At 38.9% G+C, this 61,482-nt stretch overlaps 2 protein-coding genes and 2 long non-coding RNA genes across 4 annotated transcripts; all 4 read left to right on the top strand.

Annotated features, from left to right (window-relative positions):
- Nucleotides 1-10,332: 10,332 nt before the first annotated feature.
- On the top strand, nt 10,333-11,864 carry LOC124996395. Its single transcript, XR_007110847.1, has 4 exons — nt 10,333-10,387; nt 11,059-11,121; nt 11,341-11,373; nt 11,607-11,864. It is a non-coding gene; the product is annotated as an uncharacterized LOC124996395 (long non-coding RNA).
- A 510-nt stretch (nt 11,865-12,374) lies between these two features.
- LOC124996311 (obscurin-like) lies at nt 12,375-17,282 on the top strand. Its single transcript, XM_047569158.1, has 9 exons — nt 12,375-12,673; nt 12,877-13,149; nt 13,615-13,923; nt 14,370-14,471; nt 14,569-14,584; nt 14,663-14,748; nt 14,976-15,026; nt 15,119-15,178; nt 16,543-17,282. Exons 1-9 carry the CDS (start codon nt 12,583-12,585, stop codon nt 16,548-16,550), a joined length of 996 nt encoding a protein of 331 aa, XP_047425114.1. The 5' UTR covers nt 12,375-12,582; the 3' UTR covers nt 16,551-17,282.
- A 16,990-nt stretch (nt 17,283-34,272) lies between these two features.
- LOC124996405 lies at nt 34,273-35,396 on the top strand. The gene is made up of 3 exons (XR_007110850.1): nt 34,273-34,295; nt 34,625-34,876; nt 35,120-35,396. It is a non-coding gene; the product is annotated as an uncharacterized LOC124996405 (long non-coding RNA).
- A 20,832-nt stretch (nt 35,397-56,228) lies between these two features.
- LOC124996302 (killer cell immunoglobulin-like receptor 3DL1) lies at nt 56,229-61,378 on the top strand (the record flags this gene model as incomplete). Its single annotated transcript, XM_047569146.1, has 6 exons — nt 56,229-56,276; nt 56,505-56,540; nt 56,732-56,998; nt 57,341-57,625; nt 57,767-58,042; nt 61,101-61,378. Coding segments are annotated over exons 1-6 (1,179 nt in total), but the record flags the coding sequence as incomplete, so codon positions are not given.
- Between the last annotated feature and the right edge of the window lie 104 nt (nt 61,379-61,482).

The following is a 61,482-nucleotide window of genomic DNA, read 5'->3' as shown; positions in this document are numbered from 1 at the left end:
GCCACAGTGATCCTTCAACCCAACTGGCCTCAGATATTCAGGAGGAGAGGGACAATCTCCCTCAGATGTGAGTTCCAGGGAGGTGAGGTACTCAGTGGACGTCTGGATGGAAACAAGACAGTTAAAACAAACCTCCAACATCCAGAGAAAACAGGATCAATGGAGCTATGAGTCTGACAGTGGGAGGGAATACTGAATGTAGAGGTAGAAGAGGCTATATTTAACAGAGTGGAGTGATACCATCAGATGACTTAGTATCAGGTAAGATGAAAATCTATCTTTTATATCAGTGTTATGTAGTTTTTGTGTTTTAATAATTTAATAATGTGTTGGACTGTTCTCAAAATTAATGCACTATATTTGTTTTGGTTTCTAGTAGATAAATGACTTGAACTGTGATCACTTTAGCAAAGTTCACCATGGAATATAATTAATCTGTAATAATTTATTTGTTTTATGTTTTGCTTTAAACTGAACTACAAAGTAAGCCCACAACAAAAAACTGCACCAGGAAACTACAGTTGTTTTGAGTCGTTTGCAGTGACGACTGTTGGTCAAATTTGGTGGTCGGGCTAACAAATGCATAATACTGATTAAATTCCTGAACAAATGACTTATTCTAACATCTTGATTTAGATTTTTTCTCTATATTTCTCTATATGTTGATCTAACCTCTCAATATTTTCATTTTTGAACATGAACAGTCCCCAGCGGTCCGACTGTGACTCTGCATCCTAACTGGCCCGAGGTGTACAGTGGGGAGATGATAACTCTGAGATGTGAGATCCATGGAGTAGATGCTGAGATGGGATTATGAATGGATGCTCTACTAGCTTCATTCAAAACTTCCAACCAGAGAGAACTTAGAAATTAGTTCACGCTTCTCAATTGAAATCCGGAGACTACCTGTGTATAGGGCCGATACAAAAGTGCGGAGGAATTCCACCGAGTGGAGTGGTCTTGTGAAAAACTGACAGTATAGGCAGTAGTTTTACAGCTTAATTCATTCTCAGTGAAATGATTGATACTTGATCAGAAATGGATTTATTGAGATGCTATGCCAAATGTTAACTTTACAAACATTTTTATATGTACAGTGTTATGATCATTTTTACAAACACCCTTGCCAAACAGAACCTCAGTCTGACATCACATGTTTAAAACCTCTTTCAACAGATAAACAACCTGTCCTCTCTGTGTCTCCATCATGGCTGAGTCCTGGAGCCTCAGTAACTCTGAGCTGTGAGGTTGAACATCCATCTGCAGGATGGAGGTTTTACTGGTATAAAGCTTGATTCCTGATCTATCAAACAAGTATCAATATTCACTATGATGCTGCTTCCTGGTAGATCAATGGAACTGAACAGATTCCTACATCATGATGGACAGGACACACACAGCAGGTTTGTTGTGTAGAGCTGGAAGAGGTGAGCCAGTGTTTTTACACTCATTACACGTGAACCTCATGTTTGTTGGTCTGGGAGCGTTCAGTGTTTTTTGTCCTTCGTTCATAGAAAACATTTATTCCATTCCCCACTCTGTCTGTTTTTGAATGTCTTTGCTTTAGTCTTCTGTTGATATGTGTGATATTATGAGTGTGATTGTCAAATAATGATGTGTGAGTGTGTAGTGGACAGTTTGTTTAGTTGAAGGAAAACATCCTACGACAGACGATGGAGCCAAACCATGAAGAGAAGATAGCAGCTATGAGGGACATTATTCACACTATTCAGGTTTTAATTCCACTGGAGAGAGGCTGGTCAAGGCTGGTTTAATCTAGTACAGAGAAGCCTGAATCAGAGACGAACAAGAGAAAAGAGGTAGATAAGGCTTGGACATTTGTGTGCTTGGGGTGATGAAATTTAAAGTGATTGCAAACTGGTTTCCAGTAAGTTTGCTGTGATCTCATCGCAGAACGAGTGCTGTGTTCTCTGCTTTGTGAACTCTGGCTCAATAGATGAACTGAGACAAACAAGTCATTGAGTTATAGAGTTTGTATTTTCGGTTTTAATATTGTTATGCTTGGTTTGCCACAGCCACAGTGTGTGTTTTGTCATTTTTTGTTGTTTTTTTTTTTATCATGTCACACATATCTGAACATCCCGTGTGTCAACATTCACTATGATCTTGAATATTTATGCATTTTAGAAATAATTAACATTCTTCCATTTATTTCAGGGGACCAGTCATGGGTTGCTGGTCGGTCATTGTACCCATTTCTTCATTGGACTGGTTTGTGGGAATTTTTCTTATTGTTCTTGTGCTTTGCTGGTGAAGGTCCTACAGAAAGGGTGATCCTTTTTCTGGTAAACTGTGATATTATGAGGATGACATGTTTAAGCATTTATTTTTTTATTGTCTCTTTTCCAGATGCATGCAGTAACAGGTTGGTCCAACACTATTGTCTCATCTTGATACATAACAATACTTTTCCATGTTCCTCTTATTAAAATCCTCATGCTTTAAGGCTCTCTCAGTCTCTGTCATCAACATAGGCTCTGCTAACAGCAAACAGTGAACCAGAATGAAACTCAAGTTTACTCCCTCTCTTCTTCCATGGTCAGCCTTTCACATTCATTCTTTTCCCACAAATATTTCTACACCCACTTTGACTTTTCAATCAAAAGCTCAAAGTGTCTCAGGGATGTTGTCTTGATTTTCTCTGACCTGTAGCTGATGGTGGTGTTGTCTATGAATCAATCAGAGGCTCTGGAAAACACTGGGAAAGTGGAACAGTAGAACTTTGATTCATGTGGGCGCTGTCAGACCATTAGATTATTGATCAGTGACTCATCTAAACTCATGGAAACATTCTGATGCGTTTATCTTAACAGGGATGCAGGATGGACATGGAGAGTCTGACTACAAATTATGTGAATCCTGAATCAGTTGAAGGTAAAAATGTTCAGACTCCAGCCACTAGATCAGGAGTAATCAAATTACATTTACAGTTCAAATGCATCATATCATTCTTTTTAATGTCATTAGAAGTAACCATAGGTCAACTTGCTGTTTTATTACATCCACTTCCACACTAAAAAATACATTTGCAAAAAAATAAGCATTCGTAAACTCTCAAGTTGTGCAAGAATTTCTTTAATTTCAGCAACAAACTTTAATCTTTTTCAATATAAAACATCACAGAGAGAATAGATTGTTGAAATAGCCTTTAATTTCATTAAAATATATTAATTTTCTTACCTATAAATAATTTACAAAGCCAACAATGTAATATACTGTTATTATCATAATAGCAACCAACAATGCTCAAAATTTAAAATTGTACAACAATAATTCTTCTCTTTACAGATATTAAAAGTAGTTACGTAATTGTACCTAGCTTTGAGTAGTTGTGTGTGAGTCAACTGCACACTTGAACTTTCCATTTATGTTTTTTGACATTATCTTCAACAAAATGTTCACACAATTGCTCAGATTTCATATAATACAAATTATTGAAGCTTCATGATGTACAGTGTTTTATGTATTTTATAAATGATCTGTCCGAAAGCGCTACAGTTGACCAATGAAACATGATTCAACTCCTATTGAAAAACTATGTTCAGTGGCAGAATAGAATACATTTAGCAGCTGTTTCCAACAATTCAATCAATGAACAATTTAAATAGTTTCAAAACACTACTATAATTATTACAAATGGTTTTCTCCAAATTCAACACAAGATGCCAATTTAATGTCGGCTGCTCAAATCTCAAAATTATTCGACCCCTTCCTGACTTCTTGGCATCTTTAGTATTTGGTAGATGCCCCTTTGCTGTTATGACAAAATGAGATGTTTGCACTGCTTACAGTGGCAACTCAAAGCCGAACATGATTTGTCAGGAATCGTTGAAAAGCATTTTATTGTCTGACTTATGCCTTTCAACTAAAATATGGAATGATTTTTTTCTTACCTCAACTTTCACACGTACTACTCTTTTTTTGAGAAGCTGCACAGCACCAAATCTCTTCTGTTTTTTTGTTTGTTTGTTTTTTGTTGTTGTTGTCGTCAAACACTAATATTTCTGAACAGCAGCAAAAAAAAATTGTGGAGACAAACAGATCAACCGTGCTGTTACGGTGCCAGTCAAAGGGCTAAAATGCTTCCAGTTGGTAAAGGAATGTTCCATTTTTACCTGAAAATGTATCTTGTACTTGATTTGTGAGTGACAGCATTTCTAGGAAGAACTAGCTTGAAGAATACTCATGAACCGTGTTGTCATTACTAATTTAAAAAATGTACAACAAACCTGAAACGTAACATATTTTTGAGTTCATGCATCTATATAAGACGGCAAAATGAGTGGTGTGTAATAATACCTGTTTCTTTAAAAACTGGCCAGAGTGATCATTACGTCTTAGTTTTTCACTTTCATACTTTTACTGACCAGTGATTTTTGTTTCAGGTCCATATAAGAAGTGCAACATCCAGCAATTGCAAGTGATCTCGTGGACAATGACACGAAAAACAACGTGTTGACAACATATCTACAACAGTTTAGTCCGTCCTTTCTGTTCAGATGGGTGCACAGTGTTTGAAAGACTTACATGATCTCGCACAATTCTTGGAGATATGACCTGAAAAGGTTCAGGGGTCTGCTGGTGATTTGTGTTTGTGTTCATTATCTCTTCTCTGTCTCAGTCATTGTTTTTTACACGCATGGATTGTCTAGTCAATTATATCACAGATTTTGTGTAGTGATTATATATAAATATACCTTGGTTTTATATTGTTTAAAGTCGTCAGCTACAGATTGTCTCTACTATACTTTTGATTTATCGTCCTATGAGCACAACTTCAAACGCCTAGTGGGACAGGTGGTCATAATGTTATGACTGATGTGTATTGGAATATAGTTTGTGCATGTGGTATGTTCATGCACAACATCTATAGCATTTGTGTACAAAAATAAAAATTTAAATATCTGAAAAAACGTAATGTGTGTATATATGGAGACAAGTTAGAGTATGTTTTCTCAAGTATTTCAATTCAATTCAATTTTATTTATATAGCGCCAATAACAATACAAATCGTCTCAAGACGCTTCACAAAAACCAGCCTGCAACCTCCAGAGCAAGCCTGAGGGCAACGGTGGCAAGGAAAACTCCCTTTAACAGGAAAAAACCTGAGCCGAACCCGCTCATATGGAGGGACCATCTGCCGAAGGCCAGCTGGGTTGAAATAGAGAAGATAGAGAGAAAAGAAGAGCAGTAGAAACAAGATAAATATACTTCTGTTTGCATAGATACATAATCTAGCGGAAGGAAACATGTAGGATCGAGTAATATATCACATAGCTGATGATCTGTGACAGTTTGTGAGTATAACAGGAATTATGGGCAGGTTGTGAATTGTTCATCTAGGTCAGGGAGTAGGAGTGGACAAACTGGAGGAGGCCATGATGACTGGAGGCAGATGCTGTTTATGGGAGCTAACACAGGTCTGATAGACAGCACTCCAGACATGAAGGGATGGGCTGGTTGATGGAGGCCACGGCCAGCAGGATGTAGCTTAAAAACTCCGCAGGTCAGATATTCAGCACTCCAGACCAGAGACCCTCACAAGAAGATGGTATGGGAGCGGAGGGGAGGGGAGGGGACGTTCTCGGGAGGGGAGGGGAGAGAGTGTAGACACTGGTTAGTAAATTATAAGGTAGAAAATAATTGATAAGAGATTAGAGGACAGGAGCAGAGAAGAAAGAGGAGAGGGAGTCATGTCATCTCCTCTTTTCTTCCCTCAGTGCATCCGTCCCCCTGCAGCTAGGCGTATTGCAGCATAATTAAGGGGATGGTTAAGTCCAGCCCTAGCTATTAGCCTTTTTTCAAAAAGGAAAGTCTTAAGCTTGACCTTTAACGTAGAGACTGTGTCTGCCTCCACGACCCAAACTGGGAGCTGGTTCCATAGGAGAAGGAGCTGATAGCTGAAGGCTCTACCTCCCATTCTACTTTTTGAAAATCTAGGAAACCACAAGTAGACCTGCACTTTAGATTATCTAGTGATTGTTGGGACAATATGGTACTATGCAGGTCTTTCAGATATGATGGAGCTTGGCCTTTCAGGCCTTGTATGTAAGGAGGAGGATTTTAAATTCAATTCTAGATTATAAAGGGGAGACCAATGAAGAGAAGCCAATACTGGAGTAATATGATCTCTCTTGCTAATTCCTGTCAGTGCTCTTGCTGCAGCGTTTTTATCAATTGGAGGCTTTTTAAAGAGCTACTTGGAGCCAGGTCAGTAACGAGTTACAATTATCCAGGCCTGGAAGACACAAATGCATGAACTAGGTTTTTTCCGCATCACTCTGAGGAATGGATGCTCCTAATTTTGATGATATTACGAAGGTTGAAAGAAAGCTGTCTGGTCACCTTGCTTTAATGTGAGAATTAAAGGACTTATCCTGCTCAAATATAACACCAAGGTTTTTTCACAGTAGTACTGGAGGCCAAGGTAATGCCATCCAACAAAAGCAGGTGATTGTTAATGAATCTCTGAACATGTTTGAGAGCAAATACGATAACTTCAGTTTTTGTCTTGAGTTAAAAAGTAGAGTAAAATTACAAGGTAATCCATGCTCTTTATGTCTTTAATGCATGCTTGGAGTTTTAACCAGCGGATTAGTTTCATCTGGTTTCATGGATAAATATAGCTGGGTATCATCGCGGTGAATGGAAGTTTATGCCGATGCTTCTAATAATATTGCCTATGGGAAGCATGTATTATGTGAATAATATTGTCCTTAGCACAGGTACCCTGAGGAACTCCATAGCTTACTTTGGTATATATTGAAGAGTTGTTGTTTACATGGACAACTGGAAATCCTGTCGGACAAATATGATTCAAACCAGTCTAGTGCAGTTCTGTAATTTTGATCACATTTTCAAGTCCCTAGTAGTAGTATATTGTGATCAATAGTGTCAAATGCAGCACTGAGATCTAGCAGGACAAGTATAGAGGACAAGTCCATTATCTGATGCCATGAGGAAGATCATTGGTAACTTTAACCAGAGCTGATTCTGTGCTATGATGAACTGAAGAGAAATTAATTCCTTATATCTTGTCACAGCATCATCTGATAAAGGTCTACCATAAACGGAAATGTCTTTTCCCAATTTCTGTTGTATTACTTATAGTAAATTCAATGCTTACAAGAAAATGTCAGACATAGAGGGTTGTGAGGAATATACGGTTAAACCTTCAGTGTCTATGCCATTAAGTTAGGTACAAGATCTAAAGGTGTGTTCAAATCAGTGAGTTGAAAACATTTACATTCTGAGGAAAAGCCAATTGAGTTTAATAATGACTAAAGGAAGTGCTAAGACTGTCACTGCCAACATCAACATGGATGGTTAAAGTCACCTACTATAATGACTTTATCTGTTCTTAAGCACTAAATCAAATAGAAACTCAGAGGAATTTGGCTAAAAATTCAGAGTAAGGAAGCAGGTGGGTGAGACACCACTATGAAGGAGAATTGTTTTTGGGTTTTCCTGTCTGGTTGCAAGGACTAAGAGTGAGGCTTTCAAAACGAATTAAAAACTTTGCTTAGGTCTAGGTTTAATACATAAATCAGAGTGGAAGATTGCTGCCACTCCTCTCCTCGGCCTGACCTCGAGAGTGATAGTTACTTTGACTGGGTGGCGTGGACTCATTTAAACAGAATACTCATCATCCTGCAGCAACGGTTTCAGTCAAACTAAAATAGAATCATCTGATGATTTTCATTATCAAATCGGTCACTAAATGAGATTTAGATTGAGAGAGAATGACATCAAAAGACCACATTTAATTTTCGTACTTGCTCTGTTGTACTAGTGAAATTGGTGTTGATTTTGATAACGGTTCCTATGATTTACTCCTCTATTGTTATTTTTTCCATTTAAAAATTCTGGGAGCAGACAGCACATCTATGTGTTTGTGGAGTATGGGTGTGAGACAGCACTAGAGAAGCTGCAGAGAGGTGTGCAAGACTGCAACTCTGCTCCTGGGCTGAACTTGGGTTGTCATGGTTTTGCGGGTGTTAATAAAATCGGCCAAATACCTAGAGAGAAGAGAAGCACCCCCCAAGGTGGGATGAAACATCCATCTCGTTCTAATTCAGCCAAGGCTTTCCCCAGAAAGAGTTTCCACTTATTCAACAGTAGGCCACGTCGTTGGCTGGACACCACCTAGATAACCAGCGGTGAATGACGGACATGCGACTATACATATCGTCATGGTTCAGATTGGGCAGGGGACCAGAAGAAAACTACGGAGTCCGACATAGTTATAGCAAATTACACAACGATTCAACATTAAGTTTAGTGACCTCGAATTGACGTAACCGGTGGTCATTCACTAGCTGACGTGAATAACAATCGTACCATACTTAGCCTTAGCCAGCAGTTTCAGTAAGATTTGGTGTCGCCGCTCTGGCCCTTGGGAATGAATCTAACGATGGTCGCTGGTTTCTTCTAATTCACGTTCCGCAAATCGAGTCGCCAATTACCAGGGTGCTTCAGCGGGTGTTTCGCCGAGTGGGGAAAATCTGTTTGAAACGTGAAGCGGTTGGTGGTGCTCCGTGAGCCAGGTAAGACTGCTTCCTTCGTACGTCACCCAGCCGCTCGGGAGCTGCAGGGGGACAGCTAGCAGGAGCTATGCTAACGGGAGCTGCACTTGGTCGGCCCGCACCGGCTACAGGACGCTGGCTAGCTATTGGGTTTTGCATGGTGCGGAGCCGTGCTTCCAATTCAGAGAGCCTCCCTCCAAAGCTTACAAATAAACTACATTTATTACAGGTACCATTATCAACTCTAAGGAGGCAGAGTGAGTAGCTAAACATGTGGCACGGACGAGCAGGAGGAGAGAAAGTAGCCCATAGTTAAACTGTCTATATACACCATGGTGATTAAATTGAGAAGAAACGTGAGATTAACAAGGTGCTACGAGGGACAGGTGGGGTTGGGTAAACTCAAAACACGAGTTTCACCACTTATACAGAAAATGTTTAACGGAGCTAAAACAGTGTGAGCACACACAGCAGTGGTGCAGAATCGGGAAGTGACGCAATACGCTTACTCACGTGACGAACGTAGGACAGCCTAGGACCGAAGCGTGGAACAAATTCAGAACCAAAATTTTCATATATCATTCATATTAAAATGTGATTTTAGTCGATAGCCGTGAGAAGCAAATCCCATGTCATATTGTATTGTACTTTGTAGCTTCTTCTATTTTATGTCTGAATGGAAACCATGAGTCTCACAATGAGAAACAGAATTCGTACGGTTTGGGTGCTTTATTTAATTATACTGAATCTTTACTGAAAAAAAAAAAAAAAAAAAGCTGAAAAAAGACACAACTCTGCATGGCAACACCTGCTTCCCGTACAGGATTGTAAAGTAGATACTGGCAGTCTACTTTCGTGTGAATCGTGATTTTTTTTGTTTAGAATTGAGATCAAGATTCTTTGGCACAATTTTTTTTAAAAAATGTTTATTGCACTGATGAACTTTAATTCTGTGGGACTGTGACTCTCGCACTACCACCTAGGGTTTCTTCGCCATCCATTTAACTCTCTTTACCGCTGACTTCTCTCTGCTTCTCTCTGCGTTTACATGCACAGCTTAATCGAGCTATGCTCAAAATTCGACTCTCAACTGCAGGCGGGCTTCCTCCATTGATGGAATCACGTGTTGTAAAGACGCCTTACCATAGGTCGAGGGAGGAGTCAGCGGCAGTGCTGCCTTTAGGGGCGCTTAAAAAAATCAGGGAAGATATGGGAGCAATTGTTTGCGATGCCGCTCGTGAAATTAAATGCTTAAGAATCGTTAAGTTTCGAAATGAGATCACGTGTATATGTGAATCGAGATCGCGGTTTTTTAACGATTTATCATACAGCCCTTCACCTCACCCACCTCCACCTCAGATGCCCTGAATGAACATGTCACTGGTTTAATGACCTTTCTCCTTAGTTTTTGGACAAAGAAATGCTTTAAATTCATATGTATCATATATGTTGATGACACAGTTGTATTTTGACAGTGAATTCTTACATGCATATTATTTATTACCAGGCGCCCTGTGAGTGCCACTGATTAGTCCTGACACATGTATGCATGTCAACCATCTGGAAATATGTTATATATCCAATTGTCAGACTCTGACATAGCAAAGAAATATTGCAGGATGTGCAACTGTTGACTCTTTTAAGGCACAGCAGTAGCTGATAAACATCTGCCTCAGGAAGGAAATTAGAATGATTTCTACAGCCTGATGGACCATGTGACCTCCTCTCCACTTTTCACCTTCCTCGTTCTTCTCTTCATCATAACCTGGACATTTATCAGTGGGTGCAACACTTCTGTGTGATAGTCTCTGCTGGAGGAATGTCAAGCTGTGCACTCACAGGTGAGAGGATTGTGCGTTTAAACTTTTAACCCATTGGTTATTTCATAGTATATAACTATCTTCCACTACACACAAACAGAAAATTACTTACTTACTTACTTACTTACTAAAATTACCTAAATTACTTAATCTTTTTTCAGCTTTTTCTCAGTGAGGAAAACACAGTGAAATTATCAATAAACACAGTGAGAAAATGGTGGGAAAATGTGGATTATCAGATCAAATTAAGGACAACTGGAGTAAACAATGCTCTATATGAACTAGCATGGATTTGGAAAAGTGGATTAGCCTCAGTTTCAGTTAGTTCAAGTAAATTGTAGGTCATTTCATTATGATAAATTCCACTACACACAAACAGAAAATTACTTAATCTTTTTTCATCTTTTTCTCAGTGCAATAATCCGCACATTTATGAGTTTTTGCTGGACCATGAATGCATGACATCTGCACAGTAATGTCTGCTAAAGGGACATCAAACTGTGAATTCAAATGTGACATGTTTTCTTTTAACTTTAAGCTTTAAACCCATTAGTCACATTTTAGTTTGGCATATTGCAGCATGGAAGACTAAAAGCTTCCAAAAAACTGAAACCCAGAATTTTATAGTTGTTGGATTCAACTCTCTGTGAGATGTTACTTTAATAACCAACAGTTGTTTTCACTTGATGCAGTTTCAGTGTTTTAGAGCTGAATCAGGATGAGACACACTTTGTACAGCGTGCTGGGGTTATTCTGTGAGTACATCCTTATTTCTATGTAGCTGCATGGGCCGCTAACAAGCATAACAGAATATGTAACAAAATTAAATTTTTCATGATTTTTGTAGTTGAGCTTTTACTCAGATTCAATTTAGAGCAGCCTTCACATTGTAAAGATGATATTTTTTTTGTCATCATATACAGTATGTCATATCTATCATTTAACATCTAATGAAGCATCAATCTCTATTGTAGTGCTGAAGAGACTCCTCTATGGATTCACTGAAGGTCTGTTCATTCAATAATGCTGAATTTACACATCTGCTCTATAAACTTGTTAAAATGACAGATACGATTATATTGAACACAGCTGTGTAATCCATCCATGTACAATAATGTGATGTCCACATTTCAATTGAAACTTGTTAGTTCTGTGAACAACAGAAACATACCGAACTTTTGATATATAGAAATACATGTATATATATATATATATATATACATATATACCCCTATAACAGTGGAATACAGGCCTACTGTGAGGCAGCAACCCAACTGGCCAAAGATATACAGAGGAGAGTGGATCGTCCTCAGATGTGAGATTGACAATGGAGGAGACTCAGAGTGGGAGTATGAATGGAGAACAACGAGTTTAATAATGCCTCCAAATGAAAGTAAATTCAGGATTCAAGCTTCCACTGAATTGTACAGTGGATGGTACAAGTGTAAGGGCAGAAACAAAACTGGACAGCAACCTGAAACAGAGTGGAGTGATGACTATGGACTGACAGTATATGAAGGTAAGTCGCATGATGTGTGTTTCCATAATTTACAGACACACAAAAAAAGATTAATTAAATTAGATGTAGATTAATTATTGGACTGTTGAAGTTACTGCATTAATGCACATCCACTGATATGCATTTAATGCATGCACACTCTCTAATTTGACCCTCATCCCTTCATCTGGAAGTCATGAAGCACATACTGGATGATCATGGATGTTTTTGAGAAATGTCCACAACCTTTTTGAGAAAAAATGGCAGTGTGTTTTGAATGACTGTTGATTGACAGCTGATCTTCCTCTGCTAGTGTTAGTGGATGCCTTTTCAGATGAGTGTGCATTGCAATAGTATTTTTTTGTATTTCAGGACTGACTTACATAGTAGGTTTTGGTCGTATCGCCCGGCCCTATCTTAGAGGTTGTTCTGGAGAATATTCTGGATAGTATTTATCATTGTTTTAGATTGTCGCAGTAATAACGACATATAAATTACCTCATTAGGTCAACCCCAACCTGTCCTCTCTGTGTCTCCATCATGGCTGAGTCCTGGAGCCTCAGTAACTCTGAGCTGTAAGGTTGAACATCCATCTGCAGGATGGAGGTTTTACTGGTATGAGGTTATTCCAAGACTATCACCACACTCCTTTGAGTACAACGTGCTCCCTGGTAGCATCAATGGAACTGCTGAAGATTCCTACATCCTTCATGGACTGATGCACACATCACGATACATGTGTTATGCCGGTAGAGGAGAGCCAGAGTATTACACTGGTAAAAGTAACCCAGTATTTGTCTGGTCTCGCGGTTAGTATTTTTATTTATTTATTTAAGATTATATAGATTCTAAAATTAATGAAATTAACTTGTGAACTGAATGAAATCCCATTCTACAGTAAAAGCAAAAAATGTGCAGTAGATATACTGAGAAGAAATACAAATCATTGTATATGTTAAAAGTTCATTTCCCCTATGGTGTCCTTAATGTTAGATTTTATTTTTTTTTTCAGATGTCAACTCTGCAGTGTCTCTCAAAGTAAGTCCTATCAGAGAGCAGTATTTCTTACATGAGTCAGTCACACTGAGCTGTGAGGGAAACGCTGCAGAGTCAAGAGTGATGGTGATAAGGCTCACTGGAAGAGGCTATCGGTCAAGCTGTTATACCTGGGGAAATATGACCGGATCTACATGCACTATCAAGCGATTACAGTACAGGGATGCAGTGTACTGGTGTGTGACTGAATCAGGAAAGCTCAGCAACGGTGTCAACATCACTATACTAGGTATATCAGTTCATACTTACCTACAAGTGTTTTACCAACCTGGTGATCGCATATCACACTGTGTGGACATGAGAAGTAAAGTGTCACAGCTTCACCGTCAAGAGTAGTAAAACTATTTTAGATACGTTATGGGACTGAATATCTTAAATGAAATACAACTTCCAGAATTAGAGTGTGAAATGTAAACAACAATGTTCACTACTTAAACAATCAAAATCTGAACATCGGGAACACAAGATAAAACACGCTCACATCTTTTCAAAGTCAAACAGCGGTAGTGACCAAAGGTGTCATTACATTCATTACAGAACTAAAAAATGGATATACTGAAGAGCTTCCATCACGTTGACACTGCCAAATTACTGACATTTTTATTACCATAGGTCTATTTAGATGGAGTCTAGATTAACATTGTACTGTGCAGACTAACGTGATTTTATTCTGAAAATGGTCTCTTTCCAACAGTTAAACCCAAACCTTTCCTGTCCGTGTTTCCACCATGGCTGAGTCCTGGAGCCTCAGTAACTCTGAGCTGTGAGGTTGAACATCCATCTGCAGGATGGAGGTTTTACTGGTATAAAGCTGTTCCTGATCTGTCAGACAACTACTCAACCTACAGGTATGAGCTGCTTCCTGGTAGCACCAACGGAACTGCAGAGGATTTCTACATCATTCATGGAGAAACACAAACGTCACAATATAGGTGCAGAGCTGGAAGAGGAGAACCAGTGTATCACACTCATTACAGTGAACCTAAGTTTGTCTGGTCTGGAGGTCAGTTTGCCCATATTTTTGTTACTTTTGATTATGAACTAAACTGACTGAGCACATATACTTTTATGCTAATGGTTTTAAACTCAACCATAGTGCCTAAAAGATAAATGTAATCTGGATGCTTACACAATCTGCAAGATACATTTTGTCAAAGTACATTAACTGTACATTTTCCGAATCATGTAAACCAGGGGCTTTCAAAGCGTGGGATATTATTTGACAGTTGTTTATTGTATCACATAATAGGTCAACCAGATGTAGACAACTGCAAGTTTTACCAATATCCCGAGTGCATACTGCATCACGCGAACATGAGAGTACCAGAGATACACAGAGAAAAGCAGTGCAACCTTTATGCGTTGATTACAATTTTTAAAAAATAAAGACAACACCTAAGTAATTAATATGATTCACTTGCATGTGAATAATACAGTTTCTTTCTCCAGCACTTGATGACTCACTTATCATCCCACTGTTCACTGGGGTCTTTACTGGAATCTTGCTGGTAGTTCTCCTGCTCCCGCTGTTGTACTTCATAAAGTCCAAAGGTGAGAATGTCAGACAAACAATCTAAAAATTCCTGCATGTCACAAACAACGAGGAGAGGATAAATATGTTACGTTCAAAATGTCTTTGTCTTCATAGATCTATGCGGAAACAGGTTGGCGCAACACTTTTACACACACGTTTAAGCAGAACTTTCAGTGCTTCCTGTTAAATTCACGACTGCACGCTTTAGGCGCACCCGGTCTCAGGACACCAACCAGGACCAGCAGCTCAACAAGGAGGACACTCAGGAGGGTGTGTACTGCTCTCTTGGTGAAGGTCAGTTTTCCAGTGAATGCTTAAAATGCACTTGTAACTATTGTTTTTAAGGGTATTACTTCAAGATGAGGGCTTCCTCTGCTGTATGTTTAACAATGTTGGACTGAGCCAGGCCCAGGACTTAAAGACTATCCAGATTCAGTCCTTGGATCTTCATCTTCATCGTTTTAATTTATATCACACAGATGAACGCGCCTCATCTGATTCTGATTCTCACTGACCTTTAGGTGATGATTGTCTGTATGAATCGGCCTGTGGTGCTGAAGACAGAAGAAATGGTACGGTAGTTTTGTTTTTCAACACCTGGCAGTCAGACATAATCAATCAAATTTTCTAAACTGACTGACACTGGAAACCTTCTTGTTTTTAGCTTATGATCCCGAGAGCAGCTGCAACTACGATGATGTTGTGGATCCACTGTCCATTACGGGTAATTTAAACTCACCTCTTCACATCACACACGTAAACAACATTTATCCAGCCTGCTATCACGGTTTCAACACATTCTAAATTTGACGATCACAGAAACACATCTTTGCAACAGGAACCTTAAAGCTGACTTGTGATCACTCTGATAAGAGCTGTCCTGGCTTGTTTCTTTTCTGGTTGCTAAGATACCAAAGATTGTGATCACGGATGTACTACAGTTTAAATGATATGAACCTCAATTCCGATGAAGTTGAGACACTCTGCAAAACAGAAATATCAATATTCAACTGAATACACTACAAAGACAATATATTTAATGTTCAAACTGGTAAACTGTGTTTCTTCTGCAAATGTTCACTCATTTTGAAATGACTTCTTTCAACATATCCAAATAACTTTAAATACCACTTTTATACATTCACTACCTATTAAAACACACCTTATTAAAATAAATAGATTACACACCATTATTCATATATCTTATTAAAATTAACACCAAACAATAACATATCAACTTCCATATCCTTCATCATTACACTTGTTTACATTTACTAAATCAACTATAAATTCTACTAATCCAATTAATATTCTCCCTTCATATAAACTTTCACATAACATAAACTAATACACACCATAAACAAACACACTACCACAATAATCAAATCCATATAAAAATAACATACAAACAACTATACCATAAAACAACCACCCCTAACTCTTCTCTCTTCCACCATCTCAACTCATCCTCTTACCCTCCCAACCAAACCACATACCTAATTCCCCCCATAACCCACCATATCCCCCCAACCCCCCCCCAAAACATCCCCTCCCCTCCCACCCACCCCCACTAAAATATAATTCCCCTTCCCCCAACCTATACAATAGCTTACCAATTCACTCAGTAATCCCCAAACTACCCAACAATAGCTGCACAAAATTCAATAATACCCAACCTACTACAAATACCTGATAATCCCCAACCCACTAAACAATCCAACATAACTCACTTGCTATTCCTTTTATCATTTAATCCCTAACCCCCAACGCGCCCCCCCAAACACCTATAATACTATTTGTATTTATATAAAAAAAACCCCCCACTATCTTCATACTTTCCCAACTCCTCCCATCTGCCAAACAACACAATCGAGTTATCTCCTCACACCAGAAATCCATGCTGCCCTTCACAATCATGTCATGTCTTCTAATAAAAACACCCCACACTGGACCCCACAAGACGCACAACATCAGCAGTTCAAAAAATTGTAATCTATATGTAAATTAATCCTTATGTATTCAGCACATAACAGTGCATTTTATCACTGTTATTCTTTTTTGGCCTCAATTATTGTGTATTTATTCCAGATCCATAAAGAAAAGTGCATCATCAACAAAAGAAGAGATATATATGTAAAGCTCTACTAACCTGCTTACAGCTTGAAAATGATACAACATAATGTTGTTGTTTTTTTTGTTTTGTCTTTTGTTTTTTCAGTGTTGAATGTGTTGTGCTGAATATACGGTTGTGTTTTATGGTAAATCTGTAATCTGGTTTAACTCCACAATTCACAATCTTTGACTACAACCATCTTCTAGTCATGTATAATGAGCAGATGTACAGCTGTGTGTTTTTTATATAATGTGTGTACTGGAATGTGTAGAGGAGTCTTGAATGTATTGTGTGTGGCAAGAAAAGTTAACCATTTATGCAGGAGACAGAAGATTTTTCTGCACTTCAGTTTTCTCAGACATTTACTATTTGCAGATGCATCTGATAGAGCATATTTTAACCTCTAATGGTCTTGTGTATGTAAGATACACCCATAAGATACGAAGATAAATATGTCTGTTATGTTTTTGTAGCAATGGCTTTCCCTTAGTAGATATATTATTAATCAAATAATAGTAATTTGTGGTTTTATATACTGAGCGTTTATTACCATCTTGTCTCTGTGGTTTGATTTCAGGCGTTTTGTTGTGTGGTCCTTATGAGTGCCTGGCATGGCTTATGTAACCTAATAGAAACTCCAGTAAGAATAAGTTGTGTGTGTGTCAAATTAGCATGATAATCTTTCCATGTGCGTGTTTCTTTTTGCTACTGAATAATAAAAAAAAAATGAAATCTTGTTTTCTTCCTGCAGAGTATCTACATGATTAGGCTAATAATAATTGCCAGTGACTAAAATGAAAAGTAGCATCAGCAGGTTATTGCATTAGTGCAACAAAGAGGAACAGGAATTGTAAAACAATTACAAATATAAAAAAAAATATCCATAGAAAAAATTTCAAAAAAATGTAATGTGGCTTAAGAAATCTTACTATGATTAAGGATATAAATGTAGTAAACTGCTGAAGAACAAGCAGTTAGACAGAGCAATCAACAACATCAAGACGCCTGAAGGCGATATGACTTCAGCACCAGTGGAGATCAATAACATTTTTAGGGATTTCTACGAGGCCTTGTATACATCAGAGCGTTTAGATGATTTACACAGTCAAAACTCTTTACTAGATCAATTGAGGTTTCAGACTTTGTAGAAAATGAGCAAAAGGAGTTGGATTGCAGTTTAACAATGAAGGAATTAGCAGAAGCCATTCAAAGGATGCACCAGGGCCGGACGGCAACCCAATTGAATTTTACAAGAGATTTGGGGAGAAACTTCTGGTCCCATTATTGGACGTATAAGGAATCCTATACTCATTTAGATCATACTCTTTTTCAATTCATGTTCATATTCACTATACTATACACAGATGCATAGCTATGTATACAAATACATACTATTTTTTATTCTGACAGTCTATTTATGTTATACAGTATTTCTATTTTTTGCGTACATTTTTATTTTTATGATTATTCAAGTGTTCACTTGTACCATTGAGCAAAGTGACTGGAGTCAAATTCCTTGTATGCGTTCACATACCTGGCCCATGAAGCTGATTCTGATTCTGATATAAACAATATAAACGGAATACTCCTGTACTAATACTTTGAGACTTGCGATAATAACTTTAATCCTGAAACCAAACAAACCACCAAATGAATGCTCCTGTTTCAGGCCTATTAGTTAAAATACTTTGCAAGGCATGGAATAGACATGGATTTCATAATATTCGACTCGTTCTGAACATATTTTATGAAAACCCTAGAGATACAGCGGTGCTATCCTTAGACACGTGTCAAGCCTTTGATAGGATCGAATGGGGTTTCCTTTTTAACTGCTGCTGCGGTTTGGAATTGGTGCAACAAGACAAAAGTGCCCGCTATCGCCTTTGCTATTTATGTTGGGGGTATAACTATTGGAGGATATGAGCATCACATAGCCTTATACCCAGATGACATAATTCTTTTTTTTTAACAAACTTAAAAGATAGTGTTCACCAATTAACAAATTTAACAGAAACATTTGGAAACATATCAGGGTATGAAATGAATAATTCCAAATCTGCACTAATGATTTTGAATAAAAATGAAAGACTGCAGCCTATTATAGATGCACCATTCACAGCCACAACATTAATATTACAGTGAATCAATTCTTCTGGACCAGGCTACAAATAAAGCTATTATATTTACTATATGACAGAGGTAGGCTAAAAACTAAAACTACTCAGCCAGCCAGGCCTTTAGTATGCTCCCCAGCTATGTATACTCCTTAGCCATAGCCACTCACTTGCTGCATACGATGTGCAAACAACTACTTAGTCCTATATAGCGAATGAATGATTTACAATTTGAATAGTTTGGATATATCAGACTATTATTATTATATATTTGATATTTTTACTGTCATTAAGTTATATACTAAACTTGTTGCCGTACAGTAGCTAGCACAGCAAGCTTCCGCTAAGAAATGAGGAAATGCCATTTTTGCATGCAGATGAAAATGCTAGGTGTGATTTGCTTTTCAATACAAGTCCCTCACCATCACCATCATCAAATATATAAATAATGATTGCTTATTTTCATCAGTTTTCAAAATGCAAAGTGCATGAACACAAGATAAATATTTTTTGCCTTCAAACCAGCATCAATCCTTATAGGTAAACTTGCACAAAGTCAGGGATTTTCTGAGATTGTAGGCGCAGTGGTCAACCAAGGTGCAGCAGATGAAAAACATATCAAGCGTATTTCTCTTCGAAATTTGAAGATTTCCAGCAGAGCTGTCAGCTCAGAACTGACAGAAAACCAGTGGGACCCAGGTACAACCATCTACTGTCCAGAGAACTCTGACCAGAAGTGGTCTCCATGGAAGAGTTGCAGCCAAAACAAAAACAAACAAACAAAAAAGCAAAAAAGCCCTCTGACGTGGAAAGGGCCAAGTCAGTCAGCTATGCACAAAAACCTAGGAATTGGGTGCAGAAAAGTGGCAGCAGGGGCTCTGAACTGATGACTCAAAATCTGAAATATTTGGCTGGAGCAGAAGGCAGTTTGTTCACGGAAGGGCTGGAGAGCACTACAATAATGAGTGTCTGCAGGCAACAGTGAAGCATGGTGGAGGTTCCTTGCAAGTTTGGGTTTGCATTCCCACAAACGCAGTTGGCGATGTGGTCAGGATTAATGGTGTCCTCAATGCTGAGGGCAGATACTTATCCATCATGCAGTACCATTAGAGAGGCATATAACTGACCCCAAAATGACTCTGCAGAATCCCCAGACATACAGCAGGGTCATTAAGAACTATCCTCGGATTAAAGAAGAACAAGAATTCCTGGAAGTGATGGCATGTGTCCCACAGAGCCCTCATCTCAACATCATCTAGTCGTGTCTGGGATTACATGAAGAGACAGAAGTAATTAAGGAAGCCTACATCCACAGAAGATTTGGTTAGTTCTCCAAGATGCTTGGAACAACCTACCAGCCGAGTTTAGAAGAACTGATGCTGTCTTGAAGGCAATGGTTGGTCACACCAAATAAGTAAGATGGAGGTAGTAGTAGAGATGTCCCAGGTACATCCACCTCCATGGCACCCTGAGCAAGCATCCAACCACCGCCCCGATGATTGAATGGTTCAGATCCAGAAAAAAATAATTCCTCACAGGGAATAAATACAGCATAAATTTTTCCAACTTACATTGGATTTTAAGGTTGGATTTAGATTTCTCTTACCATTTGTTTTTTTTTTTTGTTTTTTTTACTTTACAAAGGAAATCTGAATAATTTTCATCTTTTATTATTCCTTTCCGAACAGAAAACAAACCCAGAGCAACACTGTGAGCGTGCAAGACAGTCATATCTCTAGGGGGCAGTGTGACACTGACCTGCTCTGTTGAGGGCTCAGCTAATTGGACTTATGACTGGTTCAGGTGTACCTCAGAGCTTTCTGAAAGTCAGATTGTCAGAGGCGGTGAAGCAGACAGACAGAATTTAAAGATTTACAGCATTACTTGTCTTACTATTCATTTGTGTTACTTGTGCAAACAGTTCCAACAACCCAAATGGCCTGACACATACACAGGAGAGACAATTACTCTCAAATGTGAGACTAAGGAGAAAAGAGACATTGAATGGGCCTATGAATGGGAAACAAGCAGCTTATACAAGACTCTCCACTCTACCATTCTCTGCCAGTTCTTCCAGTTGCCAGTCCTCCAGCTAGCCTCTGGAATCGTATTATTTGTGTATTAGACTTTTTACCCAAGATCTTTGGTTACTAGCTAACAACAAGCCTTAAATTGTAGTCAAACTCAACAGACTTTTTCTATGTTATTTAAAAGTAGAATGGACATAACACCCTATCATAATGTCTCACTGTCCCAAACTAAATAAAAATTAAAAGTCTATTTAAAAAATGTAATGCCATTGTTTTCTTTCTTTTGTGAATGTAATACATTTCTGTATACAGTTTTGTATTTTTACTGGTCTTTACGCAGAAAAGGTAAAAAAGGTGTAATCTGTGTTTGATTATCTTTCGCAGCCAACATAGACTAATGTGATATAAAATTTTCCCCTTTAACAGTTGAATGGTCATCTTTACAGGCACGACACAGAGGAAGGCTCTGACTACTGCAGCGTAAATCCATCAACCACAGGTAAAGTTGAGTGCAAGTGCAAAAGTGCAAAAATTTAACTGAAGGCATTAATTGCAAATTTTCAATAAAAGTAACTGCTATTTATAATTGGTCCGCTGGGGTCAGATTGTTTAAGTAAGAGCGGGTAACATAACACAACACTTGGACCCAGAACTAAACTGTAGCATGCACCGAAATTTAACTTTTTGCTTTAAAAAAATATAGTTCGTTACATGTAAGTACTGTTTTAATGTTCTTCTTTGCTCTAAAACAAAGGGTAGAGCGATTGTTATTTATAGGTCATTAAGCAGTTATGTTACTAGTCCAGCTCCCTTCATATCAAACTGGGCTGTATGTGGCCCCTGAACTAAAATGAGTTTGACCACCCGTCTTAATAGATGCACTAAATGTTACTTTTGATCGTTATGTCAGTTAAACCACAAACACAATTTGTCAATGAACAATCACCATTTTGGAACAATTTAAATTTGGTGTTATCTTGAACTATCTCTTCATGTGGCTTGCTTTCATTATTTAAAGCTACTCATGTCAGTGATGTCTATGTCTATGTACCATACGTGCCATCAGCCACTCTCATCAACCGGCCCATCTATTAAATTTTTAGTTCAGTGTGTCTGTATTTACAACCTCAAAAGTGGAAACAATTTCCTGAGAACATGGGTTCTAATAAACTTTTATGTCCCTCTTGACAGGGGTAAATGATGACGCAGAGGAGAGCTCTGATTACTGTAACGCCAAACTGGATTCCAGATTTGTACGTTCCTAAAGAAAAGTGCATCATTAGCAAAACCTGAGAGGGATAGGCATTAACAAAAGGTTACATGCACATTTTAGCAGTGTTGGTAGCTTTTATACAGCTGCACAGTAAATTTGTTGATTTTAGCACAAACACAAGGACTGCTAAGGGATTGGATGCCATTTTGCATTTTGGAATGCATAATGAATGGAGTGAGATAAAATATTAAATGTTGGTCGTTTTTTTAATGCTGATGACACAGTTGTGTTTTCTGGTAAACCCGTTGGTGTATACGTAATAAATTCTATCCTGATGTAGCAATATGCAGTTTTCTTCTTCTTCTACTGGTCAATTGTGCGGCTGATTTGTTCGGCTCTTTCTCCTCTCCATTCAGATGAGTATTTGGCATGATGTGTGCAGTGGTGACACCTTATTATTTGATTTACACCTTAGGATTAAAGTATTAAAGTATTTAGTTTCTTGCTTTGTGAATATTAGTTTGCGTGCACGTGATGGTTTAGTTGGTTGTTAAGTGTTTATTTTCACCACCAGGGTCTCTATTATTTATTTATTTATTTATTTATTTATTTGGTGATATGTTAATTTGTCTTGCTCTCCTCTGATAGCTGTGGGCCCTGGCACCAGTTCACTCCCCACATAGTAGGTTTCTTTGCACTCCTCATTGTTTGTGGTTTTGCAGTGCCCCAGGTGATTTTTGTTGTGGACCCCTACCCCTCTTTCGATATCAGACTATTACAAAAATATCTATTCTATAAAAGCCTGCCATGCTTGTGCTACAAGTCCTCTTATGAGCTGTCGTACCAAGAAGTTAAATGTCTTTTCTTTTTTTTCAATTGAATCGCTATTAAGCAAATGTACAAGAAAACATCCACTGAGAAACTTTCAGTTAAAAATAATAAAGCAATAATAATAATAATAAAGAAAATAAATGACTTCTGTATCTGTATTTCATGCTAAACCTGAGTTTTAAATCTGGCATCTATGCTGAGATTCTCACCCTTGTGCGTTACATTTTAATTATTATTATTAGGAGGGGAACAACTGTAGTGATGGAGTACAGAAATGAGTATGTTGCAATCTGTGATGCAAATACAAAAGTTACGAGTGTGACGCACATTCTATGACTTAACTATGGTCGGGAATAAAGAAACAGAACCAAAGAAGCTTTCAAGAGAAGTCTCTGAATAACCAAATAATGAAATTCTCATCATTTCAAGCTCAAACAGTCTGGGGTTGTTGTGGTGCCAATCTCTGTAGCCCTTCAGTATGAGTTGTACCCACTGATACTGATCAGGTTTGTCACTTCCTCTCTTGATTCGCTGAGACCACATTTGCTTCAGTAGCCATTTTTCTCTGATATCACCATCAGTGTGGAAAGCCTTTAAAACTGTGAAGTAACGCCCCTACATGGGACAGGCGATTAAAAGGTGATTTTCCATTTTGCATTTTGGAATGCATAAATGATGGAGTGAGTGAAAATATTAAATTTTGGTTGGATTTATATATATATGCTGATGACAAGGTTGTATTTTATGACTAACCTCTTGTCTGGTTTGGCAGCACAATTCAAAGTCATGCTCCAACAACAGATATTTTCCTCATGTGTACAAGGTACTGCTAACAGACAACATAGTTCTGAATCAGTTTTATGCCGATGATTAAGCTGTATTTAATTTTTGTCAGTTTCCACTGCTACACACTATAAAGTGGATCTAAAAAAAATCTGTAAGCTACACTACACTTCAAGTTATATGAAAGAAGAGATTCTATCATAAGCTAAAACTTCAAAGATACATTACTGTCTCAAGTACTAAGTTAAAATGAGTGACAGTCTGATCAGACATGTGACATCCTCCACATTTTCACTTTTTTTTTCCGCTAAACTAATCTGCATGTTTATCAGTGTCCGCTGGCCTTTTTTGCACAACATTTGCAGCTGCCGGAGGAATAACTAGCAGTGAATTCACAGGTGAGAGGGATTCTGCAACTCATTCACTTTGTGTAGTTTAACATACTGCAGCGTTCTAGGCTGCAATTTGCCATATACACAAAGATTTTAATTGCTGTCATTTTTACACGAAATGTGACTTCTCTTCCTTTGATACCGTTTCAGAGTTGAATGTGAGGATGAGACACACTTTAAACTGTGTGCTGGGGGTGTTCTGTGAGTACATCAATAATTTTCTGTAATTTTAGATTAGGCAACGCAAACAAGAAATTAAAACATTTACCTAATCTTCTTTAACACCATTCACATTCTTATCTGTCAACTTTTAAACCTGAACATCCGTCTGTGCACATAAAAAAAAAGCTTGCAGTATTTGAGTTACCACTCACTGATGGACAAAATTCAAAGTGGGAAGTTGCGCTTTCTGGAAAAAAATAAACAAAACAAACAACAACAAAAAAGCTGCCATTACGGTAATGATGATGCACTGAGCCTGAGGTTGGTGAGCGACTCAAGATCTGGGAGCCTCAGGAAAAGAGAGTTGATTGGAGGAATTTGTTGTAAACAACGTTAGTTATACCCCTGAGATGCCACAAAAGTCTTCCAGGCAATAGCACAACTTCCCAGTGTTCAGCCACACTTTGAATATTGTCTATAATGCAAACCACTGTGAGTTAGGGCAATTCAAAATCATCCACTTTGACGGATCACCAGCGATAAGTTCAGGCTTTAAAGGGTTAAATTTCATTTAATACAGTCACTGTACTGCAGTGTCACATAAGGTACATGCGTTTTGGATTGCTCAATACTGTTTTCATATCTGCTTCTTACTAAATTATAGCTACAAGTGATAATGCTGTTTTATTGTATTAATGTGTCTTTATTTTATATTTCTAATCAAGCATCAATCTCCATTTCAGTGCTGAATATACTCCTCCCCTATGGTGAAACACAAGGTCTGTTTATTTATGAATCATCTCTGAATGTTTGTTCATGCAGTGTAAAATGTCAAATCCACTTCAGCAGCAACTGTTCAACAGCTGAACGACTGTAAATCAGTGTAGTCTGCAGGTCTGTCAGAAACAATAATCTCATGGAAATATCTCAGATGTGACACAATTAATATTTGATATTTCTGCAAACAACACTAAATAGTTGAATCTCTTATCATTCATGTCCTTTTCAAACAGGGGCACACAGGGCTGTTGGAGAAAGAAATGCTAACATGTTCACATCCTGAAAATACTCTCCTTCCAGGAGATGAGTCCAAACCTTTCCTCTCTGTGTCTCCATCATGGCTGAGTCCTGGAGCCTCAGTAACTCTGAGCTGTGAGGTTGAACATCCATCTGCAGGATGGAGGTTTTACTGGTATAAAGCTGTTCCTGACTTATCACAGAACTACACAACCCACAGCTATGAACTGCTTCCTAGTAGCATCAGTGGAACTGAACAAGATTCCTACATCATTGATGGACAGACACACACAGCAGGATATGTGTGTAGAGCTGGAAGAGGAGAGCCAGTGTTTTACACTGATTACAGTCCGCCTCAGTTTGTCTGGTCTGGAGGTCAGTTTGTATTTTTATTTTACTTATTTTACACACACACATATTTATTTAGAATACGTTTGACTGGGCACAGTTGTGTAACATTTTTAAACTCAGTCATTCTGCACAAATCCAAAGTTAACTTCAGTCACAAATATTAAACTACGTTAAAACATTGATAACCCTCCTATTATCCTTTGGGTCAATTTGACCCCAATCAGTGTTCATCATTCAAAAAATAACAACTCACTGGTAGCAAGGGGTTATTTATGTAGTCAACAAATAAAGTGTCTGACACAAAAACTTGGTCAGCAAGTTTATGTAAATCATTTTTGAGGGTAAAATGTGTTAGTAATATTTGAGGATAATAGGAGGGATAATCAAAGATCTGTCTTTAAATTGATTCATTTGTTCACCTCTACTTTGACATATGTCACATCAGGCCTAAAAAGTATTGCGGAAAATGCCATGTGACATCATCTGTCACAATAAGAAAAATTACAATGAGCTCAAATAATTAAGCTCAATCATTTGAAAGATTAAAATAATGTCAAGTTAAATAAATTAATTGTAAAATGTATTGACACATTTGCATATCAGAAGTGCACCTTCTCTTTAGTGGAAACACTTTTCTTGGCAAATAGATAGACTTTTTTTTTTTGTTATTTTTATCATTATTAGTTTTTATTATTGTTGTGGTTAAACTAACCAGAACTACAAAGTATTTGCTGACAACTTTTTTTCTTCAGCACAACTAGTGCACAAGCTGCTTCAGCAAAAGATCTACTTTGTAGGAATTCTCCCTAGCAATTGCTTGGCTTGTCAAGTGGTATGACAACAGATCTGATGTCATCATACTGTGCAATTGAGCCCCAAGACAAAACTTGATGCCGGAGCAAATCAGACAAGTCATATTTGAAGATTAACAGGCCAACACATTGTCACACACCTATTCATGGGTGGAGTAGACCTCCGTGATGCATACGTCGCAAGGTACAAGTACCACATGAGGTCACAGAGGTGGTACCTCTACCTGGTCTGGCAAACCATCATGCTAGGCTTTGTAAATGGATGGCTGATCTACCGCCGAGAGTGTAAACTACTTGGTGTACAAAAGCCACTGAAACAAAGAAGTTCCAGGCAGAAGTTTCCACAAGCCTGATTCTGGTGGGTTGACAAAGAGGTTGCCAAATCTCCTCCACCACTACCCAACAAAGTTCGTGTTGGTGTTCCACCTGATGTTCACACTGACAACTTTGCACATTTGCTTTGTTTGACTGAGGAAAGATATCATTTTAAATGCCACCTTACAATAGAATAGTTCAGAGATGGTGTGAATACAAATATTCAGGTTCTGTCTAGTGTTTTGTTTTTGCACCATGTCATAAGCTTACCGCATATATGGGATGGGATATGGGATGCTCAGTTTTCTAGCCATAGCATATTATTGAAAATACCTCTAATATGAGACTTGTTTAGTTTGTCATAGTAACGTTATTATGTTATGAAACAAATTCCAATAATAATTTGTTGCTAAGCCTTATTAAAGAGGCAATATTGATTTACATTGTGCAAAAGCAAATAAAATGGCAACTCTGTGTTTCTAAAGAGAAACTGTCAAGTGGATGTAAATTCCAAGTGGTGGAGAATCGGTGAATTTAAACTGCGTGGTGATGAGACGATGAAGGGCAGGTGTGCGCCCTGCAGCAGCTGATTGCATCCGGAACCGCCTCTTGGGAGGAGTAAGGGAAAAACAGGGTGGGGATGGGAGAGCAGCAGGATCGCATGGACGTGGATATGACAAGCACGCAGTGGAACAGCTGCCATGTGGCCAGTAGACTAGGGCTCCAGGGGGTGCCAGCTAGCAGGCCTGTCCCCATGGTGACCATGAGGGCCATGAGGACCCAAGTGCAGGACACAGACAGGTGATGAGGCTGGGGTTCCAAAAATAAGACTTTTTATTCAACAAAAATAATGTGGGCTACCATACCAGGAGAAGCCAACAAGCAATCAAGGATAACACATGGAGGCACAACAGACATGAAGCCGAGGAACTTAACAAAGTTACCTGTCTTGTGGGTACAGTCTGTGTTTGGTGCTGAAGGGTTCTGATGATGAAGAAGCTACTGAACTGAAGATGAGTGGAGAAACATCTTCAAGAAATTGTAAAAGTCCATTTGTCTATCTTCAAATGCCTCTTGCATAACCATGACCTTTACAAATCCTTCACAAACAGTGCTGCAGTAGCCTCTATTTATTCCTCAGATACTGGCACCTGTTATATGCTCCTTCTACCGTGGCACCATTGATAGTGTCCTGACCAACTGCCTTACTATTGAGCCGTCTGCTCTTGATCTACTAAAGCATTATTCAGTATCACAAAGATGGACATGTCTCATTTGGATTTTTTGACCTCTGATTTTCACTGACCTGTAGGTGATGGTTGTCTCTATGAATCAGTCAGTGGCTTCGAGGATGCTGGAAATGGTGCAGTATATATTTTTCTATGACTAACATTCAGAAATAATGAATCGACTTTATCCGACACTGACTGACACTGAAAAGTGCGATCTTCTTGTTTTTAGCTAATGATCCAGAGAACATCTGTAATAACAATGGTGATCTGGATCCACTTTCCACCACAGGTAATTTAAATTCACCTGATGTTTGTACCTCCTCACATCACAAAAAACATTTATCCAGCCTGCTGTCACGAAGCATACTGTGCTTTCAACACTTTCTTTGGCTATCACAGACACGCATCTCTGCAACAGGAAAATTAAAGCTGATTTGTGATCATTCTGACTAGAGTTATCCTGTCCTGGTTGCTAAGTTACTAAAGATTCTGATCACTTATGAATGTTTAAGTTTAAATGAATGTTTAAGTTTCATTAATTGATAAATCTGATCTCGTCTCCCATCTGGATTTTTTTCCCATAAGTGAAACGTGTGCTTTAAAAATTTTGAACACAATCTGACCAAACTGAATATTTATTAAAAAGTATGATGTAACTTATTCAGCCTTATTTGCTGTTTTATTCCATCATTGTGTTTTCATTTCAGGGCTATAAAGAGAAGTGCATCATTAACAAAACAAGAGAAGTTCAGATGACACCAAGCTGTGGTACTTTTGAGTTCCAATCCCTCAGTTTTGGACTCTCTGTTTTTTTTTTCTTCAGTTTTTAAACGTAATGTATAATTCTACATTGAACTGCTTCAAGCTTTGATGTTCCAAGGCGTGAATGTAACAACCTCTGACTCCTCTGCACTGCCTTGTAAAATGGATGGAGAGTGAGAGAATACTGTGTAACGTTGGCTGCAATTTTGACATGGTGATAGCGCAGTAGTAGTTAAGCAATACAACTCAGAGTCAGGCATCAACAGCAGCCATGTTCACATCCTGTAAAGTGAACTGCTTTTTATAAGTTTTTATAATATGTGAATTGAGAGTGAGATTAAAGATAAAATGTGTTTAGGATGGACAGACCGAGAGAAATTATGAAATGTTGGTTGGATTTTTTGTTATGCTGATGACACAGTTTTTTTATGGTAAACCTATTTTCTTGTTTAGCATCAGAGGCTCCAATTGCAACCTTTGTATCATGTTTAAGGAACTATTACATAATATTTGTGTTGTAATGTATGTGTCTCTTTACAAGTACAACATAGTTGTGTTTTAAGAACACGATTTAACAACATTTTCTTCTTATAAGTCTTCTTATAATATGTGGATCATGTAGAGAAATGAATGTTTTATCACCCCGTTTATTGTGATTGACAGATATCCAGAACTACCATTTCAATATGTAACACAACAAATGAATTGTGTAGACAAACCACTTGTTGACAAGTTATCATTTTTACCCACCATATTTCAACATTCTTCTTTCTTTTCCATATGAAACTAATCCATCTTAACAGATCTACCCCAACCTGTCCTCTCTGTGTCTCCATCATGGCTGAGTCCTGGAGCCTCAGTAACTCTGAGCTGTGAGGTTGAACATCCATCTGCAGGATGGAGGTTTTACTGGTATAAAGCTGTTCCTGATCTATCACACAAGTATCAATATTCCAACTATGAGCTGCTTCCTGGTAGCATCAATGGAACTGAACAAGATTCCTACATCATTGATGGACAGACACACACAGCAGGATATGTGTGTAGAGCTGGAAGAGGAGAGCCAGTGTTTTACACTGGTTACAGTGATCTTCAGTTTGTCTGGTCTGGAGGTCAGTTTCTATGTTTGTTTGTTGTTTGCATAGTTTTTCTCCATCTACATCTCCATCTACATCACTGTACAGTTTATAGATCCCATACACAAGTGTGTACCCCTGCTAACCTACCTGTAATGGGTGAGGACCAAAAGTAAAGCTTCATGTAGTTAGCTGAGTAGTGAGCCAGTGTCTAGATTTGTGGAGGTAAATGCTGTGCTGTGCAACAGTGAGGTGGAAAGACCACAGGGCCAGGGATGAGCCTAAGTTTAAAGTTGTATTAAGATATGAAGAAAAAAAAATTATCTATCAATGTATATATTCTTTTGTTCTTCTGGGTGCACCCTATTTGTAACAAGTCAACATCAGGATGATGTTATGTCAAATCTTACCTCGCCAGTGAACTCTCTCTCCCTCTGATGATTGAAGTAATCAGAAACTGTAAACCTGGATAAGTTGATTGTACTTAAACCATTTGTGTCAAGTGATTGCCTCAAATGGTTTAAGTTATTGACAGTAGAAAAAATCAATCTGTTTAAGTATAGTCAACTTAAATGTACTATAGTCAGATCTATAGTCAGTCACAATAGAAAAGTATAGTGGAATCTACTTAAAAGTACAATAGTCAAAACTTAATATTATAAGTCAAATACACTCAATTCTAGTTTTATTAAAAATATGGCAGAGTGTGTGTGGCAGAGTCTGATGACGTGTTACTAATCAAGTAATGAAATTAAAAATACTTCCGATGGCCGGTCGAAAATATCTACAAAAATATTATTAATGCGTAACTGTCTTGATAGTTAAAGTAACGTTCAGCTTGTACTTTGAAAAGGTCGAGCATTAAATGTGGCGAGGTTGAATTGAATAATTCAAAAATAAACTTAAACACGCCAACTGTCGGGCAATAAAAACTTGGAAATAAAAGTAAAAATTATCACGAAGACAAAAAAAAATTTAGACAGAACGGAGACAAAGAGAAGACTGAAAAACAACTGAGATGGAGAAAAAACTACTTGAAAGAGAACTGAGCAAAGACTGGCCAGTAGATAGTTTATCACCACGTCTCTACAGGGTGTGTCCCTTTGTTGTGAAACTGGTCTTCGGGCCTTATGGTGATTTACATAACAATGCTTTCATTTCAAGAGCATTAAATAATGGTTTTACTTCTCACAATGTTAAACTCACACATAGGATGGAAGAGACATGAAATCAAACACTTTCAAACATCATGTTGGTATGAAAACACATTATCACAAACATTCATTCATTTCTATGACTTTCCTCAGGATCCTAATTCATACGATTAAATAATATCAATAAGAAAGAAAGGTAGATTATATTCGGGCTAGGCTAACCAGTGTTGCTTTGTAGAATATAGACTTATTAAAACACTATAACAGTAATACTCAGTAGAACATTCGAAAGATATTACCTTAGCCAGACGCTGGATGGCAGTATGGCTCCATGGTAGAAACTTATGATGAAAATACTAAAAAGGCTACCTTCTTAAAATTTTGGCCTAGAAATGTCTCATTTGGATTTTTTGACCTCTGATTTTCACTGATCCGTAGGTGATAGTTGTCTCTATGAATCAGTCAGTGGCTTTGAGGATGCTGGAAATGGTGCAGTATATATTTTTCCATGACTAGCATTCAGAAATAATGAATCGAGTTTTGTCCCAAACTGACTGACAATGAAAACTCTGTAATCTTCTTATTTTTAGCTAATGATCCAGAGAACATCTGTAACAACAATGGTGATCTGGATCCACTTTCCACCACAGGTAATTTAAATTCACCTGATGTTTGTACCTCCTCACATCACAAACAACATTTATCCAGCCTGCTGTCACGAAGCATACTGTGGTTTCAACACTTTCTCTGGCTATCACAGACACACATCTCTGCAACAGGAACCGCTGATTTGTGATCATTCTGACTAGAGTTATCCTGTCCTGGTTGCTAAGTTACTAAAGATTCTGATCACTTAACTGAGTTAAGTGAAACGTGTGCTTTACAAATTTTAAACACAGTCTGAAAAAAACTGAATATTTATTAAAAAGCCTAATGTCACTTATTCAGCACCATTTTTATCTGGGTTATTTTCTGTTTTATTCCATCATTGTGTTTTCATTTCAGGGCTATAAGGAGAAGTGCATCATCAACAAAACAAGAGAAGTTCAGATGACACCAAGCTGTGGTACTTTTGAGTTCCAGTCCCTCAGTTTTGGACTCTCTGTTTTTTTTTTCTTCAGTTTTTAAACGTAATGTATAATTCTACATTGAACTGCTTCAAGCTTTGATGTTCCAAGGCATGAATGTTAACAACCTCTGACTCCTCTGCACTGCCTTGTAAAATGGATGGAGAGTGAGAGAATACTGTGTAACGTTGGCTGCAATTTTGACATGGTGATAGCGCAGTAGTAGTTAAGCAATACAACTCAGAGTCAGGCATCAACAGCAACCATGTTCACATCCTGTAAAGTGAACTGCTTTGCAAAGAAGTTTTTATAATATGTGAATTGAGAGTGAGATTAAAGATAAAATGTGTTTAGGATGGACAGACCGAGAGAAATTATTAAATGTTGGTTGGATTTTTTTATGCTGATGACACAGTTGTGTTTTAAGGTAAACCTCTTTGATAGTTTAGCTTCAAAGGCTCTGACTGCAGCATTTGTATCATGTATAAGGAACTGTTTTGAATATTTGTGTTGTAATGTACCTGTAAGTCTTCTTATAAGTATAATCAACTGCTGAACTAAGAACATGAATTTGTCCTTTTATAAATGCATAGAAGAAAATAAAATCTATTGAAACTCTTTCTTTGGTGCATCACTTTCATCTCCAATTTTACCAAAGTAATATACATTAGACCTGTTCATTTTTACTCTGCTAATGAAGTGCTCATCAATTCAAGATTAAACATTGCGAGATAGCCTGTGGTGCTGGCTGCTAGTGTGGGAACACATTATCTGTAGCTTGTACCCACTGATACTGATCAGCGGTGTCTTGGTTTGTGACTTCCTGCCATTTTCAAAAAAAATTCTGTTCCATGACCCTACATATGTGTGCATCTGAACAAGATTTGGGGTTTCAGTTGGGTTTCACTGACACTTTCACACAGAGCAGTAGCTGAGAGGATGATGAATGCCTATCTCAGGAAGGAAATGAAATTGACTTGTGGTCATAACCCTGATAAGACGCACATTTGTTAGTGTTTGCTAGAATATTAACGCACGACATTTGCACGGTAGCATCTGCTGGAAGGACATCAAGCTGTGTATTCACAGGTGAGATGTTTATTAACTTTAAACTTTAGGTTGGAAAATAGCAGAGTTGTAGACTAAAAGCTTTCACACAACTGGAACCAAGAACTTTACAACTATAGCTGTTATTTTTTTGTGAAATGTAATTTTATCGTCAACAGTCGTCTTCATTTGATGCGGTTTCAGTGCTGGGTGTGAGGATGAGACACACTTTGTGCAGTGTTCTGGTGCTGTTCTGTGAGTGGATCATTCATTTGAAGCAAATTGCCTTCAACTCAAATTAAAGTATTTATTTCTTATATAAAGGGTGATTTGTTTCATATCTGCCTGCTATTAAATCATATACACTTTTGATGATGCTACTTGTCTGTAGTTACCTGTGTTTATTTAATTATTATTTAATTTGTTTCATTTTGATGACATCTAATGAGGCATCCATCTCTATTTTAGTGCTGAACAGACTGCTCTGTGGTCACAGTCAAGGTAATGGATGATTTTATCTTTTTCTTTTCATGCAAAACTAGCAAATAATACTTGAAACCACCACAGATTTCTAGAGCTGAACAGTTCTAAAGCTGTGCCATCCATAGGTCAGGTGGAAATAATAATGTGTCATAACCAGCTGTAAATATCTGGACCTGTTATAATTTCTATGTCCTTTTCAAACAGTGGCACATAGAGCGGTTGTGACGCAGCAACCCAACTGGTCTATGATATATGCAGGAGAGACAATCGTCCTCAGGTGTGAAATCGTGAATGGAACAGACTCAGAGTGGGAGTATGAATGGAGAACAACGAGCTCAATAAAACCTCAGAATGAGAATGAATACAAGATTATTTCACACAAATTGCACGAGGGAGTTTACAGCTGTAGGGGCAGAAAGACATCTGGACAGCAGCTCGTAACAGATTGGAGTGATGACTATAAACTGAGAGTCTATGATTGTAAGTCATTATTTACATTGATATGTATTTAAGTCATTCACACACACAAATAATTACCTCACATTACATTTCCTTATTCTGAAAACATTCTCTTCCAACAGGTAAAAAACCTGTCCTCTCTGTGTCTCCATCATGGCTGAGTCCTGGAGTCTCAGTAACTCTGAGCTGTGAGGTTGAACATCCATCTGCAGGATGGAGGTTTTACTGGTATAAAGCTGTTCCTGATCTATCACACAAGTATCAATATTCCAACTATGAGCTGCTTCCTGGTAGCATCAATGGAACTGAAGAAGATTCCTACATCATTGATGGACAGACACACACAGCAGGATATGTGTGTAGAGCTGGAAGAGGAGAGCCAGTGTTTTACACTGATTACAGTCCACCTCAGTTTGTCTGGTCTGGAGGTCCGTTTGGATTTTTATTTTACTTATTTTACACAGAGACATATTTATTCAGAATGAGTTTGACTGAGCACAGTTGTGTAACATTTCTAAACTCAGACATTCTACACGAATCCAAAGTTAACTTCAGCGACGAATATTAAACTACATTAAAACATTGATAATCAAAGATCTGTCTTTAAATTAATTCATTTGTTCACCTCTTTAACATAAAAAATCCCAAATCTGATCTAATCCATCTGATAGTAGGAACACTGAGCATGTAAAATCCTATGGTTCAAGGATTCCACACACGTTAAGAGTTGATTTCCTCTCTGTTCTTTTGTCCTCAGGTGTGAACTCAACAGTGTCTTTCACAGTGAATCCTGACCGAGACCAACATTTCTTCAGAGAGTCTGTCAAACTGAGCTGTGAGGGAAACTTCACAGAGTGGAGAGTGATGACATATAAATATTTCTTGAGGCATTTACACTGTGAAATAATTTCTGCATCTACATGCACCTACAGTTTATGGTGGGATGGAGTGTACTGGTGTGAATCTGCATCAGGAGAGTTCAGCAATGCTGTTAACATCACTGTACAACGTATGTTCATTCATCCTTATCTACAAGGTTTCTTATCTCCAACTAATATGTGGATCATGTAGAGAAATGAATGTTTTATCACCCCGTTTATTGTGATTGACAGATATCCAGAACTACCATTTCAATATGTAACACAACAAATGAATTGTGTAGACAAACCACTTGTTGACAAGTTATCATTTTTACCCACCATATTTCAACATTCTTCTTTCTTTTCCATATGAAACTGATCCATCTTAACAGATCTACCCCAACCTGTCCTCTCTGTGTCTCCATCATGGCTGAGTCCTGGAGCCTCAGTAACTCTGAGCTGTGAGGTTGAACATCCATCTGCAGGATGGAGGTTTTACTGGTATAAAGCTGTTCCTGATCTATCAGACAACTACACAACCCACAAGTATGAGCTGCTTCCTGGTAGCATCAATGGAACTGAAGAAGATTCCTACATCATTGATGGACAGACACACACAGCAGGATATGTGTGTAGAGCTGGAAGAGGAGAGCCAGTGTTTTACACTGATTACAGTCCACCTCAGTTTGTCTGGTCTGGAGGTCAGTCTGTTTCCATCTGTTCCCTCAATAACTAGATGTTATGTCTTTACTTTTATTAATCGCCTTTTATCTGTGACCTCCATGCAGTATCTAGAAAACTAAAACACATATTTACAATTCATGGACCGTACATATTTATGTTCCTCTAATGTTAGTACGATATTTCCTTTTTTCCTACCTCAAACTAATTCTCTTTAACCATCATGTTTTCCTCTCAACAAATCAGAGAAACAAAATGAGAAACACTAAAAAGAGTTTCAAGACTTTGTAGCTTTTTTCTGCCAGAGACAAAATAAACTGGTACAGGTTGTCTATAAAACACAGGAGGTTATTTGTGTTGTGTTGTGTTGTGTTGTGTTGTGTTGTGTTGTGTGGGTGTGAGTTGCGTCTAGAAGAAAGTACATGTTTACACAGGAGGAAAAGAGAGAAGGAAAAAGTAAACAAATAAATGAAAGAGGAGAAAAGAAAGAACAATATGACTTTAATTCATTAAGGAACGACATGTGTTTGAGTCTTTACTCTTCATCTTTGCTCATGTTACTGCTCTAACTGATCAGATTGTCAGAGTACACATGTAGTTTCTCATTTTACACACTGCTGCTTGGTGCATATCAACTAAAATAAACTGAAATGGTAGAAAAAATAGTTTGACCAAAACACTGCAGCTTGACATGTTTGCACTAATTTTCAGCAATTAAAAAAAAAAAGAAAGTAAATAAGTATTTGCATTGTGGCCGTTTTAATATTAATATCACTGTTGTTGCTTTGACTCTTTGTCAGTTTTCCATTCATCAGCGTCTCTCACAGTGAATCCTGACAGAGTGCAGCACTTCACCTCTGACTCTGTCTCTCTGAGCTGTGAGGGAAACTCTACTGAGTGGAGAGTGAGGAGGTTTACTGATGATGGCGTCCTGTCACACTGTTCTACCTGGGGGACAATGACTGGATCAACATGTAATGTTAATAGGTTAGGGGACAGTAATGCAGTGTACTGGTGTGAGTCTGGATCAGCTTTCAGCAACGCAGTCAACATCACTGGACAGAGTGAGTATTAATCACATGTTACTGTCATCACCCTGAATCTGCTGATCTCTACATTAAATGTCATGTTGTTTGACTGTTTTCCAGCTGATGGTATCATCCTGGTGAGCCCTGTCCATCCTGTCACTGAGGGAGATTCTGTTTCTCTTGGCTGCAAGTTGAAGACACAAAATGTTCTTTCTACTGTGTTTTTCTATCACAATGACAAACTCATCCAAAATGATACCAGAGAGGAGCTGATCATCTCTGCAGTGTCAAAGTCAGATGAAGGCTTCTACAAGTGTCAGTCCTCAGGAAAACAATCACCACAGAGTTGGATGGCTGTAACATGTGAGTTAGTTTTCAGTTTATTTTTAATAGTAGCAGTCGTCATATGAAAAGACCATTTCTTAAGTTGATTTATACTCATATTTAATTGAAGCTCATTATTATTTACAGCAGTGTCCAGGTCTGAGAGCTCTTCATTTCTTCTTCCATTGATCCTTGGACTGGTTTGTGGAATTTCACTGATTATTCTCCTGCTGCTGCTTCTTTGTTGCTGCAGAAAAATAAAGGGTGAGACATTTTCCAGTTGATCATTTACTAAAAATCACTGATAAATTCTGATCTTATGACATGAAGTGAAGAAGACTTGTACACATATTTGTATTTGTCTCTTTTCCAGATGCATGCAGTAACAGGTTGGTCCAACACTCTTGTCTCATCTTGATCATCATAACAATACTTTCCATGTTCCTTATTAAACTCTTCATGCTTTAGTCTCTCTCAGTCTCTGAACATCAACCAAGGCTCTGCTACACAGCAAACAGTGAACCAGAATGAAACTCAAGTTTACTCCTCTCTTCTCCATGGTCAGCCTTTCCAATCATTCTTTTCACAACTATTTCTAACACCCACTTTGACTTTTCAATCAAAAGCTCAAGTGACTCATTGGATGTTGTCTTGATTTTCTCTGACCTGTAGCTGATGTTTGTGTCTATGAATCAATCAGAGGCTCTGGAAACACAGGAAGTGGTACAGTAGAAACTTTGATTCATGTGGAGCTGTCAGACATTAGATTATTATCAGTGACTCATCTAAACTCATGGAACATTATGATTTCAGGGGAATCAGACCATGAATCCAGAAATATTACATCTGATCTTCAGCTTCAAGGTGAGGAGTCACTACTAAAAATATCAAGTATGATAATATATTAGCTGTTATCACAACTACCAACCTCTAATAGTACATAGAGTGTGAGAGTCATTAAATAATCTGATGCATTTATCTTAACAGGGAGACATGACACTGAGAAGAGCTCTGACTACAATAACGTGAATCCTGAATCTTTTTCATGTGTCACATGGAGCCAGTCTCAGAGAACCAGTCAGATCCCTGCCACAGTCCAGACTGTCAGCCAGGATGAAAATCAGCAGCACATATACTCCTCTCTTCTCCACGGTCAGCTCTCCGTTCAAACAAACTTGCTTCCAGAGCTGCGATGTGCTTCAAGTTCATGAGCCATTACATTAATAATAACAATGTTTCCTGCTCAACTAAATCAGCTTCTTTAAAATGATTTTCCTTTGTGCTGATTGTCACTGACCTACAGGTGATGCTTGTGTCTATGAGTCACTCAGAGGTCCTGAAAACACTGGAGATGGTACAGTATGAACTTTGATCCATTCACAGCTCTCCAACGTCATATGATTGAAATTCAAGCCAGTTAAAATGTTCTGATTTCAGTTGGACGGGCCGGTGGCTCCACAAATGTCAAATCTCAGACTGAGCTCAGAGATGTTGGACAGAGGAGTGAGTACACAAAACATTACACTAGTCAATTATTGCAAATTCTCAGTTCAAACAACAATACCACATACTGTATGTCACTTTACCAAAAGTTTGTGGACACCTGAATACCATACCTGTACATGCAGACTGTGATTGTTTAATTTCACTTTCTAAACTCAGCTCAGAACATGTGGTATTAACACAAAGTAACAGACTTTGTTTATATTGTTAAAGGTTTAGTTTCTGTGTAATCTTTACAGGAAAACGAGGTGATCCAGGGAAGAGCTCCGACTACTAGAATGTGAATCCAGACTCATCTACAGGTAAAATGTTTAGTTACTGAGTCATTTTCAAATGAATGAATGAAAATATGTCATATCATCATTTAATGCACAAACGATAAGGACTTGTTTAAAAAGGTGTTTAAGTCGATAACTATGGAAGCATCAGGTGTGCTGATATGTGCGGGGGACTGGAATATCAAACTACATCTCTACCTCTACCTCTCTGGACTCCACCAACAGAACAAAAAATATAGAATTAGAAGCTTTGAACACTAGAAAACTGCTCAAAGAAATAAGCATGATGGATGTGTGGAGAGAACTACACCCGACCCATAAGTGTTTTACATTCTGTTCTCATCCACAGCGTATGTACTGGACAACTGAGGATGATCTTGACACTATATTTGGACAACAGACCTAAAGAGACTAAATACCAGCCTCTTAAATGACTCTCAATGCCAAAATTACACAAATAAAGAACTTACAGATGATGTGTTGCATAACGACAATGGGAAGGTGTCTCCGAGTACATTGTGGGACGCAGCCAAGGCTGTTATTAGGGGCAAAGTTTTAATGTGGTCAGCTCGTAAGAAGAAAGAAAAGGAGAAACAAATGAATGACCTGACTGCAAAACTAAAACCCCTGGAACACAGACATATGAAGTATAATGACATCGATATTCTAAAACAAACTGAAGATATGAAACAAACACTAAATAGCATCTATGAACGCCAACTGGAAAAATAAAGCTGTCTTCATGAAGCAAAAAGATCTAAAAAGCAACTGGCATGGAAGACACGTAAACAAATGGCTGAAAGATTTGTTCACAACGTTAAAGACCCCAGATTAATAAGATGCACCACGATTTGAAGACATCCAGCCTTCATTTGAAACTTATTACAAGACCTTATACGCACAAGCCCAAGCAGCTGAGGCATCAGTTGTATCAGATTTTCTATCATCTTTAGATTTACCATCAATAGGAACAGAACAAAATAATGACCCAAGAAATAACAGAGGAAAAAAGAAATAAATGCCTGGAGCCGATGCTTATCCATCGATATGGTATAAACCTTCCTAGAGATCCTTGTCCCAATTCTTAAAGAATGTTTTAATTATGTCCTTAGAGGGGCGGTGACTCTCCTGGAGACGAGCTATAATTTCAGTCCTCAAACCAGGTAGAGACAAGACAGAAGGTAGCTCGTACAGACCCACATCGAACTAAACGTAGATTATAGATTTTATGCATCGATATTAGCAAAAAGAATGGAAGATATTGTCCCAGATCTGATTGACTCAGATCAGACGGGTTTTGTGAAATACAGGCAAGCCCAGGATAATGTGCGACGTGCTCTCCACCTCGTTCCTCAGATGAGAGGCAGTGATAGGGAAGCCATAGTCATCAGCCTTGACGCTGAAAAGACTTTTGATTCTGTTCGGTGGGAACATTTATATCTAGTCCTTAAATGTTTTGGATTCAATGATCAGGTAATAGGATGTCTGAACTGACTCTACTGCAGCCCCACAGCCACAGTTAAAATAAGTGGGTCCTTATCTAAAACGGTACGACTTAAAAGGGGGTGTTGTCAAGGCTGTCCTCTGAGTCCTATACTTTTTGCTCTTTTCATAGAGCCACTGGCACAGGCGATAAGAGATAAGGATATAACCGGCGTATTGACTGGAAACACACAACTTAAAATCTGCTTGTACGCAGACGATATTTTAATGAGTCTTTGTAACCCTGAAATAAATAAGTCTCCCTAAATGATTGTGTCTACTTAAAGAATTTGGTACATACACAAACTAAATTTACACAAAACCCAGACGTTGACGTTTAACGTAACCATCTAAAAACATTTATAGAGCCTGTAAATTCAAGCTGACTGGTGACGTAATTAAATACCTTGGAGTGCACAGACACTATTTATGATCAGAGCTATAGCTCCATAACAGCCGACATCAAATCAGATCTAAGTCGCTGCTCATTATTACCAACAAATGTGTACAGTCGCATAGATGTAATTAAGATGAATGTACTGCCCAGACTCCTGTTCCTCTTTCAGTCATTGCCAATCAATGTACCTCCAATCAATGGCCCTACACTGCTTGGAAGATTACTACAAAGCAGCACAGCTATGCTTCCTGGTCAACTGGTGTGATCCAGACTTAGATGTAAAATGGAAAGAAAACTGATCTCCAGGATTTACTCAGCTTTACAAACAGACAGAGGCCTCTCCACACTGTACCTGGGAAAAACATGGCAAGATTCTTCATAACTCCTAAAATGAAAAGTTCACAGACCAACAATCCAGACCATGGACAACGTTGGAGAGGGTGTGGTACAATAGCTGCTGTCCATTTCCACATATTCTGGGAACGTCCTAATGTTTCTTCATACTGGGCAGATGTAATAGTAGTAATCAGATCAATATTTAACCTGCAAACCCATCTCAATTTCAGCGTAATATATTTAGGAAACATCCCAAATGAGGGAAATAAACAAGACAGATGTTTGTTACAGTTACTATTAACATGGAGCAAAAAAAGCAATAACCAGGAAATGGGTGAGTAACAAGTGTCCAACAATTTCAGACTAGACAGATAGACAGATAGAAACAGCTGAAGAGCGTGGAACATAGGATGGAAAAGATATATATATATATACTGAGCAAGAGGGATCCAGAGATCTTTCATTTCACAGTAGATGACCCTGTCTGATGTACATGTTCTCAGTATGTATGTACAAAAAAGAGGTCTTCACTATCAGTGTTGTTACTCACTCCCTTCATTTTCCGCTCTAAACCAGACTTGTACAAGGGTGGAAGAAAACAAAGATCCCTTTGACTGTGGATCTTAAAGACCAATCTCGTTGTTAATCCGGATTATAAATTATTAGTGAAGGTTTTGGCCCATCATCTCTCTTTGTACCAGACAGACTGTGTCAAACACAGGTGCTCTTTATTCAGTATCTACTAGTTGTTTAACCCTCATACCTGATTTTAAATTTATCTATATATATCTATATTATTTTCAAAAATATTTATGTTGTTAGGATTAAGGGACAAAAGTATCATGGATGCAGAGAAGATATTCCACGAAGTAGAAGTAGAATGGTGCTACCTTTTTGAGACGTTGGGGAAATTTGGATTTGGGGCAACTTTTACATCTTGGATCAAACTGTTTTATTCTAGAGCCTCAGCTATGGTTTTGTCCAGAAACATGTACCTCTTTGAGCTATGTCGTGGAACTCACCCTCAGTCTCTTGATTTTTGTGTTAGTTATTTAGCCCATGGAAGATATTCACACACCATGTGTCTTTGTACACCAGAGTGGAGGTATAGCGCTTATAATTTTCTGATTCATTGGCCAAAAATAGTCCCACCTGGGTGAGACTGGAGGAGAGTCTCTGCAACCCTGTTTCCTTCTCAGATTTCACTGATGATGTTACAGAGTTAATGAAGTGTGAAGAAACACAATAATCAAAACAGTAAATTACAAACCCAGATTGTTGTTTGATTTCAGGTCCATAAAGAGAAGTGCATCATCAATGAAACAAGACAAGTCTGGACAACAACATGAAAAACAACATTCATCTGTAAACATGTGTTTGATGACATTTATTCAACTGCTGCCATCCAGACATCAGACACACAGTCATTAATGAAGATCAGATGAAAGAATGACCTCATCTGGATTTAATGTCTGTATCAATGTCAACACTGATGATACTGTCTGATTATTATATCTATTGTTGTTGCATTGATGTGGTCAATCTGCAGGTTAAATACACCATCTATCTATAGACTGTAACATGATGTATATTCTACTTTATTTCTGTTTAGTCTCATCAATAACTTAGTTCATTAAAGTCAATTCAATGTTTAAATGACTGAATCATTGTTGAGTTTCATGGAAGTGTTTTTGGTTTCCATCAGTCTGTGTCTTTTGTGCTGCTTTTGCTGCATTCTTACTGTCCTTTCTTCTTCTAGTGCTTTTGTTGTGTGCAGCACTGCCCCCATGTGTCACAATCAACAGTCTATGGTCACAGTCAGCAGCAACAAGCTCAGCTGAAGACTGGAAGACTTTTACTATACATATATATATATATTCACTGAACACTGAAGTGTATAAAAAGTCTTAATATTTAACTTGTGTTGTAGATAAATATCTTCATTCATGCTGACATTTACCATCACAATACTGAACAGGATGCGTCAAAGTGTTAAACAGAGGGATGGGATGTTAGTTCTGTTGAAAAAAGAAGGAAGCTGACAGAGACCAATGCCAAGAAAAAAAGAATATGCCTGATCTCATTTTCCTCACAGTTCTTTCTTCCTCTGCAGTTGTTGCTTCCTGGTATTAAATCATCTTTGAAGAAACCAGAGAGGCTCCTGAAGGAAGTTCTCCTCTAGCAGCTGGTGATAAGGAAATAGGACAGCTGTTTTGTGGAGCTATAGATATGATGATATATTTCATCAGATTGGTATTGTTTGTGTGATGCCATTATTCAGATGTAATTTGTCGTCACCTGTTTATTGTCAGGTGCTGTGGTCCCCTCTCTCACTTGCTACTGTGTTTTTGTTGTGAGGGTATTGATTGTGGTTTTCTGGATTACATTATAGGATGAAAAATTTCCAAACTAAAATCACCACTGCTGCTCAGTATTATTTTCGTATCTGCCTCTTACTAAATCATAACTGCCACTTGAGTCAAGGACACTGACAAACTACAGTCACTCATTTCAGCACCGGACAGCTCCTCTGAACCTCTCTCTACTGCCTGGCTTACACAAGGTGAGGTAACTTCAGCACTGGACAGCGTCACTGGGGGACACATCAACTTCACATGGCTCAGCTTGAGGCTTTAGTTGTGGATCTGGATCTTACAAAATAATCCACTGACAAAGATTGAGCATCATCTCCCACTACTGGAGCTTTAAGTAACACCACACACCAGAGGTCCTGCATGTTGCCTGAATACTTTAATCCCTGGATATTGTAAATGTAGGGAGTCTCAGGCAATACTGGTTAAAAACTGGTGACTGATGTTCATACGTTCTAAGCACTGTTGTTTTTTACTTTCCCAAAATAAAGACTTTCTTGAAGTTTCGAGTTTCGAGTAAAACTCCAGGGCTTTACCAATAAGAACAAACAGCAGCAACAATGTCCACACATTTTTTGGCCACTTCAATGTAGAAGCCACACGCTCCTATAAAATGAAATATTTGTCTACATTCATGTGTAGATATAGCTAAACTAGATGCAGCACCATATTCTAACTCCCATTAGAGAACTGGATTTTGATGTTGCAGCTTTTCCACTTCGAGTGCAACATCACTTCTTTTTCCTTTAAAGCTTCACGCTGTAACTCAATACTAATTAATATTTTAATAGGAAAACTATAATTGACTCAGCCTTTTATTCAGCATCATATTGACACCAAGTCATTATTCAAGGTTCATTCGACTGTAATCTGTCAGAACAGTTCACAACAATATCCTGTACAGATGTGTTTGGTTCTCACTGCACTAAAAGAATAATAATTCTTCTCATTTCCCATATATTAACCTCCTAATACAGACCTTACAGGTTTTATAATTGTCTTGTGTTTACATCTGACAGCCAACAGAGGGTGCTGTTCATTGCTTTATCTTCTTGACTGAGGTTCATCAGACTGTAGTAACCACCAGTGATGGGAGTAACGGCGTTAAAATAAACGGCGTTACTAACGGTGTTACTTTTTTCAGTAACGGGGTAATCTAACTAATTACTGTTTCCATCTTTATAACGGCGTTTACGTTACTGAAAATTAAATGGGGCGCGTTACTTGGTTCTCAGCCACGGGAGCTGATTTTTGCGGCGAAACAACCGCATAGGGATGATTGGCTAAGGTGCAGTAGACTTTCACGATAACCAATCACAGACAGTGTTCAGTTTATACACAAATCACACCCACACCCAACTAGCAGAGGTGAGCGGCAGCATTGCTGAATGTGGAGGAAAAGTTGCGAGCCGTCACTGGTTGGACCAGGCGCATCACTACATCTCCAGCCATTCCTAAACCACCGCTGTGACCCCTATTTGCTGAGCCCTGGTACACTTCAAATCTGTTCACATAACCTGAGGACCCTGCCCTCACCCACACTTTCCCTCCCCAGGGTTTGGGCTTTTTGGGTATGTATTGCTTGATTGACAGTTGGCCTTTGAAGGGAATGATTTGCTCATCAATTGATTGGGATTCTTCAGGGTCTGCTGCCACCAGGAATGTTTTCTGAAGTGCACTTGGCACTGGTCTTACTTTGAAGAGCCTATCCGTGTTTGTTGGCTGGTAAGTATGGTTGTCCACAAAGTGCAGATAACTCTGAATTTACTCATATCTGCTTACAGACATGGCATCTGCAATTATTCCAAGACGAAGGCCATTCTCACTGGACCAGTACATCCGTGCCCTAGGATATCGAATGTACCCCATGACCATGTTGATCCCTAGAAACACGTGCATTTCTTCACTTGTCACTGCCAGATATACTTTCCATTTCTGCAGAGCATACATGTTGTGTTGTGTACAATCTCATCAATGAGCTCTATGGGAAACAGTTTCCTAAAGAAATCGACTGGTTCTCTTCCCTCAACATTCACTCTCCAGTCTCCTAGAAAAGGGGGCAAGTCTCCATCAAAATTGTTGTCTTTGAGTTTCCAGACATATTTGAGGGCTTGAGTGCAGGCAGGTGCCTTGTGAACATTTCTCTGGGCAGGTACCATGCAGACATTTTCCACAGCTCCCTCATCATGCAGACCTCCCTCTGCATCCTGGCCCTCATCATCTTGACTGTTAGCATGCTGACTCACTGCATCCTGACTGTCTGCATCTCCTTCATCATCCTCATCTCCTACGTCTCTATTGTTCTCTGGCAGCCACTCATCATAACTGTTCTCACTATACTCATCTGCACTTGTGGTCTAAAAATATGACAAATCATCCCACAGCATCTGGTAGGAAGACTGGGACACCGACAGACCTCAGTCAGTCCAGGTCTGACATCACACCTCCAATGTCATCACCCTCAGCACAGGCTCCCCTCAGGGCTGAGTCCTGAGCCGCTTGCTGTTCACTCTAATGACACACGCTTGCGTCCCCAGGTTTGCCACCAATCACATTGTGAACTTTGCAGATGACACAACGGTGTTGAGCCTCATCAGAGACGACAACGACCTGGACTACAGAGAGGAGGTGGAACAGCTGGTGGGCTGGTGCAGACAACAGCCTGATCCTGAACGTGGACAAGACGAAGGAGATTATCGTTGACTTCAGGAAGAACCGGCCCAGCCAGGCTCCACTGCTCATCAACAGCTCCGCTGTGGAGGTGGTCAGCAGCACTAAACTCTTGGAGGTGCACATCACAGATGACCTCACCTGGTCTGTGAACACCCTGTCACTGGCCAAGAGGGCACAGAAGAGCTCATCATAGCACAGAAACAGCTCTGGTTAAAGTTACCAATGATCTCCTCATGGCTTCAGATAATGGACTTGTCTCTATACTTGTCCTGCTAGATCTCAGTGCTGCATTTGACACTATTGATCACAATATACTACTACAGAGACTTGAAAGTGTGATCAAGATTACAGGAACTGCACTAGACTGGTTTGAATCATATCTGTCAGACAGATTCCAGTTTGTCCATGTAAACAACAACTCTTCTATATATACCAAAGTAAGCTATGGAGTTCCTCAGGGTTCTGTGCTAGGACCAATATTATTCACATTATACATGCTTCCCTTAGGCAGTATTATTAGAAAGCACAGCATAAACTTCCATTGCTACGCAGATGATACCCAGCTATATTTATCCATGAAACCAGATGAAACTAATCCGCTGGTTAAACTCCAAGCATGCCTTAAAGACATAAAGGCTTGGATGACATGTAATTTTCTACTTTTAAACTAAATTCATTATCTAATCACCTGCTTTTGTTGGATGGCATTACCTTGGCCTCCAGTACTACTGTGAAAACCCTTGGTGTTATATTTGACCAGGATATGTCCTTTAATTCTCACACAAAGGAGGTGACCAGGACTGCTTTCTTTCACCTTCGTAATATCATCAAAATTAGGAGCATCCTTTCTCAGAGTGATGCGGAAAAACTAGTTCATGCATTTGTGTCTTCCAGGCTGGATTATTGTAACTCGTTACTGTCTGGCTGTCCAAGTACCTCTTTAAAAAGCCTCCAATTGATTCAAAACGCTGCAGCAAGAGCACTGACAGGAATTAGCAAGAGAGATCATATTACTCCAGTATTGGCTTCTCTTCATTGGCTCCCTTTAAAATCTAGAATTGAATTTAAAATCCTCCTCCTTACATACAAGGCCCTGAAAGGCCTAGCTCCATCATATATGAAAGACCTCATAGTACCACACTGTCCCAACAGATCACTACGATCTCTAAGTGCAGGTCTGCTTGTGGTTCCTAGAGTTTCTAAAAGTAGAATGGGAGGTAGAGCCTTCAGCTATCAGGCTCCTCTCCTATGGAACCAGCTCCCAGTTTGGGTTCGGGAGGCAGACACAGTCTCTACGTTTGAAGTCAGGCTTAAGACTTTCCTTTTTGAAAAAGCTTATAGCTAGGGCTGGACTTAACCATCTCTTAGTTATGCTGCTATAGGCCTAGACTGCAGGGGGATGATGCACTGAGGACATGTCCTCTCCTCTTTCTTCTCTGGCTCCTGTCCTCTAATATCTTATCATTTTATTTTCTATCTCTTATAATTTATTTTCTATTACTAACCACTGTGTCTCACTCTCTCCCTCCCCCTCCCCTCCCCCTCCATCTGCTTGTGAGGGTCTCTGGTCTGGAGTGCTGAATATCTGACCTGTGGAGTTCTAAGCTACATCTGCTGCTGTGGCCTCATCAACCAGCCCAGTCTTCATGGTCTGGAGTGCTGTGTATCAGACCTGTGGAGCTCTATAAACTGCATCTGCCCCAGTCATCATGGCCTCCTCCAGTTTGCCACTCCTACCTAGATGTACAATTCACCAACCTGCCCAAGATTCCTGTTATACTCAGACACTGTCTCACAGATAATCAGCTATGTGTTATATTACTAGATCCTACATGTTTCCTTCAGCTTGATGTATGTATCTATGACAGAAGTTTGTTTATCTTGTTTCTCCTGCTCTTCTTTTCTCTCTATCTCCTCTGTCTCTACCCGGCTGGCCTTCGGCAGATGGGTCCCTCCATATGAGCTGGGTTCTGCTCAAGGTTTCTTCCTGTTAAAAGGGAGTTTGTCCTTGCCACCGTCACCCTCAGGCTTGCTCTGGAGGTTGCAGGCTGGTTTTTGTGAAGCGTCTTGAGACGATTTGTATTGTTATTGGCGCTATATAAATAAAACTGAATTGGATTGAATTGAATACATCACTTGAATAGGTTCACTTGTAGTTACAAAAACTAACCACTGAATGAACCTAAATGGAGGGTGGCAGCAGAGAGCATTCTAATGGCTGATATGCAACTCCTACATAGAAACCATTGTATATGGCAGGAAATGACTTTAAAAAAGCTGTCCACTGTAGTGACTGCTATGAGCCAGAGTTACCTTGATCAACATACATCACCCAGTGTTTAGAGAAAGTTTGTGTGCTGGTTTATATCAGGACAGATAAACAGTATCAAATCACTGTACAGTGTTTATTCGTTGTATAGACATTTTGTTCAGAACCCACTATTTAATGTATTCAACCTAACACCACACTGATGTGAGGCAACTGTTGAGGCTGACAGTTTAGCAACAACAGCAGGAAATGCAAATGTATGTAAATAAGTAAGTGAGCACAGTGAATGATGCCTGTTGTCTTCTTGTTAACACATTAGCTGTGGTTTAAGTGTGATGATGCCTAATACTGGCTATCACACCTCTCTGTGTGAAGAGGAACTGCCAGTTTCTTTACAGGCCTTACTGAGTGAACTGTACAGCACAACTGAACAACACACAGGTTATTTCAGTGCTTTGTGTAATTGATTCCCCCTCTATGTATAGAATCTCTGAAGTTTCAGTAGAAATAAAAGTTAAACTAAAGAATGTCTGTACTCTCTGCTCAGTACTCTCAGTGCTCCATTTAATACATGGACCAGATGCAGATAAATGCAGAAGGATTAAACATTAAGTTTGGAAAATTCATTTGGTCAATACTGACCCTTTCAGTCATTATCTGTGTGCATTGTAATTCTATATACATACTGTATGTTGGTATGTCTACACAACACACACTTCATCAGTACACACTCTGTGGATGCAACAGCAGCAACTTCTGCAAAAGACACAAACTAATAATATCTGCTGCAGTCAGGAAATGTAGGTGTCAAACAGCTGCTGTGGTCAAGTCCATAGTCGTATAAGTGGTTGGAGCTTTTTCTAAAGGGGAAGGAAGCACAGGGAGGTTACATTACGAAAGACAAAAAAGGCAATGTAACTTCTGTCTTTGCAGTTTGAAGAACAGTTTGACATGAGCAGTGCAGCACAGTGAGACAGAGCTGGATGTGGAGATGGGGCAGACTGTGCTCTGTGTGTTGGTCTTATCCTGTAAGTACATTTATGACTTTTCTGTTTAAACGGTGCGGATCAAGTGAGTGAATGGAGAGGATTACAGATATCACTGGTGGAATTTGTGTCTCTGACAGTCTGAACAGAGCAGACTTTTATCAACATGATGCCTGGTGCCTGTCTTAACCCTGTTCACTGTTTAAACCAGGGATGAACTCAGCCTCTGTCTATGTGCAAACACATGTTATACATCGATGGAAAGATTGATTTCTTGAGTTTTAGGTACCTGCTCTTATTCTTATGAAGTTCGAGCCAGTTGCTCCGTGCGTTAAGAGTGAATGATGTGGAGGTTCCGACGTCCAATGCGTCTCTGAGCTGGTGATGTGTCTAACAGAGACGATCATTTGTAGCGAACGAAAAGATTGTGTTGTCTCGAAGAGAGACGGAGCTCTCTGAGAATCTCTTTAAAAAAAAACTCATGAATCTATGAGACTTCATGCAGGCTGGGGCGGGACTTTACTTGATGGGCACCTCATGCAGCCAATCGCATGTGAGGACAGACTAGGATCATACCATTGTGTTTAAACGGCTCCAAATACAGAGTATAATGGTACGGGCCAGGTACAAGCTGAACAACAGAGGAAAATAAATGAAAATTAAACAACAGTTTAACAATAGTAAGTGTACTTTTTTGGAACAAAACAAAATGCATAAAACACATGAGGCACGTGAGGGCTTTGAGGGCTGGCAACAAGGAAGAGGTGAGAACTATACAGAGACATAGTGACGTGTGGTCAGCGGAGAACAACAAAAAAATATGAAATAATTTAAATGGTTATATTTATCCAGTGATTTGTACTTTAAAGTATTTATGTTTTTCATTTAGTTTCACCAATTTTGATTATTGATTTTTCAAATCACTGAATTTTCGCAATTTCCCATTGAAATGTTTGGAGGAGAAGCCGGTGAGGCAGCAGCGAGCTGAGCGTCACCTTGGATTATCAACCCCTCACTAACTGTATATAATAATAAAACGGTTCAAACACATTTAATATGTGAACTGATTTTCCATAGTTTAACTGATACATGTACATTTTTTTGTCACCAACGGTATGCGTGTAACGTGTTTCGTTTCAAGTGATCTTCATTGAGACAGAAGCTAGATGATAAGGAGGACTTTTACCAGAAAGTAACGGATAATTGCAGATAGGAAATGCAGATGTGAAACATAACCCATAAACAACCGCCAATCAAATGCAAATAAGATGCTCTGTAGAGAGAGTAGAAGTTAGTTTGTAAATGCCACTCATTTAAAAATAAGTAGTATTTTCGGCCCGGAGGCGGACTCTGGGATTCATCCTCAAAGTCATCAAAAAGCATTAATAAAATAAAATCCATGTATTTTATTTCATTTATTTATTTTTTAAAAAAGTTAAACTTCTTAATCTCTTGAGTTGTACTCCATAAAAAGATTCATGTCCCGAGGGACTATACTGTCGAAGGAGGAATTTTTCCTCTCCTTTAGCCCAGGATCTTTATACCGTTTGGAAATGGTAGTTCACCTACGCACAAATCACACGACAGTTTCTCACGTTTTGGATATTTATTTGGTACACAGAGAATAGATATTGATTTCAGCACTGAGGCTTCAGTCAGTTCACCTTAGGGGTAAAAAGAACAAAAAGCTCCACTTCAGGGACATACAGTGACCTTATTCTACCTAGACCCCGCCCGTAAGACAATGGGGAGGAGTACTGCCTCTCATGTGTCAGTGAGTTTCTATGTGTAGCCAATTAGCTTCATCTGGTTTCCAGCGTGTGAGATATTAGGGTGTGATGTGTCCTGGTCTGTGAGCAGCTGTAGCAAAACCAAAGACAACTCCTTATATGGTGAGATAGTGTAAGTAACATTCTTCCTGATTCTTCCCAAGGTTATACACAGGCTAAATGTCTTATTAACCCCTGAAAACCCAACAATACAGTGTGACACAGTTTGAGTCCACAAAACACAGAAGGCAGGTTCTTCAAGAAACATATCTTTTTAGGGAAAGTGTAGATAAATACACTACCGGTCAAAAGTTTTAGAACAGCACACAGTATCCTCTCAGCCAGCATGTCCATGTGGGGCCCATAAGGGTTAAGGGGGCTGCAGATAAGGGTCCAAGTGGGTTTGTCTGCAGCTTCCATGGTGACCCCACCTGCATTTGCCCACATGGGCATCAAGTAGGTTCTGACCGGGTTTCAGGTGGGGCCCAACTTGCTGAGTTGCACAGGACCCATGTAGGCCTCATATCTTTGCCCACATGGGCACGAAGGGGGATCAGACTGGACCTTAAATGGGGCCCAACAAAAGATTTGCCCATACAGCCAGCCCACATGGGTTTCACATGTGGGGCACATGTACCTCAAACCACATGGGACCTGCATAATTTACCCAGTTCAACCCCATGCCCACTCAGAGATTAGAGATTAGAGTCTTTATTGTCATTGCACGGTAGCATATAACAATATACATTGCCCACATAGCCCATATTTCACCCTTGTGGGCCCCACATGGACATGCTGGCTGGGCTCTGGTATTGTTTCAGGGCTTCATCCTACAGCAAGATAATGACCCAAAACTCTAGTCCAAGCTCTACCAGAACTACCTCAGGATAAAAACAAGATGGAAAGTTTGAAAACAAGGAGTGGACCATGTCTCCATGGCCCAGTCTCAAGACTTTAACCCCATGGAGCTGGTTTGTGATGAACTGGACAGAAGAGTGAAAGCAAAGCTCCTACAAGTGACACACATTTCTGGGAACTTCTGCAACAAAATTGGGAAGAACTCCAAAGATGGTTACTTTGATGAGTCGAAAATGTAAGATAGATTTTGGGTTATATATTGATTCCATGGTTATTATTATTATTTTTAACTTCAGTTGTTTATTTGGTCTACACTTTCATTAAAATGAGAAATTGAACTGCAGAAATATTGGAGTGTTATAAAACTTTTGACCAGTAGTGTATATAAAGAAAGATAATGCCCTACGTTTTCAATATATTTATTTCATTATTGTTTTCATTTTCATCATTTTCATCATTTTCATTATTCATTATTACAACATAACACATTGGTCATATGCGTCTGTTCATGTGATCTCATTTACATGTTCAAAATAAAATTATAAATGAAAATGAAATGTCCCCTCAATCCCCTTGTGTTGTAAAGTGTCATAAACCTTCTCATAAGTGTTGCCTCTGCACATTAACCGGTTTAATGGTGTTAGCTGTGTTAGACTGGTGACCTGTCCAAGATGTAGCTTTCCAGTGACATAGCTTTCATCAGGTTAGGTTAGTTTGCTACAGTTCATAAACTAAGCTTTCGGCATTTCAATGGCAGCTTCCCAAACAGTGACATCGTCCGTGGCATCTGTGGCAGCGGAAACCCACTCCTGGCAAAGGCTGTGATAATCATACAAGAAAGAACACAGACAATAAACTAAGTTGCAAAATATAGCTTTAGTAAATGAAGTTACAGGCGATAATCCACACACCATGCGTAACAACTGAGTGAAAATGAAAATAACCTCCTTTTAATTGAAGATCTCATCTTCCGTAGCGCTTAATCCTGGAGCCTATCCCAGCTGGCATCGGGCGAGAGGCGGGGTACTGTAGTGTCATTTTAAAGTCTGTGATGTGCTACAAAGAAGATAAATGAATAAGATGCATGCTGTGTGTGAGATAGTAATAAGTGCTTTCGCGTGCATGTTTGTGTATCCTACTACTCTTCCTAAGTGTATCTGTAACTGTAATAACATAAAATTTCCTGTGTATTTGTGTGTGCACGTGTGTCTTTGCATGTGGCTCTAATAACATAACGTTACATGTGTGTTTATGTGTGTGTGGGTGAGGGTGAGTAGTGCACCCTTTATTTATTTATTGTAATTATTCCATAATTTAATGAAGGTCTCCTATCGGTGGGCGCGGTCAGCAGCAACAAGCTCAGCTGAAGACTGGAAGACTTTTGTTAGAGCACATTGTTTTCTGACCTGTAGGTGTCTCCATGAGTATAAAGAATGTAGTTACTAACTGTCCATTCTGCTACAGGTTTATTTCTATCTACTGACAATCAATGACCTCATCATTTCTATCTGAGACACCTTGGAAAAGAGGAAATGCAGCCTGAGGTTCAAACTAAAAGTCTGTCGTTCAGTAGATGACTTGTCTTGTGTCTTTCAACACACTAGAAAGAGGACAGTCTAGACTTAAGTCTTTTATTAGTATTTTAATACCTTAATCTAAAATCCCTAATTGTTACTAAACATGTAGTTATTAACTGGATAGTTGTAACGTTGTGCATAGCTGCATATATACACAAAGGCTAAACAGACAGAGTGGGTGTAGTGGGTCTAATTTAATCACATGAACAGACAACATAGAATGACATAACATAAAGTAACATGCAAATATAAGTTACAATGCTTACTGCCTTCTCCATCACACTTTAACTAGTTTCATGTTTTCTTTACCACCAAGGGTTAACTCAGTTTGTATTTGCTGTGGCTGGACCGGAGGTGACAACATGTTAAACCCTCTGCAGAGGTGTGAGGTTTGTTGAAAAAAGAAGGAAGTAGACGGAGACTATTTTGGTACAGAGCAGAGTGACACATTGTGAGGACTGGATGTGAGAATGGGACACACTTTGCTTCATGTGCTGGGATTATTGTGTAAGTAAATCACTTTGAGTATTGTCTAAGAAGTCACGCCAAAATCTACACGTGTCCAGCTAGAGTGACATGAGGTGACTTCTCAGTTCATATCATGTGTAAAATAGTTGTGAGTTCGGAGTGGACAAGGAGCTGGTTTAACCCAATGCAGTGGTGTGAGTCTTCTTCTTAATGCAGCAAAGGAAGTGGGACTAATCAAACAGAAAATGATTCAGCAGTAAATCCCCACATAGTTCACTGTTTCTTTTCATAGGCTACAATTTAAAGTTTCTCTTCAAACAAAATGCTTGTATTTCAAAGTCAAAGAGGTTTTTATTGTCATTTCAAGCATATATGAGAGGATGAGAGGACGTTCCTCCAGGACCATGGAGCTACTTGAAGACATAGGAATAAGTACAATACAAGGGACTGAACATAAAGAGGATGTGTGCAAGCTTGTGCAGAAAACAGTGTCAACAGTGCAAGAACAAGAGACAAACACTACAACACAAACAGTACAAAACACTTGGGAGACAATGCAGCTATAAAAATACATTACACAGAACAGAGAGCAGCACAGACTGATAATCAGACTAACAGAGTATGAGTTAGGATGGTTGGAAACATTTGACTGATTAGCAGCATCATGTGTGCAAGGGATGCAAAGATGTGTGCAAAGGACTGACAGGTTATGAGTATAGTTGTGATATTGTTGTGGTTGTGGGTGAGTGTGTTTATGTGTTTGTGTTGTGTCCAGTCTCCGTCAGTTCAAGAGTCTGATGGTTTTGAGGAAGGAAACTGTTCCACAGTCTGGTTGTGTGGGCCTGAATGCTCTGGTACCTTTTCCCAGATGGAAGGAGGGAGAAGAGTGTGTGAGGGGTGTGTGGGCTCATCCATGATGCTGGTGGATTTGTGGATGTAGTGTGTGGTGTAAATGTTGCTGATGAAGGGTTGTGAGACTCTGATGATCTTCTCTGTCCTCACTATCTGCTGCCAGCATCTTGTGCAGTTCCCAAACCAGACAGTGATGCAGCTGCTCAGGATGCTCTCTATGGTCCCTCTGTAAAATGTGGTCAGGATGGGACCACAAACTGATAGAAAGAGGAGCAGGGACCCCTACTACTGTATATATAGTCTAAAATTCTACTTTAGATCAAACTGGGCCTAGTGCCATGAATAAACACACCGTGTTATTGTACATTCAGTACTAAGCTGTTCAAAGAATACACAGGTTCATATTTCATGTTCATATTATGTTTTGTTGTCATGGTAACATGAATAAACATACCTAATATATGACACAGATTCATTTGTGTCTGATCTAAGTGCCATGTCTCCATGGGGTAAAAAAGAATGTAGTTACTAACTGTCCATTCTGCTACAGGTTTATTTCTATCTACTGACAATCAATGACCTCATCATTTCTATCTGAGACACCTTGAAAAGAGGAAATTCAGCCTGAGGTTCAAACTAAACGTCTGCTGTTCAGTAGATGACTAGTTTGATGCTTTCAGCTTTCAGCACACAGCAGAGAAAAAAGTTTTGTTGCTGCACAAACTACTTGACTTTCTGAAGCAGACATTTCTCTAATGCAACATTCTTCATTGTTACTGTTTGATATTTACTCACTGCATCATACGACTATGTGCATAGTGCAACAAAGTCTTGATAAACTATTGATCAGAAATGATCTTTTCAAGGAGTCAGACATAAAATGATATAAAGCAACATGTGAATATCACTTCCAACACTCATTGTCTATGACCTCACAGTTTGACTAGTTCTACATCATCTTTACCATCAAGAGTTAACATAGTTTGTATTAGCAGTAGCTGGACAGGAGGCGTCAAATGTTAAACCCAGAGCAGTGGTCTGAGATGTTGTGGGGGCTGGATGTGAGGATGATCTCATATTGATGTGAAGTGTAACTTCTTCTTTTCTCACGATTCTTTCTTCCTCTTCAGATGCTGCAGTTGTTGCTTCCTGGTATGAAGTTGAAGTCTTTGTCTGAAGCAGAGTGACACGTTGTCAGTACGTGAACTCAGAACAAACACAGTACAACTCAATACAGTCATGATGCACTGGATATATACAATATAACACACACAAATATACTTACAGTCAACAATGTGATTTTAGGTAAAGTGTTGAAATAAATATTTACTCTAAGTTCGTATGGTTGTAGGTTTGATAGAATCAAGTGTGAACTGAGTTTGTATTTGCACGTAGGAGGACAGGAAGTGTCACAGTGTTCTGTGGTCAAACCCAGTGTAGTGCTTTGAGTTTTAGTGAAGACAGAAGGAAGTGGGATGGACTAACAGGACAGAAAATAAAACATTAGCAGAACCCCAGTGATCTCATACTGACATGAATCTTCTTTTTGTCCTCACAGTTCACTGTTTCTCTTTATAGACTGCAGTTCCAAGTTTCTCTGATACAAAACAGGAAGTATTTCTCAGGTACAACAACAGAGTGTCAGTGCTGGATGTGAGGATGGGACACACTTTTCTGTGTGTGCTGTTGTTGACCTGTGAGTACCAACTATTTATCTTCATACATGTAGGCAGGGTTTTGACAGGTGATATGATGTAGTTCAGGAGCCAACAACTGTGTTGAATAGTCACAGACAGATAATATTGGTTCTTCATTGGTTAAATTTTATTCACTAATCTGGTACCATATGGAACTATAAATGTCGTAAGAAGCCCAGTTATTTTTAAATATTTCTTTATTGTTGAAGTTTTGACTTTTATTTTAGTGTTGGATACACTCCTCTACTGTGGACATGCTCAAGGTCAGTTTCTCTATTTATTATTTTTATTCATTCAAGATTAGTCTGAACGTAATTCATCCCTGAATTGTTTTGTCAGTATATTTATTACTTTAATCTATGTATCTAAACAGATTGTAGAGTAAAATAGAAGTCACTTTATTTTATGTTGTTAACTGAGTAAAGTTGAGGAGAATATTTGTGTTTGGTTGTAGATGCTGTGCTAACTACTGACCCCTACTGGTCACCTTTGTTCACTGGAGAGTCTGTTACCTTCATATGTGACATGAAGGAAGGAGGAGTCACTGACTGGGATTATAAAATCAACAAGGATGGTGGAGAATTTACTCCCTACAACATAGATCAACGCTACACATTAAATCCTCTGTCTCCAGGTCACAGTGGTGAATATCAGTGCTGTGGTTCCCACAAGAGATCAAGTCAGACAAAGTGTAGTAAAACTGTCACTTTAACTGTATCTGGTAAGATCTCATTGTTTATTGTCTTGTTCGAGTGTGTTAATTTTATAGAGTAAATATTATTTGAATGTCATTGAATTTGAGACTTTGATCAGGACGTCTGTATTTAAAATAAAATGACTTCATGAAGCTCTGCCACCATGTTGAAATGGACATAAATCACAGCTGCTTCAAAGTATTTAAAACAAATTATTAATATAGTGGCATTGTCTGTTGAAGCATCCATCCTTTTGTCAAGTTAATTAAAGTAATGAAGAATTCAGAAAAGTATTTTACTGAAAGTGGCAGGTTGATATGACAGAAGATTTGAACATATATCAAAACATTTTCTCATTTTATTTATAGCATCAGATATACCCAGGGCCACACTGAAATCAGGACCAACAACCATACCAGTAGGAGGCAGAGTGACACTGACCTGCTCTGTGGAGCCCTCTGCTGGATGGAAATATGAGTGGTTCAGACATAGCACGGACACCTCTGAAGTTCAAGTCGAAACAAATGATGGAGAAAACAGAGTTATCAGTGTATCACAAGGAGGAATCTACTGGTGCAGAGGAGGAAGAGGAAGAAGAGGAGAACCAGTTTACTACACTTATGACAGTGATCCAGTCACCATTGAGATAATCAGTGAGTTCAGTTGTTTAGATGGAAATTTTCATGATTCAATGATTTTCTTTGGAATTGGTGATGAAACCTACAATTTCGAGTTTTCTCTGTTGATTTCATGTTTCTATTTGTGTCCCAACTGTTCATATCTGGTGGAAACAGTTCCCAACAAGGCTGTTGTAACACGACAACACAACTGGCCTCAGATATTCAGAGGTGAGAATATCACTCTGACATGTGAGGTCCAGGGAGGTGAAGACACTGAGTGGATATATGACTGGAGAAAACTCAGGTCATCTACACACTGGACAAACAATAAATACTGGACTTTCACTGCTTCTGAGTCCAGCAGTGGAGACTACATGTGTAGGAGTAGACTCAGAGATGACTCATATTCTTCTACAGAGTGGAGTGAAGCCATCACACTGTCAGTATCTGGTAAGTCATGTTTGTTGTTTGTTCTGTTAAACTATGATTACTCATGATAGTCAGTAGTTAATAAAGAGTTTGGTCTGAAGGCAGACACTCTTATTTTCAGCTGGCAAATGGGCAACAATGTTTCCGTATCATTCAATCATTCAGAAAAACAAAAAAATAAATTCATTCTGTCTAGTTATTTACCTAACCATAAATATTCAAACACACATTTAAATGTCAACACTGTGTTTCTTCTTTTTGCCTCTAACCGTAACAATCAAACTCATTGACTCATACACTATGATCAGGGTTTAACACTCTATAAAAAATATCATGTGTGATGAGAGGTACAGATTTGAAGTATTGTTGAATATAATCTGAGTTACAATCAAATGAGCTCCTCCTCAGGTGCTGCTTATGGAATCAAGCTAAAATGTGCTTTGTGTCTTTACTTGTCAACACTATTTTAGTTTTTCTCAATTGCTAAAACACTAAAAGCCATTGGCTGAACTCATTGAGCTAATTGTGCAGTCTGTTGTCAATACCTTAAACCATTTCACATGGTAAAACACAATTTGCAGATCTCACTTAGACTTTTCAGCAGAACTCTTAACACATTGTCATTCTCAAAACACATTGTGCACTCTAATGCACATGTCGTCCATACTGGTAAACACAAGTGGCAACAATCAAATGCAAACAGAGAACACACGTCATTGATTCAACACAACCAGTCAAAACTGATTTCACTTGTTTCAAATCATGTGACATAACCAATATAAGCCAGGTCAGAGAGCAAACAGGTTGTTGAAGGTGGGAAGGAGAAAGTCTTAGAATGGACAGAAGAAACATTGTGAGAGGACGAGGACGAGTGTGTATGCGAGGTGGCAAGAGGAGGAAGAGGAGGAGGAAGAGGAAGACAAAGAGTGGAAATATCTGATGAAATTCCAGCAACAATAATTGAGCAGTATCACAGAAACAAAGGACAAGCTTGTGAGATTCAGGGTACAGTTGTGTAAAAATAGGGCTACAAGGAGGAGGAAGAACAAAAACTGCAAAGAGCAAAGCAGAGTAGTAATTTCCTATTCAGTTTTGAGCTGCTATGATAGAACATGTTTTCTGTTCATCAAAAGACAATGACGGAAAAATTAGAAATTTGTTTTGCGATTAAAAATGTTCTTCTCCCTGAGAACTGTATGTTTTGAACAATGCAAATAATAAGATGAAAGAGATGGTTCTGTAGTGGAGGAGGAGAGAGAGGATGGAAGTGAATGACACCAGCATCAAAAACAACTGAGACACTCTACTGTGTTGTGGTCACAGTAAATAGATGAAGCTATTCTGATGGAGCTTGGTCTTATTCCTTCTTATGTGTCAGTTGTAAACTGAAGAGGAGTCAGACCAGAGAGTAAAGAGACTGATGACAACAACAGCTTTCTATGTGAGGGTCAGCAGAGGTTATGACAGAGTGTTCCTCAACTATCCTGTGAAATGTCTGTGAAGGCTCTCAGTCATCCAGGTCATGGTAATCCAAAAAGGTGTTGAATAAAGGTAACTGGATTTGTAGGCTGGTACTTACCTGTTGTGAGAGGGGGGATTGTGTGCCTAGGCTACTTACCCTATGAATGGAGCTCTAACGAGGCTATTGTTGGTGGGAGCCTCCAGTCTCAAGGTGTGAATGGTGTTGAAACTTCTTGGGGACAGAAGTCAAAACTGAATTATAAATAGATGGTAAATTAAATCTCAGTCCACCTCCTGTGTTTAGAGAAGGTTTTCCACTTTGACATAGATGGCTTCCTTAACTCCTCTCTCAAACCATCTGTCCTCTCTGGCCAGGACTTTGACGTTGTTATCTTCAAAGGAGTGTCCTTTGTCCTTCAAGTGGAGGTGGACTGCTGAATTGTTGTCTGAAATAAACTGGGATGTAGTGTTTTCAGAAACTTCTCTGATACACCAGCCACGTAGGGGATGACCATGTTCTTCCTTCTGCTGTGCTCCTCTTCCCTGTCCTTCCTGCAATATCTTTTTGAGCCATTAACAAAGGCCCAGTTGGGATATCCACATGTTTTGAGGGTGTGTTTGATGTGTTGCCCCTCCTTCTCCTTTCCATCCTGTCTTGTGGGTACAGTCTGTGCTCGGTGTACCCTCAAAACATGTGGATATCCCAACTGGGTCTCATAAAAGGTGAAGTGGAGTTACCTTTATTCAACCCCTTTTTGATTTATGCTGTGAAACGTTGATGGATAATTAATAAATATTTATCCTGAACTCAACAGCAACTAAACCAGAGGCCAGACTGAGTGCTGACACCAGAGATATTCCAGTAGCAGGCAGTGTGACCCTGACCTGCTCAGTGACGCCATCATCTGGATGGAAATACTACTGGTACAGAGATGAGAAGTCCTCTGAACTTCTGACCACAAAACGTGCTGGTTTCAGAGTCTCACAGGAAGGACTGTACAGGTGCAGAGGAGGAAGAGGAGACCCAGTTTACTACACAGAGTACAGTGATCCAGTCAGGATCAATGGAAATGTTGAGTTTGAAAAAAGGAGGAACCAAAAAATGCAGACATCCAATATCTATCTATGGATACATCAAGTCATTCTGTTTGATGTTGAATTTTGTGTCTTTATTCATTAATCTTGAACATGAACAGTTCCAAACAAGGTGACTGTGACTCTCCAACCCAACTGGCCTCAGATCTACAGAGGAGAGGAGATTACTCTCAGATGTGAGATCCATGGAGGAGACACTGAGTGGGAGTATGAATGGAGCTCTACCAGTTCATACAAACCTCCAAATCTAAATGAGTTCAGGATTAAATCTGATTCTTCACTCCACACTGGAGACTACAAGTGTAAAGGTAGAATGAAAAGTGAACAACAGTCTTCAACAGAGTGGAGTGATTCCTTCAGATTGACTGTATTCATCAGTAAGTCTCATCATAGTTCACCAGTCATCACGTAGACAATCATATTAAGATAAATAATACCAACTTCACCAGACACACATGTTGAATGTAATCTACCATCAGTACATAGTAACATGTTTTCATTCTGATAAAACCTCTTTCAACAGGTAAACAACCTGTCCTCTCTGTGTCTCCATCATGGCTGAGTCCTGGAGCCTCAGTAACTCTGAGCTGTGAGGTTGAACATCCATCTGCAGGATGGAGGTTTTACTGGTATAAAGCTGTTCCTGATCTATCACACAAATATCAATATTCCAACGATGAGCTGCTTCCTGGTAGCATCAATGGAACTGAACAAGATTCCTACATCATTGATGGACAGACACACACAGCAGGATATGTGTGTAGAGCTGGAAGAGGAGAGCCAGTGTTTTACACTGATTACAGTCCACCTCAGTTTGTCTGGTCTGGAGGTCAGTTTCTATGTTCATGACTTTCTTTATCTTTCTATTAACCCAGGGTTTAGTCTGCTTCCAGTAAAACATGTCT

The sequence above is a fragment of the Mugil cephalus genome, chromosome 1 (assembly GCF_022458985.1).
Source record: "Mugil cephalus isolate CIBA_MC_2020 chromosome 1, CIBA_Mcephalus_1.1, whole genome shotgun sequence".
Classification (NCBI taxonomy): Eukaryota; Metazoa; Chordata; class Actinopteri; order Mugiliformes; family Mugilidae; genus Mugil; species Mugil cephalus.
This window is presented reverse-complemented; position numbering and strand designations above follow the sequence as displayed.

Excerpts from the sequence above, each read along its gene's own strand:
- LOC124996311 (XM_047569158.1), top strand. The coding sequence starts at position 12,583 with ATGCACACATCACGATACATGTGTTATGCCGGTAGAGGAGAGCCAGAG. Across the intron at positions 14,749-14,975 it reads GTACTGCTCTCTTGGTGAAG|GTGATGATTGTCTGTATGAA; the intron begins GTCAGTTTTCCA and ends ACTGACCTTTAG. Across the intron at positions 15,027-15,118 it reads TGCTGAAGACAGAAGAAATG|CTTATGATCCCGAGAGCAGC; the intron begins GTACGGTAGTTT and ends TCTTGTTTTTAG.